This window comes from Archocentrus centrarchus, chromosome 23 (genome assembly GCF_007364275.1).
Source record: "Archocentrus centrarchus isolate MPI-CPG fArcCen1 chromosome 23, fArcCen1, whole genome shotgun sequence".
NCBI classification, from domain to species: Eukaryota; Metazoa; Chordata; class Actinopteri; order Cichliformes; family Cichlidae; genus Archocentrus; species Archocentrus centrarchus.
Window position 1 is genome coordinate 142,695 of NC_044368.1, and position 72,089 is coordinate 214,783.

The window sequence follows — 72,089 nt, forward strand, 5'->3', positions numbered from 1 at the left end:
AAAGTTGCTTCTTTGATGCAGCAGTTGGAGTATGAATGTGTGAATGTTAGATAGAAAGCACATAACCGTAGAAAGAAGTGCTTGTATGAATGTGTGTGAATGGGTGAATGAGGCATGTTGTATACTGTCCTTTGAGTGCCCAAAGTAGATTAGAAAAGTGCTATATAAGAACCAGTCAGTCCATTTTTTTCTGATTAGTATGTCATATTTGTGTTCTGTTACTCTTTGTTTCGTTGGTGTTTTATTTCTAATTGATTACTTGTGATTGATTATTGATTATCTGTGACAAAAAGTCGCACTTGTTTTTAGTTTCCGGAAGGAGGAAGGGAGGAACCTGCAGACTTCTGAAAAAAAAAAAAAAAAAAAAAGTATGAAGTTACCTGAAGAGAGACGCAACTCACCGGAAGCCACCTGACTGACCTTCACAATAAAGCATTTTATAGTTCAGACCGGTAAGGATCCAGATAGGTTCTTTGTGTGGAGTTGTTCCTGTAGGGGTTTCCTCTGGGTTCTTCAGCTTCCTCCCATGGCCCAAACACATTCATGGGTTAGGCTAACTGTTGATGGATGGATATTTAACAAGAATAAACAAAAGCAAATGTGCATCAGAGATTATTAAGTTATGACTTTTTATTTATGTATTCATTTGTTGTTTCTTTTATTTGAATCTGAGGCCTTTTTAAAAATCTTCTTCCTCTTTATCTCCAAACTAAATAAAAAACACATTTTCATTCAGATTGCAGATTAAAATCATGTTTATTAGAAGAAAAGTACATTAATAACTTAAAGGGTTATTGACTGATTACTGAGCAAATGTTTTCAAAAATTTTATCCCTTTTGTGTGAAGCCTTTATTTTGTCGGCAGCCGGACTCCCACCGGAAGTAGTTTTCCCTCACGTTGCCTTGACGTCATGTGATCGACTGAAAACGGGTTTGTCTCCGCACTTTTCGCCGGACCTTCAGACCTCCGCCGCTCTTTGTTTGTTTGTTTGCTTGCTTATTTGCTGACGTCACTGTGACGCTGCAGGGGAGAAAAAAACAGAGCGCAGAGTCATAACCTGGACCTGACCCGGCCCAGGTGAGTCCATCCGCGCAGCGCGCACACGCAGTCACGTCTTGGAGCTCGTGAACCCGTGCGGCGTCTGAAATCAATAATCAACAACTTATTGATACTTAAGTTTTTACATCAGATCTTGAAACCGTTCAGAGAGTCAGACTGAGGGAGTAGATTCTGTAGACTGGTGCCCTTTGTGCTTGTTGGGCTCTGAGTTTCCTGTCGTCACATTTTTGTCTTTAAATTCAAGCAGAATAAATGATTATCCCGCCCTGCTCTGCTCTCCCACAGCTCCCAGTCCTCCCAGCCATGAGCGCCCAGCCCCGGCGCATCCGCCTGAAGCCCTGGCTGCTAGCTCAGGTGAACAGTGGCAGGTATGCGGGTCTGCAGTGGCTCAGTCCGGATCACCGCCTCTTTCAGATCCCCTGGAAACACGCGACACGCCACACACCTGTGTCAGACGAGGAAAACACCATCTTCAAGGTCAGATTAACCCTTTACAACTTGACCTCTGACCTCTAATGTACCGCCTGATGTGCTCATGTGACGCTCAGTTAAGAGTATTAAAGTTTTTGAGAATTAAAATCAGGAAAATTTGTTTAACTTTCTTCATGAAGTTTCTCTGTTTCACACAGACAGATTTTCAGACACATAAACAAAAACAACTAAAAGAAATAAAAACAAAGTAAAACAGTAAAAAAGTATAAACAAGAAATGGTAAAATGGGTTCCACATGTGAAGAGGAAGTACACACGTGACTTCCTCCTTCCACCAAGTTTTGTTTCACAGCTTCTGAATAACTTCAGTTTGAACACCGATGCTGATGTCACTTCCTCCTTCACTGCTGACTGCTTCTTCTTTTTTTGTGTCTGAGTGTGAAAGGTTTTTCTTCATGTTGATTAGCTTAATTTAGAATAAACACTGGAATTTAAGCACCTTGAGGCGACTTGTGATTTTGGGCCATATAAATAAAACTGAATTGAACTGAAAAAAAGGGAAGCTGCTAGCGTGGCCATAGGGAACAAACTGAATAGGTTAAATGTCTTTCAACTGTCTCACAGGAAGTCCACAGGTAAAATGCTCACAGCAGGTGAGTCCTAACTGTTCAGGTGTGAGTGTTGCCCTGCTCTGTGTCTTGCAGGCGTGGGCTCTGGAGACAGGGAAGTACCAGGAGGGCGTGGATGAACCCGACCCTGCTAAGTGGAAGGCGAACCTTCGCTGTGCTCTGAACAAAAGCCGTGAATTTCAGCTGAAGTACGATGGCACCAAAGAGACACCGGTCCAACCGTACAAGATCTACGAAGTGTGCGAGCACCCCGGGAGCACAGGTGAGATTCACGTATATGGCTTCACCTGTGGTTCTCTGATGTCACACTTCAGTGTTGTCCTGGAAGTTTTATCTTCTGATGCCACCCCTGAGACTTTCAGCTGTTTTTACCTGATGTGTGATGGTGACAGGAAGTGATGTTGCCTGTTCTGTGTTTCAGATGGTGGCGAGGATGATGAAGAGGAGGTGAGAAAGATCATGTGATCTAAACAGTCTGACATGTTTTCACCTGACTGACCAAAACACTTTAACCCTTTCAGATGCCCAATCTGATGGACCTTACTATCAGTAAGTACACCTTCAGCTCAGCATCTCCATTGATTTCATGATTTCATCTGATAATGTCATGTCTCCTCAGACCCCAGGATGGGCGATCCCACCCCCTTCTCCTCCTTCCCGACTCATTCAGAGGTGAACCAGTTTGCATTATCCACCAACGGGACATTTGGACCACCACACATCATCCCAGTGCCTCTGCTTCCTGACATCACCATGACCTCTGACATCCAGGGTCAGGCCCACTTCCTCCGTAATGGACTTCAGGATCTCAACGCTGCAGCAGCTCAACCGGAGCAGGCCCCAATGGAGGCCAGCAGCATGGCAGGCCAGACAGACCCTCAGAACAACCAATCTTGCAAGTACGACCTGCTGAGCAGCGTCCCACGTGAGTCTGACTTCTAAGACGGGATTCGTGTCATAGATTCAGGGTTAAAATGCTGCCAGATGCAGCCCAGGTCAGGCAGTTCATTGGGAATTCGATGCTTTGACGTCACGTTTTAACACCACGGTGCCACAACTGAAGGTGTTTCTAAAAGTTTCAGAGTTCAGGCTTTACCTTCACGGAGTCACTCGGTTCAGCTCTTTGACCTGTCAGACAGGTGAACCCATAGGAAATCTGAACTGTCTGAAAGTAAATATCATGGTGAACACGAGAAATACTCTGAAGCTTCACCTGGATGTCACCTGCTTGCAGAGAAGCAGGTGAGGGTGTGGCAGGGTCAGTGGTTAAACACGATTCAGTGTGAGCATCAGATACTTTTATTATCACAGAGGGATCAAATAAAGCGATTCAGGTTCAGGCATCTCATTACCGTGTTTTAATGTTTTCTGTGATAAATATTCAGTGTTTTAAGAGCGGTGCCCCCTGCTGTCACCATCATAATAATATGGTTACCATAGTAACACATACACAAAAGTCCCCTTTATGTTACCATAGTAATGGTTGACTCCCTTGTGTTGCTGTAGTAACAGATTTGGACCTGAAGTTCCAGTACCGGGGCCGTACGATGGGCTCTCTGACCGTCAGTAACCCCCAGGGCTGCCGGCTGTATTACGGACACCTGGAACCGACCCCAGAGCAGGTGGACTTGTTCGGGCCGGTCAGCCTACAGCAGGTCCTGTTCCCAGGAACATCAGACATCCAGAACGAGAAGCAGCTCTTCTACACCGATGCCCTGCTGGACGTGATGGACCGAGGTCTGATCCTGGAGATCTGGGAGCAGGACATATATGCCATCCGCCTCTGCCAGTGTAAGGTGTTCTGGTCTGGACCGGGCATACCTGAACAGGGACCACCAAACCCGATGGAGAGGGAGAAGAAGATCAAGGTGTTCAGCCTCAACGACTTCCTCCAGGGTGAGTTTTGTCCACAGGTTTGTTCGAGTCCAACCTGACATGTTCTAACAACATGCTTTTGTCTGCAGGGTTGATCCTGTTCCAGAAAGGTGAGGCTCCAAACCCTCCACCTTTTGAGATTTACTTCTGCTTTGGGGAGGACTGGCCCGACAAGAAGCCCAAAGAGAAGAAACTCATCATGGTTCAGGTCAGGAGGCAGGGCTTAAACAAACCCACTGTTCATTAATGAGCATGATGATTTTTTTTAAAGATTGAATTATTACAGTAAAGATTAAAAAAGAAAAAATGAGAAAATGAAGAGCTCTAAAGCTCAAACACTGTATCTAACACATCAGAATGAGCTTATTGGTCTCATTCTCTCAGCTTTTGGAAGGTTTTCCTGCTTTGGACATGATCAGAGTACTGTTTGAAGTTCTCATCCCAAAATGCTTCTTTTCAGTTTAGTTTTGTTTATATAGTGCCAAATCACAACAATCACCTAAATTTGCTTTATATTATAAGGTTAAAAAACAACAACAATACAGAGAAAACCAAACAGTCAAAATGGCCCACTATGAGTGTAACCAGGCTCAATTACACTGTAACTGGCTGGTCCAAATAAACCTCTTTGCGTTGTTTAGTAATGATAGACGAAGGCTTGTTTATCTTTAAGATGTGACCCTTTTATTATCTGGATAAGAACAGAATATTTACTGGTCAGGCAGGTTGGCTCAGTATGGGGCAGCTCAAGCACAGCACACTACAAAAGAACAGTACATTATAGCAGCACAGAAGTTTGCCAGCTAGCCTAGCCAGTGCATCATGCTATCATATGATTGTTATAGCACTCTACAACTGCAATCCACTTAAGGTCTTCTTATTAGCAGTTACATCATCTATAGTGGTCATACGCTTCATATAATGGCTAGACAGATGTCAATACTTAATAATCATGTACACTGCTGTGCGCTACAACCTACCTCAGGCTCGTCTCTCATGAGCTGGCCACATTTCGTGTCATAGATTCAGCCAGTAAACCTCCACATAACAAGTTGCGGTTATTATGGCAAGTGTCATCAGATACAACATAACCACTGTTACATGAGTACGCATTTGGTGACAGTGGGAAGGAAAAACTCCCCTTTAAGAGGAAGAAACCCCAGCACAGAACCAGGCTCAGGGAGTCAGGATAACAACCAGTTGAGGGTGAGAGGAGAGAGACAGGACAAAATACACACTGTGGAAGAGAGCCAGAGATTAATAACTAATAATTAAATGAAGAGTGGGGTATAAACAGAGTGAAAAGAGGTGAATGAAGAAGAAACACTCGGTGCATCATGGGAACCCCCCACCCCCACCAGCAGCCTAGCCCTACTGAACCATAACTAAGGGAGAAAAATTAGAGGTCATCCAGGCCTTAATGTCTTTAAGGCATTCCTGCAGTTTAACTAATTGATGTGCGTCATCTGGCTTTATGGATGGATAAAGCTAAGTATCATCTGCATAACAATAAAAATGTATGGTGTGCATTCTAATAATACTGCCTAAGGGAAGCATGTATAGTATAAATAGAATTGGTCCTAGCGCAGAACCCTGTGGAAGTCCTTAATTAACCTTAGTGTGTGAAGAAGACTCCCCATTTACATGAACAAATTGGAGTCTATGAGATAAATATGACTCAAACCACTGCAGTGCAGTACCTTTAATACCTATAGCATCCTCTAAAGTGGATAGATGCCATCTCTCCTAACAAGACCAGGTTTTCCACAGAAACTTTCCTAATTATCCATAAAGCCTACATTGTTTTTTCGGACACCACTCAGACAGCGAGCAAGTCAAGGTGAATATGTGGCTAAACATATCACCCCTGGTCCAAACCCTAACCCAACTCTAGGTTTAGCCTTAGCCAGCAGTTTCAAATTTCCCCTGGAAGACATTCGACTATGGTTGCTGGTGTTGCTAGCTTCACGTTTCTCAAAACAGAGTCATCACTAACCAGAGTTTGTTCCTCTGCGGGTGTGGTTCAGAGTGGGGAAAAACGGTTAGAGACGTGAACGAGTTGGTGGTGTACGGGGGGCTTCTGTTTTGGACTACACTTCCTCCTTAGCAGAAGATATAACACACATGCGCATGTGGCACTCAGGGTTAAGGAAGAGAGAGGTCTGTGTGTGTGCTCTGTCTCTCTCCCTTCCTGAGCCCCTGTTCTTCATTAACCATAACATTTTTATATTGCCACTATCTACATGTAAACAGAGTTTGGGCGCTGTGAGTTGGCCTTCGTCATTTGGACTTGTCCAAGCTGGTTTTTCATGACTCAGATTCCTCTTATTAGCGATAAAGCCATAAAGCACATCTTCTTCCCTGATGTTTCAATTTAATCAATACAGAGCAATCTTGTCCAGATTAATAACAGAACCTGGTGATGTTGGTGATGTTTTAATTGTACATACTGTGGCTGAACCTCCAAGATAAGATGCACTGAGACTGAGAAGTTAGTCAGGCACTTTCTATCTGTTGCTCTCTGTCTAATGTATTATTTAATTGTTTATTATTTGGTTGATCCACTGTTAATTAATTAATTTACTGGAGTTTCCTTTTAAACATTTGTTATTTTATTCATTGAGTGAAAAATAATCCCCAACAGGCACCAACTACAGGGGCCTGGCTAGCTACAGGATTTTCCAGGGTGCGGAGCCAAGTCTCTAATTCCAAAGCTACAAACAGGCTACATTTATTACAAGTACCATTACTGCTAAAGGAGGCCGAGGAGTAACACAGCAGGAAAGTGCAGGAGGGACAGGAGAAGCAGAGCTATACTAATAGCTATGCTAAGCTTATTCTAGAAATGTAGGCTCTGGGGATGATTCATGTACATCTCAGCTCTAGAGCAATACTTTATTTTTTCTTGTTCCACATGTGAAGACCTTCAAAAAAAATTTTCAATTTTTTTTTTCTGTAGAGCACTTTTTTATATTTCCAAGTGTCCCATTAGTCAAAAATGGCCAAGGTAGGAATTTGTCAATTAAAATAAAAAATGATACTGTAATAGGGTTATTGATTGTATTTTTCTGTTGTGATATCAGTAATAAAACTTATACACATTTGAAACTCTTCAGAACCAATTCACATCATGAAATGATGGTATACTATTTTCCATGCATTCTCTTCCACTTATCCTGTTCAGGGTCACGGGGGGCTGGAGCCTATCCCAGCTGTCATGGGGTGAGAGGCAGGGTACACCCTGTACAGGTCACTAACACAGAGAGACAGACAACTATTCACACACATGGGCAATTTAGAATCAACAATTAACCTAATCCCAGTAATTGCATGCCTTTGGACTGTGGGAGGAAACCGGAGTACCCAGAGGAAACCCACGCAGACATGGGGAGAACCTGCAAACTCCACACAAAAAGTCCTTGGCCATGGTGGATTCAAACCCAGACCTTCAAGCTGTTCTCCTAGCTGTGAGGCAGCAGTGCTAACCACCACACCACCGTGCCTGGTATACTATTTTAATTTTATAAAATTTACTTTCAGCTTGAAAGTTGATGAAATTTTCAAGAGCTGTCAGTCATTCAGTTTTGTTCATAGAGTAACTATAATTGGTCAAAGTGATGCTAATTCTGTCCTGTTTAAAGAAAAACTTTTATTTTTATGTTTGCTGCTCTAGTTTTTTCACAATGGGGAAAAAGGTGAACAAAAGTCACCCCTACCCCCAAAATGCCACATTTTACCATTTGGGGATAGGCAATTCCTGAAATCAAGCTGTATTCTAAGTGCATGCATTATAGAAAGCTGAAAGTGAGGCAAAATTCCCTGGCTAGCTGGAGGAAGATTGTGGTGGAAGCTATCTGTGCTGCAAGGAAAGATTTCTCCTCAAAGTTCAGAGAAAACTTTTTGGCATCACTCTTCATAGCACTTAAATAGTGTTCCATATTTTGGATTTTGGACTTGATGGGGTTTATGACATTCCAGAGTTTCCAAGAAACCTTTCTGGCTCTGCCTTTAAAGTTACCTTCTTTGTGTCAACTTTACTAGTTGCATAACATCCTAGCAGTAAAGAATGGGGAGTACTGGCCAGCTTGCACCCAAATGCTCTTAAATGCTGTGATTTTGGAAGAAGGGGCTGTGGTATAGAAGACTGATTATGACATCTGCATCATTTGACAATATGACACGTCTTGTAACCTGCTCCAGAGAGTCATGCACATGCAGTGGTATTCGGAGGTCTGCTTCTTCAAGTGATGACTGTAGATAGGCAAGCACATTTTCTTTGTCTTCACGAACACTGATGGCAGACCAGTCATTTCATCAGTAACCTGGCTAAGCACAGTTGGATACTGTCTGGTTGCTGGTGTGTTTTCTTGTAGGTTAGACTAGATTAATTTCTCATGAAAGACACTTGCTGTTAGAGGACCAGAAGGTCTCCATGTCCTTTGGAAGTGGTGTGTTTGGTTGAATTGAACTGTACTCGACTGGTACGTTTTTATACGTTTGTTTCTCTCGCTGTCCTTCATCAGAGTATATGTCAAAAACAAAGGTAAATCATCCCAAATGATAGTACGCATGCAGTGATAATATAAAAGATTAGAGGAACCCTTGAAAGTCATCAGAATTGGATAAACTGACCTTTTGAGCTGTGGCTATGATGAAGGAGGACTATCTTTGGTGCTTATAGCTGTAATTTCTGAGGGCTGGTCATCTTCTGTGAAAAGAAGTGAGGAAGGTGTGACATCATACTTTAAGACCCATGTTGACAATGTTCATGGTGCAATCACGTGCAATTTCATGATGTGAATCAGTTCTGAAGAGCTTCAAATGTGTATAAATGTTATTACTGATGTCACAACATGAAAATACAATTAAACCTGTAACAGAATAATTTTTGTGTTGCCTGCCAAAAGGCAGGGGGATATTTAGGGATTACTTTTCTGTCGTTTGTATAATGTCTCTCATTTCTGTATTCCCTATGTCAGATATCTTTATCAATACTGAATGAAATAAACTTTATGTATAAAATACAGACATGCTACAAAGTACCCATTGAAGAACAATTATTTACTGTAAAAATCTACTTGTAAATATTAACTACTAAGCTCAACACTTAATCACATACATGAATATCCTTTCTGACAGGCATCTGCGTAAGTGACACGCATTCATTGGAACTCTTATTTTATTCCACAATATCCTACCTTTGGCATTTTTGCTTAATGGGACACTTAGAAATATTTAAAAAGTGCTCTAGAGAAAAATTTACTTGATCTGGAAGTGTTACCCAGACTTTTTCTTTTTGTTGAAGGTCTTTACATGTGGAACAGGAAAAAATGGAAGTTTTACTCTGAAGCTGAGATGTACACAAACCAACCCCCAGAGCCAAGAGCACAAGTTTCACACTACAAACTGCACTTCCAGTTTCTTCTTTAGTCATTTGAGATGCCATCTCTCCTTTCATCTGAAATAAATGGTACTCTTAACTAGGGATGGGACGATACCACTTTTTTATGTCCGATACCGATATTTTACATTTGGATATCGGCCGATACCGATATAAATCCAATATTTAAAATTGATCAAGGCATTTAAAAACATAAAAAAAAAAAAAAAAGAAGTCAACAGTCTCTCACACAACAAAATCAAAGTCTTTTAGTTGTCCCACATACAAGACTAAGGACCAGGGCGGGCAGAGCTTTTTAGGCAGTGGCACCAAAGATCTGGAACTGTTCACCACTCCAGCTCCATTTAGCTGACTCTGTGGCATCATTTAAAAAAAGTTGAAAACTTTTCTGTTTAACCAGGCTTTCTGGTTTCTGACTTTATTTTTATTCTTTTTCTTTTAATATGGTAATGTTATGTTTTTAACATAGTGTTTTCTGGGGGTGGGGGGTGGGGGTCTGATATTGTGTTTTAATTATTGTACAGCGCTTTTCTGTCTGTGAAAAACACTATATAAATAAACTTTACTTACTTACAACAATAACTATCACCTGAATCCTGTTGCTTCTGTGTGAGAAGCATGTTGCAAATTTCATTAGGGCTGCAGCTATCGACTATTTTAGCAATTGTGTATTCTATTTATATTGATTACCCAAGTAACTCGATAAGAAATACTTTTTTTCATATTAACAGTTCATCTGCATATTTTAGCTGCAGTTTTTCCCTGTGTGAAACAAACAGGGTGAATGGAGCAGCTACAAAGTTCTCTTTTCTTCACTTACTGATCAGGTGGTTGATGAAGGATCTCCAGCTGTTTCCCAGTAAAGGTTTAATGGAGGTTACAGGGACGAAAAGGCTTCTTTTGGACACTAGAAAAACATTTCCTTCCGCTCCATCTGAGCTCACCGGCTCCGCCTCTTTCCGCTCCTGCAGACAGACTGCACGTAAATCAGCTGACTGCTGCTGTTGCGTCATCAGTGTTCACGTGAAAAACTAGCGTGAGCGCAATCTTGTAATGCTTTATATTTACAAGCATTCTCCTAAATACGTTTCTACTGCAGGTCTATATTTAGTCACTAATCAGGGATTAAAGTATCAAAAATATTTTGACGGGGAAGGGGTCCTTCCGGTACCGGACGGTCACCAGTGCTAATAGCTGCGCTCGCTAGCAGTATGTCCGGGAGCTGAAGTAGAGAAAAAAAAATAACAGCTGATTCTCAGCACCGCGAGCACAACACACAAACACGCAGAGAGCGGTGGAGGCGGAAAAACATGTCAGCGATGATCGCTCAGTGTCAAAGGGAATCCGTCGCAGCGACGGAGCATCTGAGGAGGTTGTTTTCTAACTCCTGATCCACTCCATTCCAGTAGGTGGCGGTAATGCAGCTCTAAGCTGGTTTGGTCAACCGCAAACCCACAAGAAGAAGAAGACGACCGAGCCCTGTAATCAGAATCAGAAGGTTTTTATTGCCATATGGGTGAACAGGTTCACAGCATTAGGAAATTGCTGCGGTACTTCGTGCTTACAGAAAAAACAAATAAGTATAAAAACTATAAGACAATATACAAGTATACAAATTGCAAATATACAGAGATATTAAAGCTATAACTATGACACAATATTACAAAATTACAAAATATACAGTGCAGAGACTAATTAAAAGATAAAAGAATGTAGACTATATTCCACTAATATGTACATCAGTGCAATCAGACAGGTGCATAGACATAGGGTCATCAGCGTTTGTGGAGGGTGGTGGTAACAGTCTTAGGGTAATTGTTCATGAGTCCAACAGCAGAGGGGAAGAAACTGTTCTTATGGCGGGAGGTTCTGGTCCGTATGGACCGTAGCCTCCTGCCTGAGGGGAGAGGGTCAAAAAGTCTGTGCCCAGGGTGAGAGTGGTCGGCTGTGATCCGACCTGCACGCCCCAGTGTCCTGGAGGTGTACAGGTCCTGGAGAGATGGGAGGTTACAGCCAATCACCTTCTCAGCAGAGTGCACAACGCGCTGTAGTCTCTGTTTGTCCCTAGTGGTGGCTCCAACGTACCACACAGTGATGGAGGAGGTGAGGATGGACTCAATGATGGCAGTATAGAACTGCACCATGGTCCTTGCTGGCAAGTTGAATTTCTTCAACTGCCGCAGGAAGTACATCCTCTGCTGGGCCTTTTTGATGACAGAGGTGATGGTGGGCTCCCACTTGAGGTCCTGGGTGATGGTAGTTCCCAGGAAGCGAGAAGAGTCCACTGTGGTGATGGGGGTGTCAGTCAGGATGATGGAGGGTAGAGGGGCTGTGTGCTTCCTAAAGTCCACTATAATCTCCACTGTCTTCTGGGCGTTCAGTACCAGGTTATTGTGGCTGCACCAGGACGCCAGACGTTTGACCTCCATCCTGTAGGCCGACTCGTCCCCGTCTGAGATGAGTCCGATGAGAGTAATGCAGCTAATGTGAGCGAAACGTTCTTTAATGTATCGGATTACATTTTTTAATTTCTTTCCGATATCCGATCCAGTAATTTAGGCCAGTATCGGACCGATACTGAATATCGGATCGGCGCATCCCTAGTATGGGACAGAGGCTCAGATTACCTTCAAACCTCCTGACCACTTCATGTTTACGGCGCCCACAACATCCAACATTCTGAACCTGTGCACAACAAAACCCATCTGCCTTCTCAGGTGGAGTAAGTGTGTTTCTGTCCGCTCGGCTATCATCTTCACCAGAGTCAGTGATCTCCAACTGCATCATTATTTTCCATTTTTTACCTTCACAAAGTCCAGAAGAAGTCTTTCAGCAGTTAAAAAATGTTTTGGCAGTAACCGTGAGAACCTGGAGCACCCCTGTGCACGTCTCATGTATCACAGTGGTTTTTCTTGTCCTCAGGTGATTCCTGTGGTGGCCCGGATCCTGACAGAGATGTTCTCTGGAGAGCTGAGCTGGTCGACGGACAGCATCCGGCTGCAGATCTCAAACCCTGATGTGAAGGATCAGACAGTGACGCAGTTTAAAGAGCTGCAGAGGCTCCTGCAGAGCCAAAACATCCAGGGGCCCTGGACCCCCAATGTCCCCTAAAGCATCCAGGGACCTGCTTACTGTACGCTACCTCCCACTGAAAATGGAAAAGCCTGAATGAAAGAAACTGTTTGAGATCTGCAGGTTTCCAGGTGGTGTACAGGAGTTGAATGAGAACACTACCTGCAGGTGTAGGTGTGTGTGTTTATAAATCTTTTTGCCTTTTGTACTTTTATATGGATGTTTTGTAAATCAGGCTTTCTGTTTAGACCTGCTCCTTTAACCGTTACTGTTCTGGGCTCAGGTTTGCTGATTGTTCCCAGAACAGTGTTTGACCTGATTGGTCATCAATAATCAGATTAACTTTGGTTAAACTCTAAAGCAGTTCAGTGTCCCACCCTAAGATGATTTCAGACTGTTGATGCAGGTGATATAAAGCTCTTCATTCATCTCCACCTGGTGTGGCCTGCAGGTTTATTTCCTGTTTTTATTTTTCTGCCAGACACCATTTGAGGGAGTTTTCTCTCCATTTGTTAAGATTTCAATAAAAGCCACTGCAGTATTCTCCCAGCAGCTTTTTTTTTTTTTAAACCAGGTGACAAAGGTCCAGCAGTCCTTTGAGGTTCAGACACTGGATGTTTCAGGTCTGAAAAAGTAAAAACTGAACCATCATGAAAAGAATCCTGTGTAAATAATTATTCTGAAAAGACACCAGTTCATTAAGTGTACTAAATCAGTGAGCTGATATATTGATTACTGAGTGGAAAACCTGCCAGGTGTCTGATTTATTTTTTCTCAGGCTGTGATTGTGGTTTGTGATTATTTACCAACATCTTAAAGACTAAATAATAAGAATACAATATTTAATCATTTCAGTCTTGAAAAATACGTTACTGAAGTGAACCGGCTGGTCTTTGTATGTACACTGTAGCACACTGTTAGATCACCCTGTGATTGTGACATCACAATAATTTACCTCAGTTAGTAAATCTGTTCCATAACCTATAAATAAAGTCTTATTTTCTTCTGTTCCAGCTGTAAAAATTATCCAGTTGAATTCCTTTCCTCCACTTTGTTTAGGATTTCTGTGACTGTAGTAGTAAAATTCCCAGCTGATCCAAAGTAAACATGAATTTAGTTCAGTTTTATTTATATAGCCCAAAATCACAAGAGTCACCTCAAGACACTTTATACTGTAAGGTAAAAACCCTATAGTAATACAGAGAAAACCCCAACAATCCAATGACCCCCTATGAGCAAGCAGTTGGTAACAGTGGGAAGGAAAAACAAATGGTTTGAGGCAGAAACTCAAACCATTTGTGCATTTACACATATAAACATGGTCATGACTTGCTGACGTTCAAATCGAGCTTCAAAATGGTGAAAAAAGGTGATTTAAGTGACTCTGAATGTGACACAGTTGTCAGACATGCTGGGCTTTTCCACAAAAACATCTCTAGGGTTTACAGAGAATGGTACAAAACACAAACTATCCCACCTTGTTGATATTAGAGGTCAGAGGAGAATGGCCAACCTACTTTGAGCCGACAGGAAGGCGACAGTAAGATATGCAGAAGAGCATCTCTGAATGCACCACACCACAAACTTTGAAGCAGATGGGCTACAGCAGCAGAAGATTGCACTGGGTGAAACTCTTGTCAACTAAGAACAGGAAAATGAGGCTGCAAATCCCATGGACTCAACAAAATTGCACAGTGAAAGACTGAAAAAAATGTTGCCTTCGCTGATGAGTCTTGATTTCTTCTGCAACATTAATGCATAAAAAAATAATCTTTTCAATTTTATTTATATAGCATCAAATCCCAACAGTCAGCTCAAGGCGCTTTGTATTATGGGTAAAGACCCTACAATAATACAGAGAAAACCCAACAGTCAAAACGACCCCCTATGAGCAGCACTTGGTGACAGTGGGAAGGAAAAACTCCCTTTTAACAGGAAGAAACCTCCATCAGAACCAGGCTCAGGGAGGGGGGGTCATCTGTTGAGAGGGGAGAGACAGAGATTAATAATAACTAATGATTAAATACAGAGTGGGGTATAAACAGAGTAAATAAGGTGAATGAAAAGAAACTCTCAGTGCATCATGGGAACCCCCCAGTAGTCTACGCCTATTGCAGCTTAGCTAAGGGATGGTTCAGGGTCACCTGATCCAGCCCTAACTATAAACTTGATCATAAAGGAAAGTTTTAAGCCTAATCTTAAAAATAGAGAGGGTGTCTGTCTCCTGAATCCAAGCTGGGAGCTGGTTCCACAGAAGAGGGGCCTGAAAGCTGAAGGCTCTGCCTCCCATTCTACTCTTAAGTATCCGAGGAACCACAAGGAAGCCAGCAGTCTGAGAGCAAAGTGCACTGTTGGGGTGATATGGTACTATGAGGTCTTTGAGATAAGATGGGGCCTGATTATTCAAGACCTTGTTGGTGAGGAGAAGGATTTTAAATTCTATTGTAGATTTAACAGGGAGCCAATGAAGAGAAGCCAATATGGGAGAAATCTGCTCTCTCTTTCTAGTCCCTGATAGTTAATCCATGATAATCTTAAAGGCTGCAATACAATAAGACATTACTAATGCAAACAGAATTATACAGAACCTTAAACTTTCCATTAACATCTCCATGCAGCAGCACCTGGACAAGAAGCAGATGCTCTTCCAGCAGTGTGATGTTCAGAGTTCAGCTCTGAGTGCTGAAGTATCATTTCAGCAGGTTAATGCATGAAAGGGAAAATGAAGAGAATAAAGCTCTGATTCCAGCTGCCAGGCAGAAACTTCCAGGTCATGTCACTCAGTGAGAAACCTTCCTGACAGAAACTATTTAAACGTTCCCGTGCTCTCTAAGGCCCGATAACAGGAAGAACACTTCAGTGAGTTCCAGGATGTGGTCTGGACTTTGAGATGGTCTGACTGAAACTGATATGCGTTTCTGATAAGTTGCAGTTTCTCCACGTCTCACTCACCCTTACATCACACTGAAGTCGACATCTTTGAGACAAGTTTTAGTAATTATCCACACAGCTTTACCATGTGAAACACAGATTAACCCGTCATGAATGAGCAGACCTGACAAAGGGCTGAGTGACCAAAATAACCCTGATAAACCCTGGTTTCCCTTTGCAGACAGTTCAGATCAGAGAGGCAGCTGAAGGAGAATTGAAATGAACGGACACTGTAATAAACATATATGATCTCCGGATTAATTGTCCAATGAAGAGCTGCTTTATTCAAACTTCTTCCTTATAAACCTGTGAGAGCTGACCTGCAGGATGTGCAGAAGAACATAAGTTATCACATCTTGTCCAAGTTTAAATGATGTTAGTGTTCCTGCTGCCATTTCCCAGCATTCCGTGTGAGGCTACAGGGATTTCTTAAAGTCAAAGGAAAGACTGACTCTCAGCCTTCTGTGGGCAACAGTCTCTGTGGCATCCTGATGTACCTTCAGCCACACCTGGACAACTTACTAAGAGTCAGACATCAATCCGGCACACTGCAGTCCAAAGTCACATTAACATCTTCAAGTCTAATTCTAGAGAAGCTTTCTTTATGTTCTCTGAGGAGAAATGTGAGAACCTGGAACTCTGCAAACCACCAACTCACAGTAACAGTAGGATTGGTAACTAACCCTAACCGTTCTCCCTCTGATGCACCAATTTTTTAAAGCTGCTGTTACGTTAAATCAAAGTTTAATCTGTGCAGCGTGAAGTGAGGAGCTGCAGGACAGCTTCACTAATTCATCTCTCTAGTTAATTGCGAGTTTCACACCAGGAAAATTTCACCCTGACGTAAGTATACCTAAACTTCAGAGACCAGAACAGGAGTAGATTTCTTTGTACTGGTTCTTGCTGGTCCCTGGACTGGTTCATGAGGATTTCTTTGTTGTTTAAAAGTTTTTGGATGTTTTTTTTTTTTTTTGCTGCCATGACACGAACAGACAAGTTTATTTTAGAAGAGCTCCCTTTATCTGAGCTGACTCATGACTGCCTCTCTGTGGCTGTCTGATTTACTACCATAAGAGGCAGCAGGGAGCAGATTTATTCACTTTATCTCAGGTGACACAGCTGAGTCAGGTGCAGGTGTGAAAGTTTTAAATTCTTGCTGTACTATGACAAAAAACATTATATATCTATCTCTCTCTCTCTCTATAGATATATATGTCAAGCTGTGTTGTGTTGAAATTGAGCAGAATAACATGAAACACAATTAGTTAATCTCTCTTTGCTTTTTAATTGGGATATTTTGTATCGAGCAGACAGACATTAACCTGTTAACTGGGCCAATAATAACCAGAGGGCGTCACATAGCTTTTTTACAGGTGATTTTGGTACGGCCAGTTACATGATTGGCCTAACGAGGCGTCAATCAAAATGGGAGGGTCTAGCCTGCCACATAAAATGTACAGTTGTGTTCAAAATAATAGTCCAATATGACTAACCAGATCAATCAATATTTTTGGTAGACATCATATTACTACATGGCAAACAATTTACCAGTAGGTGTAGTAGAGTCATAGAAAACCAACAGACCCAACATTGATGAGATGCATGCTGCTGAGTCTGTGTAATTGAATTATTAATTGAAAGAGGGATGTTCAAAAAAATAGCAGTGTAGAGTCCAATCAGTGAGGTCATTCATTCTGTGAAAAACAGGTGTCAATCAGGTGGCCCTTATTTAAGGATGAAGCCAATACATGTACATGAATTTCTCACTGAAAACCTGAGAAAAATGGGCCGTTCCAGTGTTCAAAAGAACAGCGTTCTTTGATTAAAATGTTGATTGGAGAGAGGAAAACATATAAAACATACACTTATACATTGTACAAAAAAGGACTGTGCATATATATATAATGACACCTATTTAAAAAATTTTTGCACTCACAAGTTTCATGTGTATAGATTTAGATGTGTATATAGTCAAATTATCTCTTTAGTCTTTATATTTTTATGCCTTTAGTGTATGTTATTGTGTTTTTGGTTTACTCGTTTAAATGAAACAGTTGCAGCTGTAACAACAGAAATTTCCCTCTGGGATCAATAAAGTATTCTGATTCTGATTCTGATATAAAGAAGTGCAGAAAACAATAGGCTGATGATCTCCAGTGTTCTAAAATGGAAAGCAAAGCCAGAGAGATGTGGACAAAAACGGAAGACTACCATTCAAATGGATCGAAGAACCAGTATTTGAAAGACTCAGCCAGTGATCAGCTCCAGGGTGATCAGAGACAGTCTGATGTTACCTGTGAGTACTGTGACAATTAGAAGACACCTGTGTGAGACTAATCTGCCGACAAGAAGCCCCCATAAAATCCCACTGTTAAAAAAAAAGGCATGTGCTGAAGAGGTGGCAATTTGCCAAAGAGCACATCGACTGGCCTGTAGAGAAATGTAGAAACATTTTGTGGACTGATGAAAGTAAGATTGTTCTTTTTGGGTCCAAGGGCCCCAGACAGTTTGTCAGACGACCCCTAAACACTGAATTCAAGCCACAGTACACAGTGAAGCATGGTGGTGCAAGCATCATGATATGGGGATGTTTCTCTTACTATGGTGTCGGGCCTATTTATCGCATACCAGGGATCATGGATCAGTTTGCATATATCAAAATACTTTAAGAGGTCATGCTGCCTTATGCTGAAGAGGAAATGCCCTTGAAATGGGTGTTTCAACAAGACAAAGACCCCAAACACACCAGTAAGCGAGCAGCATCTTGGTTCCAGACCAACAAAATGAAAGTTATGGAGTGGTCAGTCCAATCCCCGGACCTTAATCCAATAGAAAACTTATGGGGTGACGTCAAAAATGCTGTTTCTGATGCAAAACCAAGAAATGCAGAGGAATTGTGGAAAGTTGTCAAATCATCCTGGGCTGGAACCATTCGGCCTGTTCTTTAATCCATTATTATTTTAAATTGCCTTTCAAGATGAAATATCTGTTCTTGGTCTTGGATTTTATCAAATAAATTTCCCCTCAAAAATGCGACTTATAGTCCAGTGCGACTTATATATGTTTTTTTCTTCTTTATTATGCATTTTTTTGGCTGGTGCGACTTATACTAAAAATACGGTAGTTGAGTTTATAAAGAAAAATGCAGACACTGCCATTTTTTTGAACAGCCCAACATTAATTTTTCTTAATTTCCTCTAAAGTAATTGGAAAATTTATACATTTTTCTACGTTTTGATTTAGAATATAATGTGCAGTGTCCCCAATACCTGTAAATAAAAACTATTATAAGGATTCTGAGCTTTATTCATGTTTTTGAATGCACTGCTATTATTTTGAACACAACTGTATGTCTGGTAGACGCGGCCACTTGTCAGTTGACAGGCTAAACGGGGTAAAGGCTGGCCGTCGATAAAAGCCTCGAGCACCGAGGGGAGAGAAGCTAGAGAACTGAGGCTCCAGCATAGCACGAACAGTTCAGAAACAATTTGAAATGAGGAAAAAAAAAGCTATTTAATTACTGATAAGTCATGTTTTAGACTGCTTATTGCTAACAGATCTATTCTGACCCAAACTGCAGCCATGACTGGTTCTGAATGAAGGCTTTACAGCAGACAGCTCCTCCCCCTCTTCCAGGTACTGCCAGGTGACAGTAATAACCAGAGACACTGGACGAGCAGTTTTTTTGTTTTTATTTGTTTACAACAAGGCTACATCACCGATGATGTCATGGTGTCAGTCTCTCCGCCTCATTACCCAGAGTTCACTGTTTCACTTTGTGGAAGAACAACTAAAATTCAACCAAAGTTAAAAAGGTCAAAGGTGACGCCAAATCCTCCTGCAGCACGCTGCAGCCAAGAGCATCATGGGAAATCTTTTGGCTCCTTTTATGGCACGGACAAAAAAAACACCACGACCAAAGTCCAAAAATAAATCTCTAAAAACTGTTGACCAGGCACATCCTCTGATTTATGACTGCAGCCTCCTGACCCTGCCCACCTGCTGGACCCAGCCCCACCCACTCACTACCTGCTGCAGGTGAAGTTAGGTGAGTTCAGGTGAGATGGGGTGGACTCATTCTGTCCAATCAGTCTTCCATCTGTCAGCCCTTCAGAGTGAGCCACCCTGTTCACATTCGAAGTCCTCTGTCATCATCATCATCACTCCTTTGGATCCTCGTCTGCAGACGCAGATTATTGCCGTCACCTCTGAATGCTCGTCAACAAAAGATTTACCTGGGAAAAAAGAAGTCTTAAACACATCAGAGAAACAAACAAACAGACTAAACACCTACCTGAATGTACCTGAGTGTACAGTCTCACCTGGCGGTGTGAGAAGGCTGCAGCTATCGGAACAGTCTAGTGAACTCTCTGATGGCCCAGCACACCTGTTTACACTCCTCAGCACTGCAGAGAAGAACAAATGTGAGGTTATTAACTTGACACCTGTGCAGGTATTTAATGGTATTCGAAACACAGCAGCTCTGAACTTTATTATAAACCTTAAACCTGATAATTAGATTCATTCTCCAGTTTAAAACTCGTCAGGTGAAGAAGTTTTTACCTGTCCAGATGAACTCTTACAAGCAGCACGTTTTTCCTACACCTGAAACCTTTCTCTGAGGTTAGGACAAGTCCAGACTCGCTCGCTCTGGACTCCAGATTGTCTGCGTTCCACTGTCAAATGGGCGAGTCTCAACAAAACATGACATGCCTCAGCCAGTTTTACCACCTCACAGTCAGCCACACCTGTCCCTGAACGCCTCACAGTCAGCCACACCTGTCCCTGAACGCCTCACAGTCAGCCACACCTGTCCCTGAACGCCTCACAGTCAGCCACACCTGTCCCTGAACGCCTCACAGTCTGATAAGTCATGGACTCACCTGAACACTACGCAAGTTTTAAAAGAGAAGCAACTTGAATAAACACCCGAATGAACATGAATCTCCTTCACCCATTATCTGTTACCTGTCCTTGAAAAGAAGGAAGCTGAACACTTTGTGATGTCTTACCTGGTGACCTGTTTGTGGAAGTCAGTCAGCTGTTTGTGGGTGACAGTCACGGTGCCTCCCGACGTCTCCTTCGGTAAACCTTTCAGAGCGCTTTCTAACCAGCGGCAGAACATCTGCAACAGAAGGATGGAAAAAAATAATTTAAAAAAATCAGTACCTGTACTCGCTCACCCGAGCACATGTGCGTACACACACCTCACCGTGCATACTCACCGGCCGGTCAAACACCATGATCTCCCAGAGCACTTCGGCAACGTCAGGTAGCGTGTACGGCGGCAGACAGAAACAACATGAGTGCATCAGCTGAGTGACGAGCTGCTGGCCGTGCTGCTCCATGGCCTGACCAATCAGACGCTTTCTCACCTCGAAGTCCTCCTCATGCTGTAGACACACAGGTGTTAACATTTTACAGTCATGTGACATTACAGGCATTTATGGCACGCATTCTGCTGACTCACATCATTGGCAACTCCCGTGTGGATGAGGTCTCGCACAAATTTCATCACGCTGCAGTTGGCGTCTCGGTGGTCCAATGAGGCAGCGGCAATGGCGCACTGGATGATGTGAACGATGATGCTGCTGCTGAGTAATGTGACGGGACTTCGCTGGACAAACCTGAGCAGATGACGACACCAGGTGAGAACAGGCCAGATCTACAGAGTCTGGGGTTCTAATAAAGTGCTCCCTGGCCTCTTTTCCACCGACGGGGTTCCGGTGCCAGTATTTGAACCATTCAGCGTTTTTTCCACCGTGAATGCACTCGGTGCTTGGCCGAAAAATGTGTTCAACTGCAAGGCAGCTGGTCTGGAACCAAGAATGCGTGACGCAAGCGGCAGAAGGGCGTGACTTTGCCATCTCAACATAAAGTTTTCTACCGCTATTTCACTGCATGGTGTGTATTATATGAGAAAAGCGAAGTGATTTTTACGGCTTTGAATTAGGTTGGGTCCTAAGGCTGAACTTGCTGGTTTGTATCAGTTCATATCACAGATAAAAGGACACAAACTGCGTACTTGCCATCTTGCTTGTAATCGCTGTCTCAGCCAGTTTCCCAGTCATGGATTAAGCATGGTCCTAGACTAAAAGGAAAAGGTCAATGAAGACCACAACAAAAAAAAGTATTTAGTCCAGGATTAGACATAATCCCTGTATGGGAAACTGGGCCTCTGCGTTTACCTCTGTGCTGCACACAGATACTGCAGTAGTTTTGTTTGGACCATGTTGTTTGAACACATTTGTTTGCAGCACAAGAAAGGGGAGCGTGTTCTTCCACGTATGTGCACTTCGGCTTCCATGTCCAGACGAGGACCCGCCCACACTCACACGTAAAGGATCAGTTCACAAATCGTGGTGGAAACGCGGGCTTGTTCTTAAGCATTTCACCAGTTCACTGAAACAGACACAAGCACTGGCACCTCAGCGGTGGTAGAGTAGTACCTGAGGAACCTGGCTCAGACTTAAACAGGTGGAGCTTCAGACATACCTGGTGGCCAGCCTGAAAAGGTCATCCACAGTGTCAGGGTGATTCCTCAAACCGTTTGGCTGCTCCAGCAGCTGGAAGGTTGGCATACAGAGAGCCTGCAGGAGGAGGAAGCAACATAATCACCATCATCACCAATGACCTAGACCCTGTACTATGAACCAAGCTCAGCACACCCAGGATATCTTTCAAATGATTTGGATTCTCAGACCCTAACATTGGTGATCAGGATAAAAGGTCGCACAAACTGGTTATCAGCTTAATAAGTTAGCCCAGGGTTCCCCCTGTGCATTCACATAAAAGAGATGTATCTGCTGCATCTGAGCAGTGTGTGTGAGTCTGGTTTTTTTTTTTGCATTTTTGGCCACAGCGGCTTTCATTGATAGTAGACAGGAAACGGGGGGAAGATACAGGGGAAGACACGCGTGCAAGCTGGTGACAAGCCGGGACTCAAACCCATGCCGCCCGCACCGCAGCATATATATGTGGTCGCCTGCTCCACTATTGAGCTACCCGGGCGCCCATGTGTGAGTACGTTTTGACCCTCTATGACAGGCCTATTCAATGACTTTTTGTTCTGGGCCAGATTTGAAAATTTTGAGATGCCACTGGGCCGAAGACCCCTACTTATATTATTTCTTGAGATTTAACTCTAAATATGCTAACACCTGAACTAAGTCATAAAAATAAATAAAGGAATTCACAATAAAGGCTTTATACTGCATCATTTATTGATGAGCAAATTAATTCAAGTGCATTGCAAATTTTAACATTTGGTCCAAACCTTGACCAGAATATTTTTAACAAGGCATCTATTCACCACACATATGTTTAATAAAAAAAAAATGTAATAACTTTTTGCAACAGTAAAGTCTATCACCCTGCTCATAGACTTTTTGTCACTCTGCCCTCTGGCAGGCGCTTTAGAAGCCTACGGACCAGGACGACCAGACTGAAGAACAGCTTTTTCCCCAGAGCTGTCTCCTTACTGAACTCTGTCCACCATTAACATTCACTTACATCCTGGACATTGACTGTACCACATTCATTTACATCACTTGTTACATGGTACATCACTGTATAATTGTATATTGCATATTCTCATAGTTTTACTCATTTAGCACATTTTGTATTGAAATGCGGACATAAAAACATCCATCTCATATTGAGATTTAAATTGATAAATTCTTTCATACATATGTATAGCACCTTTATATTTTAACTGTATGTCTATAATACCTCTAATATATTCACATTAATATACTCACAAGCATATTCATTATATTATATTACTGTTTAACTACTGCTTATTGCACTACTGGTTAGATGCTAAACTACATTTCGTTGCCTTGTATTGTACATGTGTAATGACAATAAAGTTGAATCTAATCTAATCTAATCTTCTATAACATTTTAGATGTATTTGCAAAAGTGCATTTGTTGAACTAGATAGACCAACTGATGCAGTGCATTAAATATTTCAACAAAAGAAATTGCACCAAGTGAACACTTAATACCTGTAAAATTAAAGGTTCTTCTGCATATTCAAAGTAATGCTGACTTAATGAGTTCAGTCTTAGAGTTCAGTCTTTGGGGTAAAATAAACACATTTATCAGTCCAAGCAGGGTTAAAACGGCGATTTTCCTTGTCAATTTTCCTTTTTTGACCTGTCAGTGATATATTTTGGCGGTTGTCACACTTGGAGAGAGTATTCTGGGCTGGCGTTGCTAGTGGTGCGTTCAAGTACAAGAGGAAGGGTGGGAATTTTTAAAACTGTCATAGCAAATATGATTTAAATACGTTTTTGCAGCTTACGTTGGGTCAGTCAGGGGGTGGGCCAGTCAAAGGGGGTTCGTGGGCTGGATGTGGCCCCCGGGCCGCTAATTGAATAGCCCTGCTCTATGATTTCTTTCACAGAGGCTAAAACAAAGATCTGAACTGCAGTGAATGACTGTGTGGCTGAGTAACTCTCAGTGCTGCTGTTTATTTGTAAGGTGCATATCAGAGCTCTGAAACTTTAAATTGGATCCATTTAAGGGATGATTCACAATTATCAACATTTTCCAAAGTGTACAAAGCGTACTCTTTTTACATGCCGCCACACTGTACTGGCAGTGGAGCAATTTGTCATCTGAGTAGCCGGTCTTGTGCCAAAAAGTGATTTCCGGTATTTGCCCAAAAAATTGTTGCTGGTATTTATATTGTTGTAAATGACTTGCGGGCCTATAATCAGTCACGTGTATCTCAACCATCATCTCTTATGAATGATATCAATTCATTTTGAGTCATAAAGAACATTTCTGTCACAAGGTAGAAGCTGCAGTCAGATTTTAGCAAAGTGACTTTCATATATTCTTTATTAATAAAGGTAAAAATTATCATTGACATTAAAAATGTCTTTTTTCTGGAGAGGTCTGCCAAGAGGGCTGCAGAAACTGCAACAAAGATAACAATACAGTTCTATAAAGAGTAGCCAAAAAGGACTGGATTGATTATAATGTAGCTACAATAACGCAGAGTCATAAATATATTTGCAAACCAAGTCATTTCTTCATTTTATATATAAGCCCTTCATATGCTGTGCACGACAGCCTATTTACCGATATAAGCAAAGATAATACATTTTTAATAAAGTTTAATCTAATCTAATCTGATCTTTTTAAAAAAATTGTTAATCACTTTTTGGCCCAACACCGGAAAACTGACAACTCCGCTGTTGCTGTGTTTTGTGTACATACAGCGCTGGCCGCCAGTCACCAAATTACGCACAAATATACAGGCCAGCATAGATGAAAACAGGCCAGGAACATGTAGAATTAATGTTCATACCTTCTGAATAAAATCCATCACCGTTTTCTGCGGTTTACTGCATACGTTTTCCAATTTTGGAACAATGCTTCCACTTCTTGTTGAATTTATCTTAGCTGCTTTCCACACCTGCTTCACAGCACTCGCAGCTTGTTCCTGTCTAATCAGAATCAGAAGGTTTTATTGCCATATGGGTGAACAGGTTCACAGCATTAGGAAATTGCTGCGGTATCGTCAGTAGAGTAAATTTGTGAATCGATGATGGCCTATTTTAAATAATTCAATCAGGCCTTTAAACTGATCCGCCAGACCGAAGGCCATATCGCTGCTAGGGTTGCCACCTTTCACAAATGAAAATAAGGGATCCCCGCAAAGGCTTCTCAGGACCATGACCAACATGGCCCAAGTTGCCCGACTCACATTTTATGTTGTGTTTATTTGTAAAGGGGTGATCAAGAAAGTCATACATAAAATTAAATACTTTTTTTAGTAATGAAGACTTTATTGTGAAAGATTGCTGCATATCAAGTGCTGTTAAATAAGGTTGCATTGCATGCAAATATATAACAAAGTGCAATGAAACACAACCTGCACACAAGTTATTGCACAATTAACCTAGTAAATGATATACTATATTATCTACCACATGACAGTAGCACTAGCACCTAATTTAATCTGTTTGTGTAGAGTGCACCAATGAACTAAATAAGTTGAAAACTTAATGCAACTCTTAAAGCTGCAGTATGTAACTTTTATAAAAATATGTTTTTTACATATTTTTTAAAATTGTCACCATGTTGTGACCTGACAGCAGCAGCTTTAAAGTGCATAACTGTTCTTGCTGCAGGGACTCTCTTTGTGAACCCTGGGACGCTTTTACCTAAAGAGGAAAAACCCGCAGGAATGTAAGTAATCATGAAGTTGCCTGATTTTATTACTTTTTTTTATAAAAATCTGTTCACAAAAACTTGGGACAAACTTTAAGTGACCACAAATAAGCTTTTAGCTTGACTTTTCGTTTTTTCCTCTTTCATCTTTCTGAGATATTTCATATTTTAAAAAGACTTTTAAGAGTTTTTCATCAAATCAAAATTATAGACTCTTGTCTTGGGACAAATTATTTTGTGGGCGCCCGCATATCATAAAATGATATAAGTCACTAAATAAAAATCATAATGTTTGTGCCAAAATCTCTCAGAGAATTAACCCCAGTTTTATGAATTTTTACATTTAATGTGCAATGGAATTTGCACTTTTTTGGTGGGACATGATTTCGCCAAAGTCTCAAGAATCAGAGGTTTACTGTTAATCTATTGGCATCATTTGTTCTTTCAATGGGCATATATATGTATACTAATACTACTGTATATTCAAGTAATGATCATTCAGACTCAACGTCCTAAACAATCAAACCACAATAGTCTGCTAAAGCACAATAGAAAACTGAATCAATAATAACATAATGTTCTGTACCATATCAGTGTCAGGAGATGACTATGGGATGAAGCACTGCGACACTGATGCCTGGCTTTTCTCAGCTCTTATGGTTCTGCAGTGTTGCTCTCCTGATCCATGCTGCCTTAGATCAGATTATATTAAACTCATCCCCACTGACACTGTTCAGCAATGGATGTGCATCTTCCCACTCACGTCTGTATCTTTGCATACGTTTTCGTTTCTGGGGACGTGGTAGCGTGTCGGGTGTGGTAGTTTTTAAAAGGCGCGGGTGTGTGACATCTGTCACTAGGAAACGGTGACAGCAGCGCCAGCAGGCAACACCATTTCCTGTGGCAGGCCGGGAGGTCCTAAGAGGATCCACAACAATTTTGCTGGCCTTAGTATTTCCTATATTTTCTTCTGTGTTTTATTGTTCTATTTAGTGTTGATGTGTGTGTGACAGACATGAGTATTGGACATTTTTGAAAATACCGAACAAATCGTGTCCCGTATTGGTTCAATACGGGACGCAACATTTAGTTGCCAAATAAAGGACGATTCCATATTTTATGGGACGGGTGGCAACCCGAATCGCTGCAGACCACGCAATGGTGCAGTGGTGTGAGTCCCTCCAGCATTGCCGGTGTTGTGCCAAAAAGTGATTTCTGGTATTTGCTAGAAAATTATTGCCTCTTCTTCTATTGGTTTTACTGGTGGTTGGAAAACCAGCTTAGAGGTACAATACCGCCACCTACTGGACTGGATGCTCAAATTACATCGACCGACCAACATTTTCTAACTATATGAAAAGCATATCCTGGGTGTTAACTCCCTCCCTCCTGTCGTACGCCTTGTACGCATTGGAAAATGTCGATAATTGTGAATTATCCCTAAATAGCATAGAAGCTTCCTGTCCCACAGCCTGGTGAAGGAGACGTGGACATCATTCAGTTTGTCACAGATCAAAGTGATACTGATGTGGTTGATTAAAGTATCCTTGTCGTGTGTTCTTTGGTTCTTGCAGTGTAAAAGAGTCTTAGCAGCAGATTATCAAGTAGAACATTTATACATTTCCTAAGTTACCAACTTAGTACACACACATTCCTGTGACAATGCGAGGCAGCGTTTGTGCTTCATTCAGTGGTTTTATTAAGGTACGGCTCAACAACCTGCACACATAAAACAAATTCCCAAAATCTATATTGCACTTAAAACATGCTGAAAATAAAACATGGCGCTTTAAGACGATTTCAAAACCAAGAACATAACCTGCTCCTGCCAGCTTCAGTTTTTATTCTGGCAGCTGCAGACTTGGTGCTGTTTAACGGTTTCAGAGTAAAGATTAAATATAAAACTAAACTCAAAAATAGGCTTAGTCTACATACAAATCTGATGCGCTCAGCAAGTCCAGTGCAGGTGTACTGTTTTAGGATGAGATACTAATGCTTATAGAACAATAAAACTTGTAAAATTGTTTGCAACCAAAAGCAAAAAAAAAAAAAATCTAAGAATGTCTATTTATTACTTATATTTATTAGTAAGGCTCATTAGGGAAACACAAAGACTTTAGATACTGAAAATCCCTCCTACTCTCCCCGCAGAGGTCCAAGGGATCTTCCAGGAATGGTGACAATAGGCGGTGATTTCACACCTATTGATCTCTCACCTGAAACTTACCTGCTCTAGGGCAAATTAGGTTCACAGCATAAGTTACCCTGGGTAAAAAATGAACCACCTCTGTAGTACAGAAAACCCAGAGTTAATCCTGAAGTTACCTGGTTCAGAGAAAATCCTGCTTTGTAATACAGGCTTCAGCTCAGTCAAGCAGGTAACACAAAGAGAGCCAGAGCCACAGTGCCCAGGTGTGCTTACCTGTAGCATGTCAAGCAACCCTTGCCTGCAGCCCTCCTCCATGCCGTATTCATCCACCAGGATGCTGCCCAGGTACAGAAAGCATGAGTGTGGATACACCTGGTACACGCTCACCATCTGATGATGACAGACATGTGAAGCAAAACAATATGGCGTCATCTGGAATTTCGGATTCTCTCCAAACTAATCACAGTCAGAGTTTAAAGTCAGTTTTACTCAAAGGAGGAACATTTCAGAAACCGTGAGCTAATGTGTACTAATGGACAGGTGTTTAATATTATGATATCACTGATTTCCTGATTGTGTTTAAAAAAAACCCACAGACAGCACCCCCCAGAGGCTGAAAGATTTATTACTCATCAGGTTCCAGTTCCAGGAAGTAGGTCTGGATAAAACTGAGTTTGTTAACCCTGATTTGAGGGAAACTTTTCCAAGGATGGCATGCTCTAATCTCTGTGATAAAATGTTATGGTCAACAAAAGTTGCACTGAGGTCCAACAGGACAAGAACAGAGATGAGTCCACGGTCAGACGCTGTAAGAAGATCATTGGTAACCTTCACTAATGCTGTTTCTGTACTGTGATGAATTCTGAAACCCAACTGAAACTCTTCAAATAAACCGTTCCTCTGCAGATGATCAGTTAGCTGTTTTACAACTACTCTTTCAAGGATCTTTGAGAGAAAAGGAAGGTTGGAGATTGGCCTATAATTAGCTAAGACAGCTGGGTCAGTGATGGCTTTTTAAGTAGTGGTTTAATTACAGCCACCTTGAAGGCCTGTGGTACACAGCCAACTAATAAAGACAGATTGATCATTTTTAGGCTTTCAAAAGAATTAAAACTTTGAATCTTTGATTAATTAATAAGCTGGAACAGAAGATTGCTGCTACTCCTCCTCCTCGACCTGTGCTTTGAGCATTCTGACAGTTAGTGTGACTTGGGGGTGTTGATTCATTTAAACTAACATATTTATCCTGGTATAACCAGGTTTCCGTAAGGCAGAATAAATCAATATGTTGATTAGGGCTGCAACGATTCATCGAGTAACTCGAATAATTCAATTATAAAAAATCCTCGACACAAATTTGCTGCTTCGATGCTTTGTTTAAACTCTGCAGCGCTCAGGTATCCCCGTGTAAATGGAGCGTTTCTCCGTAGTTGTCGTCTTTTTCTTCTTGTGGGTTTAATGTCGGTAGAAAAACCAGCCTAGAGCTGTATTACCGCTGCCTACTGGACTGGAGTGTGTATCAGGCGTTTAAAAAAACCCTTACATTCTAAAAAACTCTCAGTCGCTGCGACGGATTCCCTTTGACACTTGGATCATAGCTGACATGTTTTTCCACGCCTCCACCGCTCTCTACCATGTTTGTGTGTTGTGCTCGCTGTGTTGCGAATTTCAGCTGCTATTTTTTTTCTCTACTTCAGCTTCCAGTTTAACCGCGGTTTACTAGCAAGTTCCGCCATTAGCACTAGCGATCGTCCGGTACCAGAAGGACCCCTTCCCCCATCGTACTTTAATCCCTGATCAGTGACTAAATACAGACCTGCAGTAGAAATGTGTTTAGGATAATGCTTGTGAATACAAAGCATTACAACATTGTGCTCTAGCAGCCCCCAGTTTTTCAACATAAACACTGATAACACAACAACAGCAGTCAGCTGTTCTACGTGCAGTCTGTCTGCACAAGGTGGAGCCGGAGATGGCGAGCTCAGATGGAAAGAATCACCTGTAACCACCCTGATTGTTTCACACAGGGAAAAACGGCAGTACGGAAGTTAAAATATGCAGATGAACTGTTAATAAGGAAAAAGTATTTCTAATCTGATTACTCGAGTAATCGATAGAATAATCAATAGAATACTCGATTACTAAAATAATCGATAGCTGCAGCCCTAATGTTGATCAATTATTAAATCATTTACTAACAGGTTCTTGGAAGAGAGACCCTGTGTGTCTGATCTTTTTCCTCCACCTTGTGTCCTGTCAGGTTACAGCTGAATTATAAGATTTAAAATAAAATGTAAAATAAGGATTCGGCTTCACTGAATCAAATCCAGCTGGCTAAATGGCCCCAGATAGCATCAACTTCATTCAGTCTGTGATGGTCTTTTCTCCCCTCCTGTTTCTAAGATAAATATCTTGGTCAGCACTGACACTTGTTCATATTCCTGCTCCTCTGTATTCAAAGACAGGCTCTGCTCTTCATTTACCCATTGTCATGGAGAATCCAGGTATTGGAGCTCCACTGATGACGGCTTTCTTTCATTAACTCAGGATGAACATATTCATATCTGACTGAACTGACTCTGATTAGCTGTTCGGGAAGCAAAAACTCAGTTTATTTTTAGTTTCTTGAACCCGCAACTGTTGATGATCCAAACATCAGTCCTCTCAGGAAGGAAATCTCACCTGTGTGACAAGCGGCTGTAGCAGGGAGGCGGAGCCTTTCCCAACACAGCGTACAGCGAACCTGAGGCAGCGGCAGCAGCGCTCCACGATCCGGTTATCAGCCTGGTGAGTGTTCAGAGTCTCCGACAGCACGGGCCAGATCTGTAGGTGAGTCACATGACCACAGGTATCTTTCACATCTATTCAAATCATTCTATTCAAATCAGACTTCCAGGTAAGGAGAGGAGTGCAGATGTGTTACCTCCTGGATGACTTTCTGACAGGGGTGAGTCTGTCCATTCTCCACAATCGGGTTTGTGTGTCTGCAGAGAGATGACATGTTTGCTGTCAGCTGTTTCAATAAAATTTCACTGCAGGTAAATGAACAGGTGAACTCACCTGAAGATCACAGCCAACCTGTCCAGCCACACGGTCGGATCAGCTGATTTACCGTTTGTGGATTGCTCAGCCAGAAGCTGAAAAAACAAAACACATAAAAGGGTAAACAACACAACAAACACAAAAGTAAACAAACAAACAAACATCCTCTGACCTTCTTCAGAGCCATGACCTGAACAGCACACAGGTCACTCAGACACTCTGCGATCTTCTCCAGAGGAAGTCGAGCCAGAACCAGAGCTGTACCTGTACAGGTAACAGGTACACTGTGTTTACACAGAAACATACTGCACTGTCATCCTCTTCCTTTCACATCATTCAGAAGAATAAACCTTTGCCACAGCACCAGTCCTGTCTGTTTCAACTTTCTACCAATCACAGGTACCTGATGATGTCATAGCAGGCATGTGATGAGGTCAGTGCAGGTACCTTTGAGGAGGCCAACAGCAGCCTCTGTGGACAGTGCGAAGGAGTCGAGTGAGCGAGCAATGTCCAGCAGCCCATGGAAGTGTTGGGCCATGTGGTCTCTGCACACGGAGCAGATGTTGTGGATCGCCTTCGCTGCTGCAGATGCCAGCGGTTTCTCTCGCAGACCTTTCATCAGGTAGTTCAACACAGGGTCTGACAGGAAGTACACAAACCAGATTAACGAACATGTTCAGACACAAATGCTGAGCTGTGAAACGTGAGGAAGAAAAAATTAAAACATGGCTGACTGCAGTCTGTAATGACACTGCTCCAACCACCATCAGCATGTGGCTATCGCTCAGATCATTCTTTCGTACCAAGAAATCTGGGGTTCCTGTCCACAACCTCACTCATCTCTCCAACCAGCTCGATGCTTGTGTATCTCACTGCCATATGGACACTTTCAGGAAGCAACACAATTTGCTGCAGCACCTCCGTCAGGGTTGGGTTGTTCTCTCTGAAATCCAACATGAAGAGCAAACATTTAACTGCTGAATGTCTTTGAGGAAACTTCCTGTGAGGGTGATGTAGATACTCACGGGTCGACACTCTTTGCAATAGAAGCCATGATGAAGAGGACAGCTTCTGTCACCTCCCATGGAGGGTTCCCGTCCTTCAGCGTAGAATACAGCTGAGGACAGAAAGGACCTTCAGATAGGAAGTGATGTTTATAAAACAAATAAAGGTGAAAGATGCCGAACGTCAGCCTGAAACCAGCTGAGGATTAAAGTTACCTGAGCGAAACACTCCATGGAGCCAACTAAGAAGATCACATCTTTAACGAGGTCGGACACCCTCATCCGGAACTCGCCAAAGTCGTCTGTGTCCTCTGGGATTCCCTCCTGTGTATAGAAAAAAATTCATACTGAAGATTGTGTGACCTGGATACCTGAAGCACCTCAGACACGGATAGGTGATGCTACCTGGCGGGTGGGGCCAGAGCAAGAAATCTGACAGATGCTCATGTTTTAGGCTATGTTCACACTGCAGCCTGAAGTGACCCAAATCCGATTTTTTCGCCCTCATGCGACCTGTATCCGATCTTTTCATGCCAGTCTGAACAACACAGATCGGATTTTTTCAAATGCGACCCAGGCCACTTGGATATGTGGTCTTAAATCCAATACGTATCCGATCTCTTCAAATGCGACCTGAGTGTGTACAGCCAGGTCGCATTCATCCGACCTGCACGTCATTGATATTCGACAAACGTCACTATTCTGTGTCCCATTACGCAGACACGGGAAGGAAAACATGTGTGACTTCCGTAAACATTGAGCGTGCTCGCTACATGTGACGTTATTGCGTCCTCTACTACGCATGCGGGACACTTTCAGGTTCGTCTGCTGTTCACACACAGCTCACATCGAAGTCGCATATATTTGGAAATGTGAACGACCACGCAAAAAAAAAAAAAATCGGATTTCACAAAAAAATCGGAATTGGGTCACTTCAGGCTGCAGTGTGAACGTAGCCTTAGTCTTTAGTTTGTTTTTGATCCTGATTTCCAGATTCAAACCTCAGCGATTATTGATCACTTACAGTAAACATAATTGCTTTTATCCTTGGGAAGCACCTGTGCAGTAGAGGTGTAATGGTTCAGAGCGGTTAACAGAGGTTAACTGTGGTACAGAAGCCATGGTTTGGTGAACCAAACTAAACGAATCACATGGTTATCACATGGTTATCACATGGTTATGTGAAAATCAGTAGGCATGGCCAGCAGACATCTTTCTACTGTTTGTTCAAAAACAGTTTTTGTACAAACTATATTTTGAAATAATATCAACACTTATCAATAAATCAGGATTAAAAATAGGTGTGTTAATTAAATATTTTGAGTTTTTATTTTTATTTTGCTTTTTATTTTGAGCCCTATGACAGCTGGGATAGGCTCCAGCCCCCCCGCGACCCTGAACAGGATGAGCAGAAGCGAATGGATGGATGGAGATGGATGGAGACTCCCAAGTCCCATCAAACGCTCTGGCCAGTGTTTATCAGTGAATGCAGGTAATCACCGTTTATCTCATGAAGCGTCTACATCTATTTACTCTGGAGGAGGCTGTAAAACTTTGTGAAGAGTCTAAAACAAGTCGATGATTCAGAGAAACTCATTTCTGTCTGATGAGAGCAATACTGAGGTGAGTTGTTGAGGATTTCCAGGACTTCTCTTTTGGTAAACACTGCTGTTTTAGTAAGCACCACTGATTTGGCTGCTATTAGCCGCTGTTAGCCCGGGCTGCTGAAACATTCTTTGAGGTGGATCCAATATTGTCGACAACTCAGACACTTGGCAAATAAACTCTCATATGATGTGAGAATGTAATCAAACTGCTTATCAGGGAAAGTGATTTTTATGGCATGTGTTTATGTGTTATCTTCCCTGGTAGGAATATTAATATGTTGTGTATATTTTGGCAGTTCGTGGTTTAATTTTGCTCTGTTAAAATCCCCAAGTATAATAAAAAGAGAGTCCGGGTGTTTCTGTTCCATTCAAGGAAATTTGAAACTGCTGGCTAAGGCTAATTGTAGATTTGGTAAGATCGTAATTCACACCAGCAATAACGACACCCGGTTACGCCAATTGGAGGTCACTAAAATTAATATTCAATTGGTGTGTAACTTTTCGAAAACAATGTCGGACTCTGTAGTTTTCTCCCTTACTCATGCTACTTTCCCACCGCCAAGGAGCTGGTGCTTGTGCCAGTGCTGGTTTCAATGAACCGGCAAAGCACTGCTCCTTTACATAAGAGCGTGGACGGGTCATCGTCTGGACACGGAAGCCGAAGCGCACAAACGTGGGAGAACACGCTCTCCTTTCTTGTGCTGCAAATACATTTTATGGTCCAAACCAAACTACTGCAGCATCTGTGTGCAGCACAGAGGGAAACACAGACAGCGATTAGAGCAAGATGACAAGTACGCACTTTGTGTCCTTTTATCTGTGATATGAACTGATACAAAGCAGCAAGTTCAGCCTTATAGCCCGACCTAATTCACAGCCGTGAAAATCTCTTCGCTTTTCTCATGTCATACACATGTAATATGGTAGAAAACTTGATGTTGAGACGGCAGAGGCACGCCTTTCTGTCACTTTCATCACGTGTTCGTGGTTTGAGACCAGCTAGTTTGCGGGGCCGGAGTTGAACCCGTTTTTCGGCCGAGCACCAAGTGCTTCCGCGGTGGAAAACCCACCTAACGGTTCAAATAAAGGCACCAGCTCCGGAACCCTGTTGGTGGGAAAGAGGCTTCAGAGTTTCTGTCTGATTTCTCAGACCTTTTATCTGATTTAGTGCTCAGTTCAGATAAAATCATTATAGTGGGTGATTTTAACATCCATGTAGATGCTGAGAATGACAGCCTCAACACTGCATTTAATCTATTGTTAGATTCAATTGGCTTCTCTCAAAATGTAAAGGAGCCCACCCACCACTTTAATCATACTCTGGATCTTGTCCTGACATATGGCATAGAAACTGAAGACTTAACAGTATTCCCTGAAAGCCCCCTCCTGTCTGATCATTTCTTAGTAACATTTACATTTACTTTAATGGATTACACAGCAGTGGGGAATAAGTTTTATTACAGTAGAAGTCTTTGTGAAAGTGCTGTAACTAAGTTTAAGGATCTAATTCCTTCATTGTTATGCTCTTCAGTGCCAACACAGTGCAGAGCAGCTACCTAAACTCTGCTCCCAGTGAGGTCGATTATCTCGTCAATAGTTTTACATCCTCACTGCGTATAACTTTGGATACTGTGGCTCCTCTGAAAAGGAAAGCTTCAAATCAGAAGTGCCTGACTCCGTGGTATAATTCACAAACGCACAGCTTAAAGCAGATAACCCGAAAGCTGGAGAGGGAATGGCGTCTCACTAAATTAGAAGATGCTCATTTAGCCTGGAAAAAGAGTTTGTTGCTCTATAAAAAAGCCCTCCGTAAAGCTAGGACATCTTACTATTCATCATTAATTGAAGAAAATAAGAACAACCCCAGGTTTGTTTTCAGCACTGTAGCCAGGCTGACAAAGAGTCAGAGCTCTGTAGAGCCGAGTATTCCTTTCACTTTAACTAGTAGTGACTTCATGGATTTCTTTCTTTGTTTCTTTTGTTCATGTCATAACATGATACAGCAGTTTGTCCTTTTCTTTTTCCTCTCCTTCCCCTTAAGAGAAAAAAAAAGTCAAACAAATCAAGTATGCATTTTTTTTTTCATGAACAAAAAAGGAACAAGAAGAGAACATCTTGTAATACTTGTCCCTTTTCAAACATACTGAAAGAAAAAACAACTGCTTTATGAATAATCAATCCCAGTCCTACCCTACCAATCACAAAATATAAAATGTACAGAAAATAAAACATATCCTGCCTTACATATTTTTAAACGTATTTAGCATTATTTGTTGTATAGTATTCAATATTTTTTTCTTATACATTTTCTTAAATTTCCAAACACTGGAACAACACTTAAATTTAAAATCCAAGGTGTTCCACAGCTTAACTCCATATACAGACACAAACGTGTTTTGGTGTGGTGCGTGCAAATGCAGTTTTTAAAATAAAATTGCTTTCTATGGCCATCTTCCTCAGATACAAACATAAATAAATTTTGTACAGCTATAGGTAGCATTTTCTGTTAAACTTTCCACATAAAAATCAAAATCTTTAAGTCAACTAAATCTTTAAATTTTAACAGTCCAGACTTGACAAACAAACTATTAGTGTTCTCTGTATCGTTTCTTGTTAATAATCCTTAAAGCTTTTTTTGCAACAAAAACAAAGGTTTTATGTTACTGGGATATGTATTACCCCAGACCTCTGTGCAGTATCCAAAATATGGAAGTATTAGGAAATTGTACAACATATGTAAAGAAGAATAATCTAAAACATCCTTAACTTTATACAAGACCCCAATACTTTTACAAACCTTACTCTTAATGTAATTTATGTGAGCTTTCCAGTTTAATCTGTTGTCTAAAATAAAACCTAAAAATTGTATTTTATTTACTTTTTCAATATCAGTACCTTCAATAGCTATTCTTAAATTTTTATTCTTTTTACGATTACCAAAAATCATATATTTTGTTTTTTCCCAATTTAAACATAATTTATTTTCATGAAACCACTTCTTAATTTTTACCATTTCTGAACTTATACTTACGGCAATGTCTGACAACTTATTTCCAGAACAAAAACTGTTTGTATCATCTGCAAACAACAAAAACTGTACTATTTGGGATACTTCACAGAGGTCATTAATAAACAAAATGAAAAGTAATGGGCCTAAAATGGATCCTTGTGGAACGCCACATATTACACATACATTTTTTAACTCAGATTTCTGACCATTAATTTGAACAAACCTCTGTCGGCTGTTAAGATAACTTTTAAGCCATTGGTGAGCTGGATCCCTGATTCCATAGTTGTATAATTTAGACAATAACAGACTGTGATTTATGGTATTGAATGCTTTCCTCAAGTCGATGAAGACACCCACTGTGTATTGCTTGCTCTCAGTTGCAGATGTAATCTTTTCTATTCATTCAATTAATGCTAAAGCTGTTGATCTTTTTGCTCTAAAGCCATATTGCTTTTCACTAATTAATTTATATTTTTCTAAAAATATATTTAATTTTTTGAGCAAACTACTTTTCAAGAATTTTAGAAAACTGAGAAAGCAATGACATTGGTCTATAGGTGTAAAATTGATGTATATCTCCGTGTTGTAAAGTGGTACAACTTTAGCGATTTTCATCTTCTCAGGAAAGACACCCGACTGTATGGACAAATTACAAATAAAGGTCAGTGGTTTAATAATACAATCAATAGTCCTTTTTACAATGGTCATATCGAGTCCGTCACTGTCAGTAGATGTTTTATTTTCACTTTTCCTAACGATAGACAAAATTTCATTTTCCTGAACCTCCCCCAGAAACATGGACTGCATTATTCTGCTTTCCATATTGCAAATAATTTCTTGGTTCTGAATAGATGTATCCATAGATTTGGCAATATTTTCCCCAATATTAATAAAAAAAGAATTAAATTCATTAACCATTATGGTGTTGTTTATGACAGTTTCATTGTCTACAAAATAATCAGGTAACTTTGTGTGTTGTGAGTTTGGTTTTATTATATTATTTAATATTTTCCATGTCGCTTTCGTATTTCCTTTGTTATCTTTCACTTTTTTATTGTAATAATCCTTTTTAGCTTCTCTTAAAATTGCTGTTAACTTATTTTTGTATGTTTTATATTTGGTCTCACAGTTGGATGTCTTATTTTTTATAAACTCTTTATATGATCTATTTTTCTTATTAGTCCTGATGTCATCCAAGGTTTATCACTTTTAGAGGGTTTCTTTAATAACTTCAATGGGCAACATTTATTATAACTGGATATATAACAGTTTTAAAAAGTTTCATACGCTACATTCACATCAGCCACATAAACACCTGACCAGTCCGGTTGTAAAAGCTTACTCCTAAAATCATTTATTGTTTTATCAGTTCTCACTCTAAAATATGAGGGCTGATGGGAACTCTTTTATATCTCAGATTGCATGTCATATATGGTAAAAACAGGCAAGTGATCACTTCTATCATTTACCAATAATCCACTTTGAACAATTTTATTAACCTGATTTGTAACGATATTATCAATTAATGCGGCACAAGAGCTAGTGATTCTGCTGGGCTGTATGATTAGAGGAAAAAGAGATCATGCATATAGTACATCTAAAAAAATCAGATGTAAATTTACATTTAGATTGAGAAAGTCAATATTGAATCACCTCCTATTAAAATTATTTTGCGATTACTCAGTGTATCAAGTATATTTTCAAATTTTTCCTGAAAGATATCTATTTTGGATCCTTGCGCTTGGTTTACACAAGCAGCAATCACATTCCTGTTTTTTTTCCCATATCTATTTCATCGGCTACACATTCCATAATTCCCTCAACTGCAACAGATATTTGCTCAACAAGTTTGCATTTCAGATGACTATCAACGTACAGCGCCACACCTCCTCCTCTTTTTTCTGGTCTATTTATGTAATATAACTTATAACCTTCTATTTCAAAGTCTACATCCTTTTCATTACTAAGCCATGTTTCAGAAAGTGCTATTATTTTGAACTGATTAGTGAATGTACTAATATAATCTTTCATTTTGTTGAAATTTGCATAAAGACTTCTAATGTTGAAATAAACAAATGACAGCCTATCCCTTAAATTAACCTTTAAATTAAATTCATAGTCTGTGTAATATTTACAGGTGTCACAAATATGGTTCAACCAATGGATATCAGGGTCCAGGTCTTTATCAAAATCAAACATACCATATTCTCTAATGTCAGATCTATTCAGTATTATACGTTTCTTTTTTTCTTTTTTAATTAAATAAATTTAAGCTACAACTAAACACAGAATGAGATACCAAACAAAAAAATGTTTAAAAGGCAGGTTAGAAACAAAAGCTTGGTGATTGGACTTTCCCTTCTCTCTCTCACCCCGCTCCACCCACCCCTCCCCCTCTCCTCCCACCCCCGATTCATAAAATATGTTTGCGCTCATAATAGTACCACTCTCCCATAAATTTGATCATATTGACAAACTGAAAATCCATAAGTTCATAAGAGCAAGAAACAAGTCAAAATAAAGTTGCCTCTCTTAGCAGCCCTACCAGGTTACTGCGCTGGAGGCACTTTAGTCTTCCACAGTTGAGATGAAGAGCTCAGCCTTACTTGCATCTTGAAATAGATGGTTGTCATTCCCTTTGGTTAACTCTATTGTCACGGGGTACAGGAGAAAAGCCTGAAATCCCTTTATACGAGCTTTGTGCATCACCTTATAACAGGATTTCCAACGCTTTGAAGTGTCCTCACTGTAGTCTGCGGCAAACTGCAGTTGGATATTAGCTACTTCAGGGGGATTTTTCCTGAATTCTTTAAGAATACGATCCCTGTTGGGTAGACGATCTGATGATCAGCAGACGTGGTCTCCGCGGATTACTCAGAGTGCCAGGCTTGGGCAAGCGTCCAAGCTGGTGACATCCCGTCAGCACCGGACAGGCCTCGGACAATGTGGGGAACCATCCAGGAAGTTGTTCTCGCAAGTAATCCAGAGCGTTTGCACCTTCAACCCCTTCTTTTAAATTGAATATAAGCAAGTTGTCTCTTCTTGCGCGGTTCTCGATTTCAGTAAGTTTTGCTTGGTATTTGTGCATTGTTTCCACACACTGAGAGACAGCTTGTTCAGCCTCAGTCATACGCTCTTTCAGCTGAGTCGTGTCTGAGCGTACAGTCCGTATTTCTTCCGTGTGCTTAGATAAAGTTGAATGCACGCTTTCAATGCGCTTCTCAAGCCTGTTTCAGCTTTCTAATTGACCTCTTTAAAATATTTGGCCATTAATTCATCAATGGCCCTAGTCAGGGCCGTATTGTTTTCACCGAGCTGTTTGTTTACTTCAGTCATAATGTGTTGTTTGGCTGCTAACGACTGCCTTGTTTCTCGCATTGACAAAAGATAGGATTAAACTGAAATTGTCCTTCTTTACATAACAGTCTTTCACACATACCAAGGTTTATTTGAGCTTTTTTGGGAGAGTGTTATGCCGAGTCTCAGCACACAGCCGCCATCTTGCCCACCGAATTTCTTTACAAATAAAATTTTGGACATTAGGGAAAAAATTATTCATAACCATCTCAAAAATGTATCTTCATGTTCAGCTGCTTTCAGCACTGCTGGTATTTGTTTAGACTCTTTGGCTCCAGTTGATCTTTCAGAGTTAACTTCAATAGTTACTTCCTCCAAACCAGCAACATGTTTATTAGATCCCATTCCTACTAGACTGTTCAAAGAAGTCTTTCCAATTATTGATGCTTCAATCTTAAAAATGATCAATCAGTCTTTATTAGTTGGCTATGTACCACAGGCCTTCAAGGTGGCTGTAATTAAACCTCTACTTAAAAAGCCATCACTGACCCAGCTGTCTTAGCTAATTATAGGCCAATCTCCAACCTTCCTTTTCTCTCAAAGATTCTTGAAAGAGTAGTTGTAAAACAGCTAACTGATCATCTGCAGAGGAACGGTTTCTTTGAAGTGTTTCAGTCAGGTTTCAGAATTCATCACAGTACAGAAACAGCATTAGTGAAGGTTACAAATGATCTTCTTAGAGCCTCTGACAGTGGACTCATCTCTGTTCTTGTCCTGTTGGACCTCAGTGCAGCTTTGATACTGTTGACCATAACATTTTATTACAGAGATTAGAGCTTGCTATAGGTATTAAAGGTACTGCACTGCAGTGGTTTGAATCATATTTATCTAATAGACTCCAATTTGTTCATGTAAATGGGGAGTCTTCTTCACACACTAAGGTTAATTATGGAGTTCCACAGGGTTCTGTGCTAGGACCAATTCTATTTACATTATACATGCTTCCCTTAGGCAGTATTATTAGAATGCATTGCATAAGTTTTCATTGTTATGCAGATGATACTCAGCTTTATCTATCAATGAAGCCAGATGACACACATCAATTAGTTAAACTGCAGGAATGTCTTAAAGACATTAAGGCCTGGATGACCTCTAATTTCCTGCTTCTAAATTCAGATAAAACTGAAGTTCTTGTTCTCGGCCCCACAAATATTAGAAACATGGTGTCTAACCAGATACTTACTCTGGATGGCATTACTTTGGCCTCCAGTAACACTGTGAGAAATCTTGGAGTCATTTTTGACCAGGATATGTCCTTCAATGCACATATTAAACAAATATTTTGCATTTGCACAATATTTCTAAAATTAGAAACATCCTTTCTCAGACTGACGCTGAAAGGCCAATTCATGCATTTATTACTTCTAGACTGGACTATTATAACTTGTTATTGTCAGACTGTCCTAAAAGCTCCCTGAAAAGCCTTCAGCTGATCCAAAATGCTGCAGCTAGAGTACTGACAGGGACTAGAAAGAGAGAGCAGATTTCTCCCATATTGGCTTCTCTTCATTGGCTCCCTGTTAAATCTAGAATAGAATTTAAAACCCTTCTCCTCAAACAACAAGGTCTTGAATAATCACGTCCCATCTTATCTCAAAGACCTCATAGTCCCATATCACCCCAACAGAGCACTTCGCTCTCAGACTGCTGGCTTACTTGTGGTTCCTAGGATACTTAAGAGTAGAATGGGAGGCAGAGCCTTCAGCTTTCAGGCGCCTCTTCTGTGGAACCAGCTTCCAGCTTGGATTCAGGAGACAGACACCCTCTCTATTTTTAAGATTAGGCTTAAATTTTCCTTTTTGATCAAGCTTATAGTTAGGGCTGGATCAGGTGACCCTGAACCATCCCTTAGTTATGCTGCTATAGGCCTAGGCTGCTGGGGGGTGTTCCCATAATGCACTGTTTCTTTTCATTCACCTTATTTACTTTGTTTATACTCTGCTTTGCATTTAATCATTAATTGTTATTAATCTCTGGCTCTCTTCCACAGCATGTCTTTTTTCTCTCCCCTCAGCCCAACCGGTCGCGGCAGATGACTGCCCCTCCCTGAGCCTGGTTCTGCTGGAGGTTTCTTCCTGTTAAAAGGGAGTTTTTCCTTCCCACTGTCGCCAAGTGCTGCTCATAGGGGGTCGTTTTGACTGTTGGGTTTTCTCTGTATTATTGTAGGGTCTATACCCACAATACAAAGCGACATGAGGCGACTGTTTGTTGTGATTTGGCGCTATATAAATAAAATTGAATTGAATTGAATTAATTACAGCCACCTTGAAGGCCTGTGGTACACAGCCAACTAATAAAGACAGATTGATCATTTTTAGGCTTTCAAAAGAATTAAAACTTTGAATCTTTGATTAATTAATAAGCTGGAACAGAAGATTGCTGCTACTCCTCCTCCTCGACCTGTGCTTTGAGCATTCTGACAGTTAGTGTGACTTGGGGGTGTTGATTCATTTAAACTAACATATTTATCCTGGTATAACCAGGTTTCCGTAAGGCAGAATAAATCAATATGTTGATTAGGGCTGCAACGATTCATCGAGTAACTCGAATAATTCAATTATAAAAAATCCTCGACACAAATTTGCTGCTTCGATGCTTTGTTTAAACTCTGCAGCGCTCAGGTATCTCCGTGTAAATGGAGCGTTTCTCCGTAGTTGTCGTCTTTTTCTTCTTGTGGGTTTAATGTCGGTAGAAAAACCAGCCTAGAGCTGTATTACCGCTGCCTACTGGACTGCAGTGTGTATCAGGCGTTTATAAAAACCCTTAGATTCTAAAAAACTCTCAGTCGCTGCGACGGATTCCCTTTGACACTTGGATCATAGCTGACATGTTTTTCCACGCCTCCACCGCTCTCTACCATGTGAAGCTCCTTCTGACGTTCTCCAACTTCTCCATCAACACTCTCAAAGGAAACATCACATCTGAAGTGCTCTTTGTCAGCATGAAGCCATCCTGATGCTCACTGATTATTAATTTAATCTTTGGGGCGCATCTGTGTGGATTATTCTGCAGTGTCAGACATGTTGTTCCTCACAGGTGCTAATATGAGATGATTCTGGTTCTTACGTGATCTGGATCGAGCTGGCAGTGCCGGGCCAAACAGTGCAGCAGCCTCTGGATGTACGGTCTGAAGATGGCGTGCAGAGCAGGGTCATTTATTTTGTACAGATGTTCTCCAAGGCGATACCAGAAATTAAAAGAGATCTCTACCACCTGGACCACAGAGACCACAATCACACAGAGAAAACCAGAACAAAGACCAGAAACATCAACATATCTCCAACCTCTGGATCAGAGCAGGCAAGAGTTTTATATATCATTCTGGGAGCGAAGTAGGTGTGTTCGTACTTCATACTGAGGGTGTCCTGCACAGATCAACAGCAGCTCCAGAGTTCTCAGGTCTCCCATGCCCTGTCCTGGAGTCCTGACCGTGGTCTCCAGGAAGGTCTCACAGAGCTCAGTGAAGATCCTGCAGTAGTTCAGCACTCTGAGGATGAGGATCGAACATGTATGTAACGGACAACATGTAAATGACAAATTCCACAATGAGAACCAGCTTTCTGTGTCCTCACTTGTCCAGATCCTCTCTGGCCACTGCCATGTGATAGGCCGTCTCCAGTGTCAGGACGCCTTGGAAGAGTTGCAGTGCCAACGCCATGTTGGTGTCCACGTTTTCTATGGCGTAGAGTGCTGAGCAGACGCAGTCAGAGGATGCCTCGTGGAGGTTGGTGGAGGTTTCATCCCTCTGCTGTAGAGACAGTTTGAGATGACAATTAAATATTCACACGCCTGAACAATGAAGACAGAGGTTCACTTGACCATCACATTGCTGACATCACCAATGGGCTCTGAAGTGGCCAACCTCACACTCACCAGGACCTGGAAGAGCACCATGAGCAGCTGGTTGCTCGCCATGAAGTTGCTGTCGAGGACACCCAGGTTGAACCAGCTACCCAGACAGCGAAACACCTTGATGAGCATCTTCTCATCATTCCCCGTTTTCTCCACGCAGGTTGTCTGAGTTCAAATAAAACCAGAATCAGAGTTTTCATCCTACCTGAAACCTGATCACAGTGGGTTAAAGTCAACTCATGATTCAAAATCAGTCTGACACCTGTGATTTTCTTGTCTCCAGACTGAACGTTAAGGTTTTCAACAAACTGGTGAAATACCTTAATGTTTCATGTTCTTGCTGTGAGGTCGTGATATGAGAAAACGTGATATTTGGGGGGCAATTTTAAATAAAGATTAGAGCAATACAAACAACATTATCAACATCACTATTTTTAAGATGATGTGGGGGGGGGGGGGGGGGGGGGGGGGGGGGGGGGGGGTGAAATCACTGCAAGATTCTTAGTACAAAAAGATATCAATGAGGTAGGGTTTAGCGTCAGGAGACAAGGCGCTGTCTTTTCACTGGTGATCTAACAGACGGTGAAATTGGCTCAGATTGCTTCAGTCCAGCTGCTGTTCAACTTTTCTGACTCAATCTGGACCTTAGGGGAAAAAAATCATGCTGCTAAATTAACTGTTAATGTTACAGATGACTGGACTGATGATATTTGCTGACAGGTTAATGTTAGCATTTTATTATTAGCTACACCCCTACCTTAATGACAAAATACAGCTAATGTATCATCAGATAACAGTTAAACAGCCAGGTGAACAGCTATGACTCTTGACCAATACTATCAATATTGATCAATATTTAGTGGTGTTCAAACGGAGCGTTACTGACCTGTCTGCCTGACAGGTGACAGTCAGAGTCAGACAGGTGACAGTCAGAGTCAGACAGGTGACAGTCAGAGTCAGACAGGTGACAGTCAGAGTCAGACAGGTGACAGTCAGAGTCAGACAGGTGACAGTCAGAGTCAGACAGGTGTCTCACCAGCAGGGTAACCACAGTGCCAGAGTAGTACGCCAAGTCCTCAATGATCTCTGTCCTCCGATTGGCTCCGATCCTCAGCGAGCGACTGTGAACTTCCTCTGGCAGTACAGTGAGGATCTCTATGAGGAAGGGCATCGAACTGATGTCATTGTTGTACCTGAGAGGGGGGTGGAGCCAGGGGAACAGGTGAATCACTGTCCAGCTTCAGAGAATATGTTCAGCTGATGGTGTGAATTCTTACTTTTCTATGAGCGTATGAACACATCCTTTCCACGATGCCATCTGCAGTGCGAGATCGGCGATCGCCAAGGCCAGCTGAGGAAGATGATGAAGGTCTGAATCACTCAGGTAAAAATTATCACAAATTTCCTCTGTGTTTTTTTTAAACCCTGATGATGAGTGTCTGTCAGTCTGTGCACCTCACTTTTCAGATAACAGGGATGGTGCTGAGATATTGACCTGCTATCAGACTGATTAGAAGTAATGATCAGGCAAAAAGATCTGCTCCCTGCACTGATTCATCCTTACAGTAGGTACTGGCAATCAGAAATCAAAATATAATGTGGAAAATTGCTTTACTGAAATCAAGAGGGCACCAAATACACACACAATTTCAGCTTAGTATCTCAAATAGTCTTTGAGCTATCGCATATCAAAGTAACCCCCTGCCTGCACCTTGGTAAAACTGTTGAAAAAGTGGTTTTTAGGCCCCCGTGCACAAAAAAGTAAATAAGATAGCCATGGTTTTTTCTGTATTTCTGTCAATCATACCCTTTAATGTACATAAATCAAATATCACTTAATGAGAAGGAATATTTATAAAGTTATGGCCTTGAAAAAAATGCCTTCCTGGCCAATTGCCCCAGTGATGCTTTAGATAAAATGACATTTTTGGAAGCTCTGTACACAAAATGTGTGCACGGCTGAAGTTGGAAACCACCATTTACTCAATTAAACATGTAAGCATGTGAAGCAGTTAAGAAACCAAAGCTTTTGAGATATTAACATCTAAATATGCTTTCAGCTTTCAGGACATTTTTCTGCCCTCGCCACATCTTTCAGAGCAGTCATTTTTGGAAGAAGCCTATGAAAATGGCCTGTAAAGGTAATTTCCCATCACTGTTATTTCCATCTTCATCATTCAGGCTTGAGTTATACTTCAGCGGGAAACCTATGCCATAACTACACCATAACTACAAACCTTCCTGCATCCTATGCCGTAACCATCACATAACCTTATGTTGGGTTGATTGTGGCGTGCTCAGCACTGTCGGTTCCACCCGTAAGTTTCTGGCTACTTTTATGGCGCAGATTATTTATCGGTGTGAGAAAAACAATCATAGCGTCTAATCATAGTATCATGTGTCAGCACAGTCCCCAAATTTGATTTGTTTCTATCGGCCGACACCGCCTGTGAAACACCAGGACATGACCACACAGTAAACGTAGGTTACGGCTCCCGCTGAAGCATACATTTAAGCAGGGACTCATATTTTAAAAATGATCACACTCTGTCACCGCTGATTTATTGTTATTGATATGAAACTTTTTAAAAAGCCTTTTTTGTTGCACTTTATTTTGGTACCAGATTTGTATGTTTTGTTTTTTTTTAATCATTTATATCAGATTTTAACGTTAATAACTTTGATTGAAATTTGTGGCTTCTCCTTAAAATTTTATCCAATACAAAGCAGGTATGTATTGAGAGCTGGGGTTCTGGGGATGAATATGAAATCTGAAAACCTTGCCAAAAGTCAATGGTGACAGAGTGTAGAGGAATCTTTGAAGGGGTCCATCCTCTGGTGCGGTGCAATCAGGAGGAAGTGAGTGAACATTGACTTTTCACGTCTTTATTTGATAATCAATACAACTCACATGATTGTATACAATTGGAAGGAAAATTAAACGCTCTTTTTGTTCATTTAAAAATTTATTTTATGGGGCCAGGATTTTTTATGATAATGCTACCTGAGGTTTGCCCAATTTCACCCACTCATTGTTTTTTACCTGGACTTGCCGGTACTTACTTACAGCTGACTTCCTGTGATGAGGAAGCTGGTGTCTAGTTCTGTGTCATATCATACTGTCCACGACAATATTGTTGTTTTCATGATATAAAAATGTCATATCATTGCTATAGCAACTGTCTATGCTCCTGAGCATGTCTGAGGCCACATGCCAGCCTCCAATGGAGATTAGCACCTAAAAAGGGAGTTACTTTAATGATCTCCAGCAAAGCACATTACTCCATGAAACATGCAGAAAAAATGTTCCTGCTGAAAGTGGAAACAACAAATGAGTTTCACCAGAAACACACCACCGAGTCCAACCAGGGCCCTGTACTACGAAGCAGGATTTTGCCTTATCCAGGTAACTTCGGGGTCAACCCTGGGTTTCAATATTACGAAGGTGACTAATTTCTTATATCTCATATGTTCTTAAATACATTTTATATGTGCAGCTTGTTACTAAAATTAGCGAATGAAACACAAACTCTGCATCACATTGCACATTGGGAATGTACGTGTATTAAGGTGGTGATTTAGGAAATGTATAAATGTTGTTCTACTTGATTCTAACCTGGTGGTGACTCAGCACCAGGTTAGAATCAAGTAGAACAAGAACAACAGTGTCACACTGCTGGAAACACAGACACATACAAAGAATACTTGTTAAATCAATCAAATTTCATTTTGATCTGCAATGTCCATGCCTCCTTCATCAGGCTGGGGGACAGGAAGGCCTGGATTTGAAAATCCCTGCTATAGTGTGAAGCAGTTACTTTATACTCAAAATTTCCAGGGAAAACACAACAAGCCTAGTTTTGTGCTTAGAGTTGACTTATGCTGAGTCACAGGAAATAATGCTGACTCACTACTGTTGCACTATAATGCTCTGCTGGCACCAGGACGTGTGTGATCAGTAACAGCGCTCACTGAAGAGGAAGATGGAAACACCCTTCATGTACTGACACTGATGCTTGTGAGCACCCAGCATCATCAGAAATATTGTTTATGCAAAGCTTCTAAAAATATTGTGATATAATTTCACGATGTATCATCCACCCCTACTGATGTCATCAGATCACGTGTGACCTCACTCTGCATGTGACTGGATGTAACTTTACTGGATGTAAAGAGTAAGATGTCTCCACCCTGCCCGAAACGACTGTTTAAACCTGCATAGGTAAACAGCCAATCAGAGTCCTTCTTCAAACTACCTGATCAGTGCACTCAAATGTTCCTCCACCATGTTTCATGTTATTATCCTGTCAGAAATTCACCTGCACTTCCCGTAACCCTACACCATGACCTCAGTCCAATTTGATAACCACAGATCATCAGTTTATGATAATCAATACAGTGAGCCACAGGTGTGTACCTGACACTGATGAAACATCACAGGTGAGCTGTGTGCTGATGTCACAAAAGGTGTCTGTAACCAATTCTCATCAATAAGAGTATCGCTAAGCATCAGAATCAATAAAATCCTAACAACACCGATCACTGATTGTCACCCATCACCTGCTAATACCTGGGGAACAGGTGTAGTTACCTGGGTGACGATGATGGGTGACAGGTCCTTGAGGTTCTGGATGTGTATCAGCAGCGAGTCTCGCAGTGCATTGTGGGTCTCGGGAGGCAGCTCGTAGAAGCTCGTCTGGATCTTCATCTTCATTGTCTGCGCGGCGAAGTAACATGACTCCACATCCTGCTTGAGCTGCAGCAGCTGGTCCGAGACCTCCCAGGCATACATCTGCAAAGGAAGTGATGTCATTACCCCCCAGCAGTCAAGAACATTTGAAGGTAACCAAAACCTCAGGTGGCCAGTCACACAACCAACCAGGTGACACCCTGTGGATTGGTACCTCTGCTGATCGCTCGATCAGTTTGTGATCAGTTAGAATAACTGACCATAACCAGATCAATGAATCAGAGCAGCTTCCTGCTCAACGGACTGTCAACCAGGTCAGCTACACCTTACTAGTCAGCTGACTGCTGCAGGAGGAATCTTTCACCTGTACAACGACAGCGCACGCACTGTGGCTGACCTTTCACCTGAGGTCACCTGAGTGCAGGCATGCTAGCAGCTGAATAAAAACAAACAAACCGGAAGAGCAAACAGGAAGTCTGAACACAGGCGGGGAGCGTTTCATTTATTCACCTGCAGCAAGGTGAGTGAGTGAGTGAGTGAGTAACTAAAACACACACACACACACACACACACACACACACACACAGACACACACAGACACACACAGACACACACAGACACACAGCCAACAGTTAGCATAGCAGCTAGCTCGGCATGTTTTCCTCCATTCATTTCGTTAGCTTAGCTGTTATGCTAACGGAAGCGGCGGCTCCACTGAGACTGCGCACTACACCTCACTCGTAGGTTTTCGCACAGGTAAACCCCTGAAACCCGCTCCCCACGGACCGACCTCCGCGAGCCCCGGCCTCTCTACCCCCGGCCTCTCACCGATCTCTGCAGCTCTCCCAGCCACAGCGAGGCGCGCTCCTTCCCGGCCGGGTCCGGGTCGTGGTACAGGGCCTGGACCGCCTGGTAGACCAGCGCCAGGCTCGGTTTGCCGCCCTCCATAACTTGGGTAAGACGCAGGGACGCGGTGAGGCAGACAACTCGGGTTCCGGGTGCTCGGGTCCAGGTTCAGGGTTCTAAACGTTCGGAGAGCCGACCGCCATCTCGCAGGCTTCCCGCTGCAACGGCGATCGCGGTCCCACAGGAAACGCGAGCAGCAAAATTAGTTCCGCTCCGTCCTCCCGGAAGAGTTCTCTGAGAGGGTCAATCAAAAACACAATGCTAAACAATGCTATATAATACAATACAACAAAAATATTAAAAATAAAAGTTCACAAACATTTACACTTTAACAGTTTTAGAATTACTGTGAAGAAGTGTATTAAAATCTTCCAGTCCACCGAGTGTGAGTGCTGGCCCTAGATGAACTTACTCTCAATTAAAATCCTTACGTGTGTGTGTGTGTGTGTGTGTGTGTGTGTGTGTGTGTGTGTGTGTGTGTGTGTGTGTGTGTGTGTGTGTGTGTGTGTGTGTGTGTGGCTTTGTTTTCATTTAGATTTGTAGTCACCACCATACAAAAGATTTCAGACTGTGTCAGTGCTGAGTGCTTGCTATTGTCAGGTTAAACAAACATTAAACAGAAACATGTTTAGAAGAAGCTTTATTGGCATTGTAAAAGAATACAATGAAACTTGGGTGGTAACTCCCTTCAATCAGCAGCAGTGCAATATGACCAGTTAGAACAGAAATAGAATATCAATAGTTAAAATATAGTTTAAAAAAAAAAGAATGAGATGAGATGAGATGAGATATACTTTCTGCTATGTACAAAGTGTAAACCAGATAAAACCAGATTTTTAAAAAAATGTTGATTCATTTCCAGCTGCTTCCTCATAAACACACTAGAGGCTGCACTTGAAGCAGGATTTCCTCTTATCCAGGTAACTTCAGGGTAACTCTGGGTTTCTGTACTATGAAGATGGCTCACTTCTTACCGGGGTAAATTGCCATGGTATCTTGTGCTACGAACCTCACCTGCTCCAGAGCCAGTGAGATTCCAGAGTAGTGATCAGCAGGTATGAAATCACCTTCTGCTGATCAATCAGATCTCCAGGAAAAAAGCGTCATCATTCCTGCAGGGAGAGCAGGAGTGTTTGAAGTTTTTCAGTATCTAAAGTATCTTTGCATTTCCCTGATGAGCTTCAGTAAGAATCAGATTCTTAGACACAACTTTATTCCTTCATATTTTTTTTTCTTTTGGCAGTAAACCGTTTTAAAGCAGTTTTATTGTTTTTTGTGAGTCTATGTTTGAATTCTGTTTTTAATTTTAATCTTTATTTTGAAATCCAGCAGTGCCAGAAATCACCAGGGGCCTATTCCAGGAAGCATGTTCAATAAACTCTGAGTATGTTGACCCTGATTTAGCGCGTGTGTGAGTAAGAAAAGACAGCCAACATCAATGAAGCGCCGACACCAGGATTCACCATGGCAACGGGTAAATAAAGAGCGGAGCCTCCATTTTAATCCGATGGATGGAGGATCGCATCTGTCAGTGTGGGGAATGACGAGTCACTTTAATCAGGCAGATCCACTCTGACATCATCATAGACAGAATAAAAGTTTGTTATAAAATATAAAAAATTATTTTACAATATCTGCTGTCATCATTTACACAACTTGAATCTCCAACAGATGAAGCTGAATCCTAATTTTACATTTGATTTTTAAAATCTAATTATTGAGCCTGACGGACAAACTGCAGGAGACAGAAAGTGAAGATAAAAATGTGGAGAAACAGCTCAGACTGAGTTTACTGACCGGCTTGTGTGTTAGAGACTGAGACAGCAGCAGACCCCGGGGGCGGAGCTGACCTCAGGTCAGTTTGTTACTCAATAAAAAATGTTTTTGCTGCAGTTTATGAGAGTTCAGTTTATGACCATTTATTTGTTTGAATAATTATGAAATAAAAATGGAGTATATTGATGCAATAGCAACCTCACTTTATTCATTTTTTTAAATGGAGAATTTCATTATTTCTGCCATTACTGGATAAAAATTAGTAATGTTTATGTTACAGACCTCGTGTGACCATACACTTGTAGGTGTCACATTTACAGAAAAACTGTTTGGTTTTTTTTGGTTTTTTGTTTGTTTGTTTTTTAAACCTGTCATGTCTGGCAGTTTTTGCAATCAGAATGTAATCTGAAGGCACTATTGTACCAAACATATTTGCTTTTACAAAAAGGGCTCTAGAAGTTTTTCTATAGGCTATTCTTGTTAATCGTATTTTTATTTTATTTACTCTTGCCAGAACTGACAGGCAGGGAAAGAAAAAGAGATAAAGAAGAAAAAAAAAGGGGGGGGGCAGAAAAAAATAGAAGATAAAAGCTACACATACGTACACATTCACATATATATATATACACACACACACACATACACACACACACTCTTACTGTATGTAATAATGTATGTGTGTTCCTCTGACATGGAACGTACTCTATAATGAGGGCAAGAAGCCGCAACCCCCCCAGGTGCCCAGGAATCGCCCAAAACCCAGCAGAGCCCTCCCCACGCAAAAGAGGCCCGAGCCACCCAGGCCACAGCCGCCAAGGGAGCGGGCCAGAAGCCACGCCAAGACATCCGGCCACGCACCCCAGGACCCCCAGGCACCCACATCCCAGGGGCGGCAGTGACAATCAGTGGGGAGCAGCAGTAGCAGTAGGCAGGGGTAACTCCTGCCCCCCGCAACCGTGTCCCACAAACCATAGATCTAGGCGCAGCTGTCCACACATGCACACGCATGCATACACGCATGTGCGTGCGCACACACACACATCATATACTCATACACACACATACATGCCAGTCACACACCCATACTCATATACACAGACCATACATGGACATTAAGTGTGGGCAAGCGGGCACCAGCACTGAGCCAGCAGTGCCCCAGAGAAGCAGTCAACCAGCCCTGAACTACTAGCCAGTCCCTATCCCCAGCAGGGTGCACGAAATCTAGGTGTGAAAACCTCCTCCCACTCAAAATGGTTGGGGTGATGTGTTAGGTGTATGTGTGTGTATGTAGTGGGAGAAATGTGTATGACTGTGTGAAAGCTACAGTGCTATTAAAATTGATGGGGGGGGGGGGCAGATGTAACATGCGCACTGAACAACAGCGCCTATCCACCCCCCCCCCCCCCCCCCCCCCCCCCCCCCAAGGCCCTCAATGTCTAAGATGTAAATAAAATTGAGGAGCAGGCAGCAGTGAACAAATAAGTGGAGCCACCTTGGCAGCTCCACTCACTAACCACTGTGTGACATACGTGCCCCCCAAGGCCCTATGTGTGCTATGACGTGTTGTGAGCTGTATGGTGTAATTAAAAAAAGGGAGGGGTGGGACATCATGCAGCGCAGCGAGCAGCAGGTGAATGGCCCTGCCTTCCTCCGGCACAGGAAGGGGCCCAGCGGGGAAACAGGCGACCCCGGCACCAGGGCCCCAGACCCCAGACCCCAATTCACGAGGATAGTTTTCTTAGCGATGCATAAGGCAGTAAGAACTAAATGTGACGTATTTGCTTCCATATCTAATTCACTTACATCACCTAAGATGCACAGTTTAGGTGAGGCTGGGATACTGCAATTAAACCATGTGGATAAGTCTTCACATAGTTTCTGCCAGAACTTTTGAACAGGCATGCAAGACCATATAGCATGCATATAATTCTCAGTGTGGTCGCATGAACAGTGAGTGCATATATTTGAATGTCTGAGGCCCATTTGGAACATTCGTTGACCTGTATAGTGTATTCTATGTAGAGTTTTGTATTGTATAAGTTGTAAATTTGGACTTTTAGACATTTTAAAGAGTTTAAACATATATGTGTCCAGAAGTTTTCATCTGGGTTGATGGAAAGATCCCACTCCCATTTTTTAGTTGGGAGGGAAATTGAATCATTCATTTTTAATTAAAAAAAAAAAATCTAATTAATTAGGAGCGTTGTAATTAATTAATCAAAATTAATTGCATTTTAATCACATTTCAATATTTAACATGATAAATATTAATTTAAGATTGGTTGATGAATGAATCAATATACATAAGCTTAAACTTCAAAATTTCGTTTATTTTCCCACCAGTCTACTACACAGCCCAACGAAGGGTGGAAGTGCTCCTGTGATAAGCAAACTCCTGAAATTAAAGTTAATCATCATAACTGCATAGTTTTATTCTACATTAATGTCTCACTTAATATAGTTGGAAATTAATCATTAGCTCAGCTGTATTCCTTGATGTTGTTATGCTTGTTTTAACCGCTTATTTTGAATTAAAGAATTAAAATTAAACCACAAAAAGGAGAAAAAGTTCGTTCTTCTGCTTTTACACAGCTGTGCTTCACACTCACGGTTGCTAGGCGACATGAGCTACGCAGAGGTGAGGGCAGGTGATATGAAGGCTAGCCGCTCACTTCCGGCCTTTGCGGTCTTCGTGGGCGGCCTTCGAAGGATGCGGCCCCTGAAATTGGACATTGTGCGTCGATATAACCTGTATGCCTGGAATTCGTGCACTGAGAAACGTTCCTCGGTGCAAAGTGCGATTAAAATGCGTTAAAAATTTTAATTTGTTATTTTCCCCGTAATTAATTGATCGAAATTAATGCGTTAAAGTCCCACCCCTAATTTTTAACAATAGCTTGCATATTTTCGATAGCAATTTAGGAGTACAGAGATTTAGAAATTCTGTTACCCATACAGGCATCTCCAAGTTCAGATAATTTAAATTAAATCTTCCCTGTATGATGGACCTCAATTGCTGATATTCCAGAAATCTACTGTTGCTGGTTCCATATTTTGATATAAGTTCTTGAAATGGAATAAAGTTTCCATCTTGAATAACATGCTCTAGGTTATTAAAACCCTTTTCATGCCATGACAGAAAATTCATTATTTTCTTTTTCTGGCATATATCTGGATTGTTCCAAATGGGTGTCAGTTTACATGGGACAAGTGCAGACTTAGTTATTTTTAAAATTTCCCACCAGGCTGTCAGAGATGTGTTTATATTAAATCTTTTAAAGCAATTATCTTGCTTGATACAGGAGCTAATGAAAGGTAAATCAGAGATTTTTACTTTTCCACAGAGTGCTTGTTCTAGGTCCAACCATGGGCTGTCTAGTGAACTTGGTTTGATCCATTTTGAAACATATTGCAACCTACTGGCTAAGAAGTAGTGATAAAAATTTGGTAGCTCTAGACCACCACTGCGTTTTGGCTTTTGTAAAGTTTTTAAACTTATTCGTAGTGGTTTGTTTTTCCACAGAAATTTTGTCATGTTTGAGTCTAGTGTCTTAAACCAAGCAACAGAAGGTTTATTAGGGATCAGTGAGAACAAATAGATGATTTTTGGCAAAACCATCATTTTAATGGTGGAAACTCTACCCATGAGTGATCTAGGTAAACTATTCCAACGTGTGAGATCATCCTCTATCATTTTTAATACAGGAATGTGATTTAACCGAACCAAGTCTGAGTGTCTGGCAGAAAAATTTGTACACAAATATTTAATTTTACCTGACTGTAGTGAAGTTGATTATTCTTAATAAAATAATTTCAAGTGTAATTAAATTGCACCAAATAAACATGGTTTTAAGTTAATCTGAGAAAATTCATTGCATTAATAGATTAATTAAATCCTTTTTTTGTGCCATTTTTTATTCACAGAAAAATTTGAGCTGCTCTGAGTTTGATTCAGTTTCATTAATCAGAAGTTTGAATGTGCCTCAATGATATCGCATTGGTTAACTCAATTATTTTGAATTTTATATATAAAAAAAAAAAACAATAATTTGACCAAGCAAGTTTACGCCTTCTGAATATTATTTAAATGTTGCTGTAATATTTGAATTAAAACTAAAAATTCATACAAACAAACCACTTTATTGATCAGCCGTTTATTTTTTATTTAACAGACATTAAAGATGGCAGCACGGTGGCGCAGTGGTTAGCACTGCTGCCTCACAGTTAGAATACCATCTGGAAGGCCTGGGTTCGATTCCACCTTGGCCCAGGCCTCTCCCACTCTCTGTGTGGAGTTTGCATGTTCTCCCCGTGCTTGTGTGGGTTTCCTCCGGTTTCCTCCCACATTCCAAAGACATGCACTTACTGGGGTTAGGTTAATTGGCTACACTAAATTGCCCATAGGTGTGAATGAGAGCATGAATGTGAGTGTGAAAGGTTGTATGTCTCTCTGTGTTGGCCCTGCAACAGGCTGGCGACCTGTTCAGGGTGTACCCTGCCTCTCGCCCTATGACAGCTGGGACAGGCTTCAGCCCCCCCGCGACCCTGAATAGGATGTGCGGAAGCGAATGGATGGATGGATGGATGGATGGATGGACATTAAAGATCAAAATAAATCACCTGCTGTGCTATCTGCACACCTAAGATGACTCCAAGTCTTACAACACAAACTCAAAAACACAACAAACATAAATTAAATGAACTTGTAGTTAATAAATCAGTAGTTAATAAATCAATGATTAATCAAACTGTTGAGACTGCAGAGGATCACCTCCAAACTGAGGTCGTATCATACCCATGCTCCATGCAGCTCACAGCCTGGTTATGATACGGTCCCCATTCTGAAGGTCAGTGATCAATTATCACGATCGATGGATCAATAAACAGGTCTCCTCATCAGTCCGAGGTCCAAAATGAAAAGAGTCAACAAAAGTGAAGACGACGTGTTCTTGAAAGGATCTTGTGAAACAGAAAAATAAAGCTAAACCAAACAGCACCTTGCTTTCTGCAACGCTCTCCTGGACTCTGAGCAGAAGACGTGATGAAGATCAGAGGACGGATCGTTCTTAAAGACTTGGTGCTTTTTATCCTCCTTTTCCTCAGTGACCCTCTGCCATTTCTGGCATGCATAAACCACTGTAACTATTTCAGGGGCTTCGGGGTTTTTACCTAATCTGATTGTGTGACAAAGTTTTGAGGATTTGAAGGCCTGAGTAGGAACACTTACTCAGGTAAATCTGAGTTATCCGGATTACACTGGAAGTCAAAGGCACGGAAAAACAAAAGGATCTTATTGGATTTTGATCCGTAAGCCACCTGCTGCTGCTCTTCATTGCTGAGCCCTCTTCATCACTCTGCTGTTTACTTTAGAACAGTTTGTCTTTATTATATTACACAATAACAAGTGTACACCAGTGTTTGTTTGTTTTTTTGTTTGTTTTTTTTACTGTTTTAATAAATATTTAATTCATTTCAATAAAGATCACCGTTTATATGAAAATATAATGATACGAATCAGGGTTTCCACTAGCCTGTCAAATCTAACACCCTTAAAAGTAATTTTAATTTAAATTGCTTACATTTTTACTTCCAAAAAATTTTTCCTACTTTTTAAAAGTCAGTTTAAGTGGCTATAGTTTAGAAATGACTTCAAGAAAAGTATGTCTCTTGCCTGATAAATTCAAGAAAAGTTCAACGTTTTAGCATTAAAGCCAGGTTCTAATTTCTTGGTGGATTGTAAACCAGTGTGCCACTGACTAAGTTTAGATGTTGTAGACTTCCCATCACCTGCATGCTGTACACCTCCCTCCACTGGCAGTGGTCTGAGAGGCCTGCTGTCCTCTTGCTTTTGGTGTTAATGGCCCTCATTTAGTTTTCATGAGGCCCCCACCCAACAATCATTCATTGGAGGAGGGCGAAGTAGCAGATGTGTGCAGACTATGACAGACAAATTTGGGGTGTGGCTGAGAGTCCCAAGCCTCTAAACTAGTGAGGGCAGCCCTCGATCCTTTGCTTTATTTCAGGCTGACCGCAGTAAGGCTGCTGTGAAGGTGAAAATCAAACAATCCTGAATGAGAGCACTGACACAGAGTTGGCTGTGGTTCACTCATTGATCATTTCATATCATATCCTATCAGTGAACCACATTCTAGTAAAATAAATATATTTTTAACTTTACTCCTGTAAAAATGACAACCATAAATCACCTCAGGTGAGTTCATTCGTGTGGTACCCAGGGTCAGGGTCAGATCAATACTGGTGGTGATCAGTTAAATTCAGTTAGTAAATCATTTATTACTTCTCATTTGTAAAGTGCTTGTCATACTTAAGGAACTTTTAATTTGCTTGATTTTCTCCTCTTCAGTCATTCCCAGATTTCCAGCTGGTCGTGAGCCTGTACTGAATAGCTCTGAGGAGCTACATGTAGAATGAAGAGGAGTATGTGCCCATCGAGCACTAAAGACAGACCCGGTAGCAACATCATGAAATCCAACTTGTCAGACATCTAATCCAGTCATCGAACTTTGACAAATATGACATGAAAAGTATGAGTTCACAGTTTGTGAGCAGTCACTGCATTCTTAACTAGGACCTTTAACTTCTCCACACACATTCACAGCTTCTTACCTTTTCTTATGCATTTGAAGGAATTTAATGGGGCTTTGTCGCCTCTCTGTCTCATATGAGCAGCCATGTTTACCATGTTCCAGTTGCCTCAGTCCCAGCTGCATTGGATTCAATGCATCCTGCATTATGTTTGTGCACACCAGCATTAGTGACCAAGAGGTCATTGGGGAGGGGTTCCTGAAACTTGGTGAGAATGGGGCTGACTTCATGTTTTGCACATCATGCTGATACCACAATAGTGCATTCCATTGTCCCAGCCTGACATAATAAGTACTCCAGTCATTTCAATTATATGTTGAAAAATGTACATACATTTTTTTAAATGAGTAATTCTTGCATCTATATGTACATTTTTTTTAAACCTAAATAAGAACTCTGATGAATAAAGTGATTCTGTTTGTTAAAGTCAAAACAATGGGTTATTTTTCAATTTATTTTTATTAATAATCTTTTAATTTTTTATATTTTTTTAGGGATGGTACAGAGGTGCAGTGGTGAGCTCTGTTGCCTCTCAAAAAGCAATGTCCTAGGTTTGAATTTACTCCCCCGCTCGGTTCTCTAGGTGTGAAGTCCACATGTTCTTCTTGTTCCTGCATGGGCTCTCTCCAGGTTCTCCAGCTTCTTCCCACAGTCCAAACACATGCAGGTTAGGTTACCTGCTGCTGGTGATAGGTGTGAATGATTGTTTGTCTCTCTGTGATAGCTCTGTAACTGAATGGTGACCTGTCCAGGTGTACCCTGCCTCTGACCCAGTGACTTCCACACAATTAACTGGATAAGTGGAAGAAGATGGATGGATGTTGATTTTTTTTTTTTTTTGCATTTTTGGCCACAGCAGCTTTTATTAGCAGTGGAGAGAGAGACAGGAAATGGGGGGAAAGATATAGGGGAAGAAATGCAGGCAAATTGGCAACAGGCCGGGACTCGAACCCGCACCGCCCACACCGCAGCGTGGCATATGTATGTGGTCGCCTGCTTCACCACTAAGCCACCCAGGTGCCCGGATGTTGATTTTTCTAGTTAATATAACCAACTGTAGAGAGTGAAAATAAATAATTTAGCAGAAATAAAGATTTACTTTTGTCATTTTATTCGCTCTGGTGTTGTTCTGTATATAGCAGGATGGCTGTGGCTCAGGAGGTAGAGCAGGTCATCTACTAATCAGATAGTTGGTAGTTTATATGGGTTTTATTTTGAAGGTAACAGAGTTACTCAGATTGTATATAAACTCTAACAAGTTCAGTTATTGATTGCTTTTTTTTTTTTTGCTGTTGATGTAATATGAAGTCTATGTTGATCACTAATAATTTAGTTAATTAAATTAATCATTAAATGAGCTCTGTTTGAAAATAGAGGAGAAAACTCCTCTGCTGCCCAGAGGGTTGCAGGTTTGATTCTACTTGGATCAAAACACCAAAAATCAAACTGCTGATGGTGTCTGATAGAGATACTGAGTTAAAGGGTTAATTCCACAAAACAATATATTCAGATGGATTAAGATCAAATTGTTGTAACTGTAGTAATTGTTTATCTTTTACAAAAATTATCTTTGGGTGAAAGAAATGAAGAAATACAGGTGAACGTGGTCACTGTTAAACCACAGACATTGTACAATTAATCTGTTTTCAGCAGTAAACTTGAGCTCAGATGGATATATGTCTGTTTACAGAAGAAACTCTCTGTAAGCAGATTAAGGAGTCAGAAGCTGAAGTTCTTAATCCTAAAAGTTTGGAAAAATCCCAGCAGCTAAATCTTCTGTGTAAGTGGTTTATCAGCATATATAAAGAGGCTGAAGTCACTGGGTGTGGTAGAAAGCTCAGGGTCACCATGGGGAAATATTTCCACTTGTATGAGAACATCTCCAAAGTGAGTCCCTTTGAGGGGCCCCAGTATTACCTGGCCCCTGCCTGGGCCTTTTATCTGCAGACTGCCTTTATGGGCTTTGTCTTGTTTGCTGCGACACCTTTAAACTTTATTGTTCTCATCGCGACCATGAAGTACAAGAAGCTAAGAGTTCCACTGAACTTCATTCTTGTCAACATTTCCTTTGCTGGCTTCATCTTTGTCACATTCTCTGTCAGTCAGGTGTTCTTAGCCTCTATGAGAGGTTACTACTTCCTGGGTTACACGTTGTGTGCTTTGGAGGCTGCCGTTGGCTCCATCGCAGGTAAATCACCTCATCAACATGTAGACAGACTTAGTACAGAGGTATGCAGGTATAACAATGTGTTTCTTCCTCCTCCACAGGCCTGGTGACATCTTGGTCTTTGGCGGTGCTTTCCTTTGAGAGGTATCTGGTCATCTGTAAACCATTTGGAGCCTTTAAGTTTGGAGCAAATCACGCTCTGGCTGCAGTGGCCTTCGCCTGGTTCATGGGGGTCAGCTGTGCCTGTCCACCTTTCTTTGGCTGGAGCAGGTACACTAGGTCCAGGTTATAGTTGATTACAGCCAGATGTGTCCTGCACAGCTGAGTGGACTTTGTCTGTGTTTTGTAGGTATATCCCTGAAGGTCTGGGCTGCTCCTGTGGACCTGACTGGTACACTCACAACGAGGAGTACAACACGACCAGCTACACACACTTCCTGATGGTAACCTGCTTCATCATTCCTCTGACCATCATCATCTTCTGCTACTCCCAGTTAATTGGTGCTCTGAGAGCTGTAAGTCAATCAATCAATCAATCAATCAATCAATCAATCAATCAGTCAATCAATCAATCAATCAATCAATCAATCAATCAATCAATCAATCAATCAATCAATCAATCAATCAGTTACTCACTGATTAACAGACACAAAGCTATTCCCTCAGCATCACGTCATCAGTGCTGATGTAAGCAATAAAAGCATTCCCTGACTGGGATGTTTGATGAGTGTGTTTGCAGATACAGCAGCTTCAGGAGTTTGCTCCTTTAAAGTTTAATTTTGTTGTTTTTCTCTGCAGGTTGCAGCCCAGCAGGCCGAGTCGGCCTCCACCCAGAAGGCGGAGAAGGAGGTATCGAGGATGATCATTGTGATGGTGGGATCCTTTGTCACCTGCTATGGTCCGTACGCTCTGGCAGCTCTTTACTTCGCCTACTCCACAAATGAAAACAAAGATTATCGACTCGTCACCATTCCAGCATTTTTCTCTAAGAGCTCTTGTGTCTACAACCCACTCATCTATGTTTTCATGAACAAACAGGTGAGGACGGTAACTCCCCCCATAACATACCAGAGAACACAAAGGTCTGTAACCAGGTATTTGGTCTGTTTGACTAATTCCCAGGTAAATACTGAAATAAACTTATTGAAATATGAAATCTCTGCTGAATGAAAATGTTTAAAACTGTTTTTGCAGCTTTTCTCTGACAGTTTGTCTTTTTTCCTGCTAAGCTGTAGATAATAAGCTCTGATTGTTGTTTTCATCTCTGCAGTTTAATGGCTGCATCATGGAAATGGTGTTTGGAAAGAAAATGGACGAATCCTCCGAAGTTTCCACAAAGACTGAGGTGTCCACAGCTTCTTAATGCATGGAACAAAATTACACAAAGAAGATATTTAATAGGACAAGTGACTGACTTCATGAGGACTTTTTTGAGTCAGAGTTTGGAGGACAAATGTTTCCTGTAAATGCAGAACATAAACATTACATGTAAATACAGTTTATACATCTACACTTACATGTTCAGCTGATATTTATTTTCCTTTAGAATATATTTGTTTAGATAAAAGGCAAAAATAAACTAAAAACATGATGAACAATTTGTTTCTTTAGACTTTCTGAATAAAATGACTTTGATAAGATTTACATTGAATAATGTGTTACAGCTCTGGATTTCACACCAACAAACACAGAATTTTACTTTTTTATGGATAAACAAGCCACAGAAGTGAATATAGCCAACCTGATTTAATTCATTTTAAAGCATTTCATAATATCTCAAACTCTAACTTTAAAGCATTGAACTGTCTTTAAATTGTTTTTTAGAAAAACATTTGTGTCTTTGCAATAATTTGTTCCAAACAAAAGTCAGAGAAGCAGAAAATCCTGTGACAGACTAGAGTAAGAAGCGTGGCAGGAGGGCTGGCTTCCCTTTGCCTGGGGTGCTCTGGGGTCTGAAGGAAATGAGTTTTTTTGAAGTTTCAAATACACTCATGGTATATGTTTGCACTTACCATATGTACATTTATTTACCTGAGAAACTTTGTCTTAGACTGGAAGATAAACATAACTGATTAAAATACAGAAGCTTATAATGTTTCGTGTCATTGGGAACTTGGTGTTCTCACTGGGCAACAGTCAGCCACTCATGGAGACTGCACAATCATAGGGAGACTTCGAGGTCATCTGAGGAAGCAGCTGTTGAAATTCTCTGATGTATCCATCTCGGAGCTGCGGCTTTCCACCCTAGTAGTAAGTATGTTTCATGTCATGGACACAGACACTCATGCTTACTCATGCAAGCACGATATAACAGGATTGTTGGTTTGTGTAGCCATGACTTGTTTCTGTCTTGTTTTTTTTTCCTTATAAATTTATTTTTCCACTTATTGTTTGTTCTTTTTTGTATACTGTTTGCTGGGGTATCCCCTTTTCCTATTTTCTCCTTTTTTTTTCTTTTTCTCTCTCTCTTCTCTCAGCCTGTTAACTCTGGCATCACAAGGACACCTGCATATGTATAAATAACACAAATAAATAAATTAATAGGACAACATTAACAAGAGGAACTTATAGAAAATCTATGGAGCTCATCTTGGAAGAGTAAATATGTCTGGCACAACAGTGCATTCAGATCGCAATTCTGGTCAGTCACTACAGACCTCCAAACTTCATGATGCCTTCTGATTAGTGTGCAGAGAGCTTCTGTCATGGTCTTGAGTCTAGGACCCAGTGTTTTTGAGCTTATCAAATTTTGAGGGTTTGTTGCCCTATTTTCTGTTATGTCTGGATTTAGTTTCCTATCCTTTTGTTTCCATTTAAGTATGTTTGATCATATTTCAGTTCTGCTGCTTAGTTTAAACTGCAGGAATGTCTTAAAGACATTAAGGCCTGGATGACCTCTAATTTCCTGCTTCTAAATTCAGATAAAACTGAAATTCTTGTACTCGGCCCCACAAATCTTAGAAACATGGTGTCAAACCAGATACTTACTTTGGCCTCCAGTAACGCTGTGAGTAAGTAAGTAAGTAAGTAAGTAAATTTTATTTATTTAGCACTTTTCACAGACACTAGTCACAAAGCGCTGTACATGCAGAAAACACACAAAAACAGACAGTAAATAAACAGCATAATATCTAAAAACCAATAATGTAAAGCTAAAAATAGTAAAACACCATAATAGCTAAAAGTAAAATTCATTAAAATTTCTCAATAGAAGGCCTTTTTAAAAAGGAAAGTTTTCAACTGCTTTTTAAAAGAATCCACAGAGTCAGCTGAGCGTAGATGTAGGGGTAGACTGTTCCACAGCCTTGGTGCCACTGACTGAAAGGCTCTGCCCCTCAGTCTTTAGTCGTGTGTGGGGAACAACTAACAAATTCTGAGCCTGCGAACGAAGACAGCGAGAAGCAGTATATTTCATGAGAAGCTCGGAAATATAATCTGGAGCCATTTAATGCTCTGTATGTGAAAACGAGAATTTTAAATTGAATCCTAAAATCGATTGGGAGCCAATGTAAGGAACGTAAAATCAGAGTAATGTGAGCTTGCTTGCTAGAATTTGTTAATAATCTGGCTGCAGCATTTTGTATTGCTTGGAGACGTGAAAAAGATGATTTGTCCAAGCCAGTAAACAGGGCATTGCAATAATCTAAACGCGAAGACACAAATACATGAATAATTTTTTCCAGATCGGCCTTGGAGACCATATGTCGTAATTTAGAGATGTTTCTTAAATGAAAGAAGCAGGAACGAGACAGAGCTCTTACGTGTGAGTCAAAGCTCAAAGAGGAATCAAATATTACTCCAAGATTATGGATGCTGGACTTAGCGGTAGGACAAAAAGAGGCAAGAGTCTGACTGACTTTTATATATAGTTCAGGAGGAGCTATAATCATAGTCTCAGTCTTATTGGCATTTAAAACAAGGTAATTACTAGAGAGCCACTCACTGATCCGGGTTAAACACTGGACTAGGGTGGACAACCTATCCAGCTGCTGGGGCTTAAAAGACATATACAGCTGAATATCATCAGCATATAAATGGTAAGAAATCACCTTAAAAGACTGAATGATGCCAGCTAAAGGGAGCATATAAAAAGAAATGGACCCAGGACTGAACCCTGTGGGACCCCACAATTTCGGGAGGCAATGGTGGAAGTGAATTTGCTGGTCCTAACAGAGAATGTCCTATCAGATAAATAAGAAGAAAACCAGTCTAGTGCTGAGCCAGAGATACCAGCCAAAACCTTAAGCCTGTTTAGCAAAATGTTATGATCAATGGTATCAAAGGCTGCACTGAGATCAAGTAAAATGATGACAGAATAATTCCCTGCATCAGAAGCCATTAAAACATCATTATAGACTTTCAACAGAGCAGACTCAGTGGAGTACTGCTTTCGAAAGGCAGACTGAAAAGGATCGAGAATCTGTAAATTGGATAGTAAAGATCTAAACTGACTATCTACAATTTTCTCTAGTAATTTACTAACGAATGGCAGTTTAGAAATATGTCGATAGTTGCCAATACAGCTAGTAACAAGGTTAGGCTTCTTTAATAGGGGAGTTACTTCAGCATGTTTAAAATAATGTGAAACATGACCTTGACTCAGTGAACTGTTTATGATTGATAACAATGAAGGACCAATAGTGGTGAAAGTCCCAAGCAGGACAGAAGGAGGTAAAATCTCAAAGGAGCATGATGAGGGTTTCATCTTGCCAATTACCGTAACTAAGTCATTCAGTGTGATAGGAGAAAATGAGTTAAAAGATTCAGGACACTGAGGACCATCTTCTTGATGGGGTGAACTTAAGGAAATTTTGGATCTGAGGTCCATCACCTTATTCACAAAATGACTAAGAAATGTGTTACAATCATCATCAGAAAGTAACAAAGCCTGCTGAGTTGGAGGAGAAACAATCCTGTTGATTGTATCAAATAAAACCCTGGGATTATTCTTACTGCATTTTATAATATTACTAAAATAGGATGATCTAGCTACTTTTACTGCCTCATTGTAGGACTAAAGGAGCTCTTTGAAGTATTCCCGATGAACAGTCAATCCCGTAGATTTCCACAGACGCTCTGCTTTACGACAAGAGCGCCGAAGGTTGCGAGTTTGATTGTTTAACCAATGACTAGTTTTCAAAGGAGCAACCTGATTGAGAATGGTTTGGCAGTGTTCATTAAAAGAGTTAACAAGGAGCTCAACATTCTCACCAGGATGAGGTGAAAAATTGAACAGAGAAGAAAACTCAGATAAAATAGAATCATCAATAAAGCGTCTACGCTTAATGCAAACTTGGGGAAGAGATTCAGAATCAAAAGAAACATTAAAATAAATTGATTTTTGGTCACTGAAGACAACTTCATTTATGCGCAGATGGTCGAGGGTAACACCATAAGTGAAGACCAAGTCCAAAGTATGTCCAGCAGTGTGAGTAGGCCCAGATACATGTTGAACAAAGTTAAAAGAGTCCATGATGCTCAGAAACTCCTTAGTAGTGGCATTTGATGGGTCTTCAGCAAGAATGTTGAAGTCCCCAACAATAATAATCCTGCCAAGTTTAATAGTGGAGGATAAAAATCTTGAAAGTCTGATAAAAAAAGATGCCGGAGAGCCAGGTGGACGATAAATTAAAATACCATGCACGGGCTGAACCAATTTTGATCATAGTCATTTCGAAGGACTCATAACAACCTGCAGAGATCTTCTGGCATAAAAATGTCCTTTTAAAAATTACAGCTGTTCCACCTCCACGGCCAGAGGTCCGTGGTGTGCTAAAAAATGAACAGTCTCCAGGACACAGTTCTAAAAGATGTGAGACTTCATTCTCACGCTGCCAGGTCTCAGAGATAAACATAAAATCCAGCTTCTCACTACGGAACAAGTCATTTAAAATATGAGCCTTATTAGCAATGGAGCGGGAGTTAATTACCATCATTTTGACAGAGGGAGCCTCCGGGTCATGAGCAGAAACGCCTGGAACAGAGTCCGTATAGCGGAGTAAGCTGCGCAGCAAGACCGGGTTCCTGCCACGTTGAGCCGCAGGTTTCCACACCTTCAGGTGGCAGCCCGGATTGTAGACATAAGGAAGCATGGAGACAAGTCCAGTCCCGACCAGTCTCAGACAAATCTGCCTGCTAGTGGCCCACAAACGAAGATCTTGTATATCCCGTTCTCTCCAAAGCCGACGAAGCCGCACAAGGAAACCAGCTCTCCTTCCTCGCCTCCTTCGATGAGGTCTCCGTAGTAAGGGCAGTGTGACCGGTGTTGTGCCAAAAAGTGATCGTCTGCCAAAAAGTGATTGCCAGAAAATGATTGCCCATATTTAAACTGTTGTAAATGACTTGCTGACCTATAATCTGTGAAAAATATGTCAAACATATCTCTCCTGAATGATATCAAGTCATTTTGAGTAAGAAACAACATTTCTGTCACAAGGTAGAGGCTGCAATCAGTTTTTGGCAGCGACTTTTATATATTCTTTATTTATCAGGTTAAAAACTGTGATTGGCCAGATTTTAAAGAGATATCTGGACAAGAGGGCAGCGCAAATCAGAACAAATATGACATTACACTGTATATAGATATTTTAAGTGACCAAAGAGGACTGGATTTATTATAATGTACGTGCAATAATGCAGAGTCATAAACATACTTGAATAACAGGTCATTTCTTCATTTTATATTTAAGCCCTTCATAAATCCTATTGACTACACTCTATTCACCAATATAAGCAAAGACATTACACATAAAAGCACATAGAAACATCAAAAATCACTTTTTGGCACAACACCGGCAACAATGGAAATACGCCGGGGGCCGCGCTTCGCTCCAGCCGCGGAGGAAAAACAAACCCGTGTCGTTGACACTGGAGATTATCCATAACAGATTTGATCGCTAGTAGCGAATGGCGATCATATGTCCGTAGGGAGACGACGCCGGACGAGAAAGTAACAAAAACACTGATAAAACATATAAAATAAACAAAAGCATGGACAGAGGTAGAGGCACAGCCGAACACAGGCGCCATCTTGGATAACATGTGCCTGCTGCCTCACTGGCACACTCAGTGGTTCACTGCAACACTAACAGAAGGTACAGTATCTGAGAAATCTTGGAGTCATTTTTGACCAGGATATGTCCTTCAATGCACATATTAAACAAATATGTAGGACTGATTTTTTGCATTTGCACAATATTTCTAAAATTAGAAACATCCTTTCTCAGAGTGACGCTGAAAAGATAATTCATGCATTTATTACTTCTAGGCTCAACTACTGTAATTATTATCAGGCTGTCCTAAAAGCTCCCTGAAATGCCTTCAGCTGATCCAAAATGCTGCAGCTAGAGTACTGACAGGGACTAGAAAGAGAGAGCAGATTTCTCCAATATTGGCTTCTCTTCATTGGCTCCCTGTTAAATCTAGAATAGAATTTAAAATCCTTCTCCTCACATACAAGGTCTTGAATAATCAGGCCCCATCTTATCTCAAAGACCTCATAGTCCCATATCACCCCAACAGAGCACTTCACTCTCAGACTGCTGGCTTACTTGTGGTTCCTCGGATACTTAAGAGTAGAATGGGAGGCAGAGCCTTCAGCTTTCAGGCCCCTCTTCTGTGGAACCAGCTCCCAGCTTGGATTCAGGAGACAGACACCCTCTCTATTTTTAAGATTAGGCTTAAAACTTTCCTTTATGATCAAGCTTATAGCTAGGGCTGGATCAGGTGACCCTGAACCCTCCCTTAGTTATGCTGCTATAGGCCTAGGCTGCTGGGGGGTTCACATAATGCACAGTTTCTTATTTACTTTGTTTATACTCCACTCTGCATTTAATCATTAATTGTTATTAATCTCTGGCTCTCTTCCACAGCATCTTTTTTTTCTCTCCCCTCAGCCCCCCCCCTCAGCAGATGACTGCCCCTCCCTGAGCCTGGTTCTACTGGAGGTTTCTTCCTGTTAAAGGGAGTTTTTCCTTCCCACTGTCACCAAGTGCTTGCTCATAGGGGGTCGTTTAGACTGTTGGGTTTTCTCTGTATTATTGTAGGGTCTTTACCCACAATATAAAGCGCCTTGAGGCGACTGTTTGTTGTGATTTGGCGCTATATAAATAAAATTGAATCGAACTGAATTGAAAGCATTTACATATAGAAAACATCAAATAATTTAAACTACGTAAAGTAACAACTTGAAAGCCTTTGTATATTTGTAAAATAAAGTAAACATAATCTATGGTGCATATCAATGAGTAATCATTTGAAATGTAAATATAATTAATCTGAAATATTGCACTTTAAAGTTAAATAACTTAAGGTTTGGTTATTTTGTTCGTTTGATTCACAGTGGTTTGCTTAGTGTTATTTTTTTTGCGGTTTGAGTAAAAATAATTTATATAAATCTTAAACAATACAGGTACATTAGAAATGTTTATGTATGCAATTATTTATTTATTTATTGTCTTTTGGGGTTGTTTAAAGGTTTTTACCTGCTTCTGGACCAACTGTAAAGTAACCGAATTTCCTGATACACTGATAAATAAATGGGAGATAAAGGAGAATAACTCTTTGGTCTTTTGAGTGGAATCCAGTTGTGGAAAACTGCGTAGATGAATCCATTCTTTTCAAGTGGGGAAGCTGCACAAATTAAGGCAGAACTTGACAGTGGTGGGTGGAGAGGAGGATGTCAGCAAAGCTGGCATCCATCATGGACAACTCCCATCACCCTCTGCACGAGACCGTGGGTGAGCTGAGCAGCTCCTTCAGTCAGAGACTGAAACATCCTCGCTGCAGGAATGTATATATATATTTCTGTATATAGTGCTTATGTATATGTGTATAGTGTTTTTCTATTTTATTCTATTCTATTTTTAGTTTTCTGTACTGAGCTGCTGTAATGCGCAAATTTCCCCGTCGTGGGAGCATTAAAGTTTATCTTATCTTATCTTATCTTATCTTATCTTAAGGAGCGCTTTCACAGCTCATTCATCCCAACAGCAGTTAGACTGTACAACACATCATGATGTCATGAGTCACCTGCACTTTACTTCCACTGCCATCACTTTATGCATACAGTGGACCTTTACATATACTACGTATACATTTTATTTATTTACACTCCCAACCATAATGCATACTGTGTATGCTGTACACAAATTACCGGCTACAAATGTATATAGACCCTTTTACTGTTTGTAAACAGTGATGACGTAGGTAGCGATGTGCGCGCATTTTGGAAACGAAAGTACAGCGGAGTTCAATAGCATTTCAATCTACGAGAAGGGATTATCGACGAAAGGTTGTGAAAACTACCTGCAAAAATTGATTTTGACCACCAGCAACCGACAATCCCTGTGGTACATTAGCAAGTGGCGCAGTATCCGTAGGCAGATATATATACATGTATTTACACCGGAGAAAAGTTGCAGCGCATATAAGTCACTGGATGCTTACAATTATGTTGTTTGCGGCCGTGTACCTAACGCCAAATATCATGACACAGACTCTGAGTTTTGTGTCTTGAAGGCAGAAGTTCTTCCAATGTCTGTACAGACATTAACAAACTGCCATTACTGCCATTAGTTTTTGAATAACAAATAACGAATAACAGCCAACATGATGGTTTTTAAATAGTCGTATTCACAATGTGCACATAGGTACATTTATTACAGAAAATTTAGCATGCACCAAAAGCTCAAACGTAATTTACCAAGAAAGTAGCAAGAAAATCTGTAAGAAAACAAAGCCGAGGTTCGACTAACAGACATGTCACAGGTATGTCCCACCAGGAGGAGGCTCTGGGAGGAGGTTCCAGGACAGACCCAGGGCATGCTGGAAAGATTATATCTCTCAGCTGGCCTGGGAATGCCCTGGGGTCTTCCTGGATGAGCTGGAGGTGGATGTGGAGAGGGAGGTCTGGGCGTCTCTGCTTAGGCTGCTTCCCCCACAACCCGGTCCCAGATAAGCAGAAAAAATGGATGGATGGATGGATGGAAACAAAGGTAGCTAATCCAGGCATGCGCAGTGTTACAGCCACTCAAATTCTGATTTTTAATTCTATTTTACTTAGAATCCCAAACTGAAAAATAAAGAATGACGCACTGCCTGATGTAATTTCTGAGGTTGAATATTGTGTGTTTGGTTGCAAACACTTGGATATTACATACAAGACAGTATATAATAAGTATAATGTTCCCATGGATACAGGGACACGCCCGTTTGTAGCTCCTTTTTAAAATTTAATCTGCTGAATTAACTATTAAGAATTTCATGTGCTGTGTATAATTGGAAGTTGTGGCAAATAAATTATGTTAATGAAGAAGCAATTTTTAAACAGGAGGGTTCTCAAGCAGTTTCTGTTGACTGCTAAAGGTTGCTTCATTTTAAAACCATCGCTACAAATGACCTATGAGGTTGTTTTTTAGAGGAGGGCAGTCTGGTCCAGCAGTGAGGCAACTTCTCTGCTGTAGAAGAGTACTTGACCTCTGACCTTTCCACCTGTGCCTGCAGTGACAAATGCCAACCCAGCAGGGGGAGTTTCAGGTGTTCAAACACCTGCAATGTCACTCTGTGACCTCTTCTATCATAAAATGTATTTGTTGGAAACAAATTTTCTTTCATTTAAATAACATGAGTGTCATGTTTACAGGTATGAACATGCTCAGTGTGAATCTGATCAGTTCCATATACACACCAATAAACTTTATTAATCAATACCTTTAGTTTATATTTCTGTCTCTGATGCCAATGACACAAACTGACACGTGACATTCTTTAAATAAAAATAAAGACAACAGAGGAAGACTCAACAGGTGACATTGTGGTCACATGGACAGGCTCCTTCATAATAAAAGCATGAGATGTAAATTCAGGCAAGGGGGAGCTGAAGGTTACAGATTCGCTCTACAAAATCATGTGACTCTGCTGGATCATGTGACCACAGTTCAGACTCATGTCTGACCTGTAGTCAAACAAATGAGTATGAAGCAACTCAGAGGTTAAGCTTCAGGTGATTCTCTTTGGTTTGCATCTGTGGTGACGTGCAGCTCTGTGTTGTGAAATGCATCTTGGGAATCATAGTTAACTCATCTTTGGGTAGTTCAAGTTTAGGCTTTTTTGTATTTTCCTCTCAAATAGTATGAGGTGGAGATAATGATGAAGATGATGAAGATGAAAGTCTAATAGGTGTCTCCTGCTTCACTTCTTCCCAGGACCGTGGGGGTCTCTGGTGGCGCTGCCAGCCCGCTCGTCTCCAACTTGCATGGCGGAGCCAAGGTTTGCCGTCCCACAGGTAGGCAGGATACAGCGAGCAAATGAGATCCCAAACCTCAAAATGTACAGGTACAGGTACAGATTGATTGATGGACTGAACAACGGCACCTTTAATAACTGCTGATATTTACTGAGTCTCTATCTCTCTGATCAATCTTTCTGAGTTAGCGTTAATAATTCCTACAACACTGATCAAAGAAGTCCTTCGATTAATTAATGCTTCAATCTTAAATATGATCAATCCGTCTTTATTAGTTGGCTATGTACCACAGGCTTTTAAGGTGGCAGTAATTAAACCTCTACTTAAAAAGCCATCACTGACTCAGCTGTCTTAGCTAATTATAGGCCAATCTCCAACCTTCGTTTTCTCTCAAAAATTCTTGGAAGAGTAGTTGGCTCTTTTTTTCTGGCTCCACCTGCTGGTGTAAACAGAGAGCACCTGTTTACACCTGTGTGGGGTGCAGGTGAGTCAGAGTCTTACAAGTGGTCCAGATGAAGAATAATCCTAGAAAACAATCAGAGGCGCTCTGAACCTGATTCACACCTTTAACTCTATTTAACATCGCACCTGAGGTTACTCACAAAGTGAAGAGTGTTTTGTTCTCCACCCTGTTGTCCGTGCTGTTTCCTGCGTCGTTCTCCAGAATGTTCCCCGCTGCACTCCTGACAGAAACAAAACTTTAGACAATCTGGCCCTCATTAAAGTTGTGTCGCTAAACTGAAGCAGGTTCACAGGTGTGACTGTTCCTGACCAGGCGTGGTTGACCAGTGTCAACATAATGTCCTGAAGAGCCATAAATCTGGAACAGGAAATGGTATTGACCATTCATCAGTCAATCAGCAGCTTGAGTAAAACTAACATTTACTGTGCCGAGTAATGTGATTACTTTACAACAGAAGTGTCAAATAAATTAAGACTAGAAGCCTGGCAGCTTACATGGATGTAGTTTCATATGATGACATCATAATGACACATTCATACCTGAGGGTACTTTAAATTTTCTAACAGGTTGGGAGAGCATCCAGAATCCCCTGCAGCTCCAAGTGTTTCTCTTAGACTCACCTGGTGGC

General features: G+C 41.1%; 3 protein-coding genes across 3 annotated transcripts; 2 read left to right on the forward strand and 1 right to left on the reverse strand.

Moving 5' to 3' along the window:
• The first annotated feature begins 890 nt into the window (after positions 1–890).
• irf5 (interferon regulatory factor 5) lies at positions 891–13,491 on the forward strand. The gene is made up of 9 exons (XM_030720330.1): positions 891–1,078; positions 1,346–1,537; positions 2,196–2,382; positions 2,542–2,567; positions 2,642–2,669; positions 2,740–3,045; positions 3,627–4,016; positions 4,085–4,203; positions 12,319–13,491. The coding sequence occupies exons 2-9, from the start codon at positions 1,364–1,366 to the stop codon at positions 12,505–12,507; spliced, it is 1,419 nt and encodes a 472-aa protein (XP_030576190.1). The 5' UTR covers positions 891–1,078; positions 1,346–1,363; the 3' UTR covers positions 12,508–13,491.
• Positions 13,492–19,074: 5,583 nt separating this feature from the next.
• Positions 19,075–49,393, reverse strand: tnpo3 (transportin 3). Its single transcript, XM_030720038.1, has 23 exons — positions 49,127–49,393; positions 48,200–48,400; positions 44,886–44,959; positions 44,645–44,801; positions 43,630–43,773; positions 43,329–43,504; positions 43,105–43,243; positions 42,823–42,969; positions 31,999–32,106; positions 31,804–31,895; positions 31,582–31,721; positions 31,226–31,417; positions 30,951–31,042; positions 30,797–30,873; positions 30,660–30,720; positions 30,419–30,559; positions 28,010–28,126; positions 21,895–21,989; positions 20,870–21,026; positions 20,625–20,792; positions 20,412–20,524; positions 19,722–19,805; positions 19,075–19,634 (listed from the first exon to the last, which is right to left on the reverse strand). Exons 1-22 carry the CDS (start codon positions 49,244–49,246, stop codon positions 19,745–19,747), a joined length of 2,772 nt encoding a protein of 923 aa, XP_030575898.1. The 5' UTR covers positions 49,247–49,393; the 3' UTR covers positions 19,075–19,634; positions 19,722–19,744.
• Positions 49,394–59,434: 10,041 nt separating this feature from the next.
• Positions 59,435–61,116, forward strand: opn1sw1 (opsin 1 (cone pigments), short-wave-sensitive 1). The gene is made up of 5 exons (XM_030719855.1): positions 59,435–59,774; positions 59,855–60,023; positions 60,103–60,268; positions 60,552–60,791; positions 61,024–61,116. The coding sequence occupies exons 1-5, from the start codon at positions 59,435–59,437 to the stop codon at positions 61,114–61,116; spliced, it is 1,008 nt and encodes a 335-aa protein (XP_030575715.1).
• Positions 61,117–72,089: the final 10,973 nt, after the last annotated feature.

Excerpts from the sequence above, each read along its gene's own strand:
- irf5 (XM_030720330.1), top strand. The coding sequence starts at position 1,364 with ATGAGCGCCCAGCCCCGGCGCATCCGCCTGAAGCCCTGGCTGCTAGCT. Across the intron at positions 1,538-2,195 it reads AGGAAAACACCATCTTCAAG|GCGTGGGCTCTGGAGACAGG; the intron begins GTCAGATTAACC and ends TGTGTCTTGCAG. Across the intron at positions 2,670-2,739 it reads TCTGATGGACCTTACTATCA|ACCCCAGGATGGGCGATCCC; the intron begins GTAAGTACACCT and ends ATGTCTCCTCAG.
- tnpo3 (XM_030720038.1), bottom strand. The coding sequence starts at position 49,246 with ATGGAGGGCGGCAAACCGAGCCTGGCGCTGGTCTACCAGGCGGTCCAG. Across the intron at positions 43,505-43,629 it reads TGGTGCTCTTCCAGGTCCTG|CAGAGGGATGAAACCTCCAC; the intron begins GTGAGTGTGAGG and ends CTGTCTCTACAG. Across the intron at positions 30,560-30,659 it reads GTCAGAAAGTCATCCAGGAG|ATCTGGCCCGTGCTGTCGGA; the intron begins GTAACACATCTG and ends ACTCACCTACAG.
- opn1sw1 (XM_030719855.1), top strand. The coding sequence starts at position 59,435 with ATGGGGAAATATTTCCACTTGTATGAGAACATCTCCAAAGTGAGTCCC. Across the intron at positions 60,024-60,102 it reads CCTTTCTTTGGCTGGAGCAG|GTATATCCCTGAAGGTCTGG; the intron begins GTACACTAGGTC and ends TGTGTTTTGTAG. Across the intron at positions 60,792-61,023 it reads ATGTTTTCATGAACAAACAG|TTTAATGGCTGCATCATGGA; the intron begins GTGAGGACGGTA and ends TCATCTCTGCAG.